General features: G+C 37.0%; 1 protein-coding gene across 1 annotated transcript; it reads left to right on the top strand.

Moving 5' to 3' along the window:
- Nucleotides 1-36,633: 36,633 nt before the first annotated feature.
- LOC107521700 (norrin cystine knot growth factor NDP) lies at nucleotides 36,634-68,509 on the top strand. The gene is made up of 3 exons (XM_016166650.2): nucleotides 36,634-36,827; nucleotides 53,949-54,327; nucleotides 67,275-68,509. Exons 2-3 carry the CDS (start codon nucleotides 54,154-54,156, stop codon nucleotides 67,500-67,502), a joined length of 402 nt encoding a protein of 133 aa, XP_016022136.1. The 5' UTR covers nucleotides 36,634-36,827; nucleotides 53,949-54,153; the 3' UTR covers nucleotides 67,503-68,509.
- Nucleotides 68,510-72,089: the final 3,580 nt, after the last annotated feature.

The raw sequence follows: 72,089 nt of genomic DNA, 5'->3' as shown, positions 1-72,089 counted from the left end.
GCTGCACTGTAGTCTGTGGCTCCTTCTACCCAATTATCCTTCCTTCTCTCTCTTATCTTCATAGATGTAAAATCTGCATCTTTACCTAAGCCTCTCCCTACATACTCTGGTTCCTCCTTTCCATTTTCTCCTTCACAAATATTTTACTCAATCTTTTCCACACCAAATCCTACCTTTGCATCTGCTTCCTGGAGGACTCAAACTGACATAGAAAGCCTAAATCTTATATAAAGAACATATCGATGCTGAGTATGGAAGCATATGAAGAGTTGAAAATATCTATTCAATTACTTTTCTGGTAGTAAAAACACACTAATATTAATTTCCTTGAAAATCGTGGGTCCTAGAACCTTTTTTTTTCCCTCCTATTTGGGATCTCAATACAGTAGAATTGTTCTAAACTAATTCAATGGGCATGGATGGTTCTTTGGCTACTAGAAAAGATTTTATGATCTGGGAATCATAAAAATGATTTGTACATTTCTTAAATTCTTTATTTTAACTCAAAACATGGAAATTTACAATAATTCCCCAATCCTTTGATGAAGGACCAAGGCTTTTTCTTGAGTATCATTCTGCTTACACAAACCACACTCTTCTGTAATCTTCAGTTATTTCTTTAAAGTGAAGCAGAAACTAAAAGATACTTGTCATGCAATCAGAGTGCAGAACCCTTTTCATATTTTTCTTAAATTTCTTTAGTTGTAAAAAAAATCAGCTTGCTTTAAGTAAGAATTTGCAAAGAATCTAACTTTGTAACTTTATTTTTATTCTCATATTTAATCAATTTTTGATGTCTTTTTTTTGTCAAATCACAAAAATATAATATCTTGGCATAAACAGAATGGGCAAGAACCATCACCAAATCATAGTATGCATAAACTCCATGAATGAAACCAAAAGTGTGAAAGAGTAATGTCCTGGAGGCAGCATTGAATGTATTTTACAGGTGAAACTGAGAACACTGGTTTATATGGAGAGTCTCTTAATGAGTGGTTGATCAACAGGACTTTTACTACATGATGCTTAATTTAAAATGTTTTAAATTATTAATGATATTATTTCTGCATTTCCTTTGGCTCTCTGAGCTGCCTCCATCAGAGGATGACAATAATTGATGTTGACTCTCTGGCAATAGAACATCCTTTTATACTAGTTAGTCTTATCCTTTTTTGGCTCATGGATTCTGTTGAAAATCTGATGAATTATAGATTCTTTTATCAGAAAAATGTACACTTACACATGCACACACACATGCACAAATTGTACGTAGAGTTTGTATCCCTGAATCTCGTTTGAAGATGAATTATTTATAAACCCTATATGCTATAGACTGAGTGTTGTGTCCCCTCAAAATTCACTTGCTGAAGCTTAATCCCCAATGTGATGGTACTTTGAGTTGGGGCCTTTGAGAATTGATTTGTTTATTAGGGTACACCCCCTCACAAATAGGATTAGTGCCCTTAATTAAAGAGATCCCAGAGAGTTCTCTTGCCCCTCTGCCATGTGAGGACAAAAAAGGTGCTATCTATGAAGATGCAGGCCCTCAATAGACACCAAATTTATTGGAGTCTTGACCTTGGATTTCCCAGCTCCCAGAACTGTAGGAAATAAATATTTGATTTTTTATAAGCCACCCAGTTTATATTTTATTACACTGGCCCAAACAGACTAAGACACTATGATACATTATTAAAATGTATCAAGTAAAATGTCAATAGACAGCACGGTGGCTCTTCATTTTCTAACCGAGAAAATAAAGCATGGGCTATATTTGCCTGATAATATTGATTCCTCATAAATTCCACAGTCTAGTTCTTAAAAAAAGACATATCCACACAGTCATATTTGCTTAGTTCCTACAGAGAGTGGCGAGTCATGCTACTCTGTCTCATCTTTCAGGAAGGAAGAGGGAAGTATAGTGTAAAGCCATAACCCAGGTCACAGAGAAGACTTGGTCCTGGAGCCCAGCAGAGGTTTGGAGCCATCCAAGGTCAGAGTAGTGGCAGTCAGTTGAGTCAGACAGTGTCACTGAACTCCGGATGGGCACAGCCTAACAGGGCCATGGAGATCATCCAGGCCAACTCATTTCATAGCTCAGTTTTAAATGTGCAAACTATTACAGAGTTACAAACAAGATACCATTTTCTCAAATCTATCAACTCTAGGAGAAGCAAGAATTGCTTTCCTGACCTTTATTAGCATGCATGTGGTTGGTGCCAAGTGTCTTCCTCCTTGTCCTGAAGACGACAAAACTTGAATGCATCATGGTTAGTGCTTACAAGTTAGTAATAAAAACTGGTGGAAATTCAGACCTTCTACTCCTGTACTCATGTTCTTGCTACCAAATCCTTCTGTTCCAGGCCTTAAGGATGCTTTTGCAGTTTATCTAACTCTATTAAAATGATATGAATATAAAATCTTTCAAGGAAAATTTCACTCTGTCCCCACTCTCCAAACTTATTCTTCTGTTCAGGAACAACTCTGAGGCCTCAAGCATAACTTCAAAAATCACAAATGACATTAATGTTTCTATTTCAAAGGCTTGACAAATCAATGTGAGTGTGGTTGAGTTCCATTTCTTAAGAGCTGCTACTAACTTTGTACAGAGTGCCAAAATCCCAAAGTTGAGCAGTTAAAATCTGTAATCAGGTACAAGGCAGCTTAAAAGTATTGGTTAGAATTTCCTCCTCATTTGGCTATCATTTTTTAGGGCATCGAAGAGTGATTCATTCATTTATAAACTAATCTAAAATGAAAAAGTAATTATGTACAAAGTAAGGTGATAGCTTGCTTCTTAAGTATCAATCCTTGAGCTAACTAATAACCTGATTTAGGAGTAGGGGTGGAGGGAAGCCCAGGGGAGAGGGAAAGGAGATTTTGTGTGTGCATTTTTGGCCACAGTGGAAGGAGAATAAATGTGGAGGTTGTGGTAGGTAGAATAATGCCCTCCTAAAGATGTCCTAATTTCTAAAATATGTGAATATGTTAGGTTACATAGCAAAGGGGAATTAAAGTAGCTAATCAGCCAATCTTAAAAGAGAGAGATTATTCTGGATTGTCCAGTCATGTCAGTATAATTGCAATGGCTCTTAAAAGAGAAAGAGGGAGGCAGAAGGGGAGAGCCAGAGGGAGACGTGACTATGGGAGAGCTCAGAGTGATGCAATGTGAGAAGGACTCCACCTTTGTTGCTGGTTTTCAAGATGGAGGAAGGGGCCATAAAACAAGGAATGATGACAGCCTTTAGAAGCTGGAAAAGGCAAGGGAATATATATATTTTTAGAAACTCTAAAATGAATACAGGCCTAGTCGCATTTTGATTCTATTCCAATGAGATCTGTGTTGGATTTCTAACCTAGAGAACTATAAGATAATAAATTTGTGTTCTTTTGGGCCACTAAGTTTGTGGTAATTTGTTACAGCAGCAAATAGAAAAGCAATGCAAGAGTGATAAAAGTAAAGATGAAGGAGATGTTCCTGTTTGGGCATGTTTCAGGCAACTGTTGCCAGCAAGAGAACTGAGGAATATATATCAGTAAGACACACAAGAGAAGGTGGCTAACGGGCTGGAAAGCTGGAAGAAGATACTCAGGATGAGCCTGGAATAGGGAGCAAAAACCCCGGAGCTTCAAGGAACTTAAGAGTGACCTCAAATGACCAGAGAACAGCTAAGCTGAAATATGGAAATCAGCAGATGTAATAATTTTTATGTGTTTCTAGCTCACTACTTTTTTTCACATTGGTTAAGAATCAATACATAGAATAGAAATTGTCCTGATCTTAATACTCTTTCTGAAGAGTTTCAGAAGACAGAAACAATATGCCTTTATAAATGTAAAACGCACAAATCAACATAACTGAAGAGTACCAGTTACTCAGTGTGGAAGCAATGGCTTAGTAGTTCCCCATATTTGTTTTCCTCTTCTTCCATCCTGATATAAATTTTAGGCTGACATAGGGCTACCCAACTTCACTTGCTTACAGGCATCACCATGTGACTCAGTTCTAGCCAATGGCATGTGAATTGGAATGACTCGTGAACATTTTTAAAGGGAAAAGTTACACCTGTCACTTTTCCTTCTGTACACTGACTGGAACAAAAATATGGTGTTGAACTGTCTTGAACTCTTCAATGAGGGTAATACCCTGGGAATGGGGAGACAACATGACAGAAGGAACCCGGACCCCTGATGACTTATCATAGAGACCTCTCTATGTACTTGGATTTTAAATGAGAGAGAAATAAAATTGTCTCTTGTCGCATCCACTATTATTGTGGGTCTCAGTATATTTCCCCAGATAAATTGGATTGAGGCTTTTTCAAGTCAAAATGATTATAATTCTGTCTGCTTTGTCCAGAGGTAACTTGAGGTTTTTATAGCCTCTGAGCTGACAACAGAATTTTTGTTGCTATTAGTTTTCTATGGCTATGGTAACAAATTACCATAAATAGCTTAAAGTGGCACACATTTATTACCTTTCAGTTATTCATTGGAAGTCTGACATGGGTCTCACTGAGCTAAACTCAAGATGTTGACAGAGATGTATTCTTCTCTGGAGGCTCTAGAAGAGAATCTGTTTTCTTGCCTTTCTCGCATCTAGAGACTACCAACTTTCTTTGGCTTATGAGACATTTCCTTCATCTTCAAAGATAGCAATGTCAGGTTAAATGCTTCTCATGCTGTCTTCTCTCTTCTGCCTCCTTCTCTGCTTCTAAAGGCTCCTGTAATTATGTTGGGCCCACTTGGATAATCTCAGGTCATCTCCCCATCTCAAGGCCAGCTGATTAGCAACCTTAATTCCAGTTGTAACTTTTATTCGTCTTTGCCATGCGACCCAAGATATTTACAGTTTGTGGGGATTAGGATGTGGACATATTTGTGAGACCACTTTTCTGCCTACCTCAGTCATTTTTTTTCTTCTATGCATTGTCCACCCTCCAAAAATTCTGTTATGTGTGCATATATGTATATCTATTTGCTAATTCTGTCCTGTAAGAAGGCCTAGAAGTAATGATACCCTAGTAGCAACTGAGCACACCTTGCACCTATATTTGTTTTCTATGTTCAAAAAAGAAATCTAGGCTCCTTAAGAAATTGGATAATTTAGGGAATTATGCAGAGAAAGTATAAGATGAGCCTGAAACATCTCATTATGATGGAAAGCTCAAGGTGCTTTAAGAACTATGGAGACATGTCAAAAGGATACAAAAGTCACCTCAAAAGAGCTACTACTGGCTAATATGAGACAATTTGAGCTTAAGATAAAACGATGATTAAAAAAATTATAATCCACTAAATAAATTAAGATTTCATGTGATCAAATGTTCATACATCTAGGAAAAATTCCTTATTTTCCATTGTTTTCACACTGAATATTTCTTACGCCAGATGTGTGGGGGTTTCCTCACATTGATCAATTCTCTGACACCAGTTAGGTGTCCCAAAATTCAATTCAATTCTGACCCTATTTAGAGTTAGTACAGACCCCACAGGTTAAGGGCTTAGTTCCACAAGACCCCTTTCAACCTCACTTCAGAGGCCAATTGCAAGTAATATGTCTCCAGGTTACCCACAACTTCTGTTCAACTTAATTGAAAATTGGAGGTTCCCACATCCCCCTCCTCAGGTTCAACAATTTACTACAGTTGTTCACAGTATCCAGGAAACTGTTTACTTACTATTGTCAATTTATTACAAAGAATATTTTAAAGGATACAAATTACAGACAAATGAAGAGATGCATAGGCCTGGAAGGATTCTGAGAACAGAAGCTTCAGTTCCTGTGGAGATGCAGTGTGCCACTCTTCCACCACATAGACGTGTTCACCAAACTGGAATCTCTTCAAACTCTGTATTTTGGGATTTTTATTGAGGCTTTATCACATACACATGATTAACAATTAACTCAAATTTCATCCCTTGTCTTCTTCCTGTAGGATGGAGGGTGGAGCTAAAAGTTCTAAGCTTCTAATAGTGGTTTAGTCTTTATAATGATCAGCTCCCAGCCTAAAACTATTCAGGCACCTGCTAAGAGCCTCATTAGAACAAAACCCACTCCTATCACCCAGGAAAATCCAAAATTTAGGAGCTCTGTGCCAGAAACCAGGAGCAGAGACCAATGTATGTATTTTCTATTATTTTGAATCATAGTAATATAATATATAAACAAACAGGAGAAAAGAAGGCTCTTCCTTACAACAGAAAGGTCACAAATAAAATTAGAAGGAATGACAGAAATAGAAAAATTACCAGTTAGCATCATCATAGTGATAATTGAGTTAGGCAAGGAACGTCAATGGACAACTATAACTAGTCCAAGATGGCTCATCCTGGCTAACCACAGCGGGACATGCCATCTTGCTCTATACATTAACAAAATAGTATCTGTAACCTATTATAGTTCTTTAAAAATAGCATCCAGGATTAATTACCCTTTCTAGCTTTGACAAGTGCCTGTCATAACATAGTTAACACTCTGCGGATTATCGAGAACATTTCTTACTGAAGCTGTCAGTGACCAGTCAAGAGCTTAGCATCCCAGTGACCTGGAACACAGGAGGTGCTCAAGGAATTTATGTTATGTGCACAAATCAGCGGTATCAGAATATGTCTATTCTTATTTGTATTTCAAAGGAAATATCATTTCTTGAGTTTTCTCCTTGTGTCTCAAATGTACATTTTCTTGTATTATAAATTGGAGGCATAAATTCAGACTCTCTCAGCATCTGCCTCCTTCATGTTTCTTCTTGTAATGTTACTGCTAGTCTTCAACCTTCCCTGGTGTGAAATCTAAGAATGGAAGAGGTCAGAACATTAAGAGCATAATTTTGTAAAAGAATTTATATAAAGTAATACAATAAAAGATTAGTAACACTTGGAAAAAACTTCTTTCAAAGGAACAATCATTTCTTGAATTAGCAAATATTTTGTACCATTTACAATGCTACCTCTTTTGTAATTTTGGACATTTGAGGAAGACATGCAAAGATTATTGGAAAGAATATTTTAATTGTAATTGTGATAACTTGTGATAATGGCCCTGAATAAACCACACCTCCTTGCATTCTTGCTCTGTGTAATCCTTTTCACATTGACCCTGGGCTTCAGCATAGGACTTGCTTTGGCCAATAGGACATGGCCAAGCTCTACACAGGCAGAGACTTGATAAAAACTTGCACATTGAGGGTTTTCTACTTGGAAAGCTTACTCAGGAGCCAACTGACCACCATGTAGGAAATCTGGCTATCTTGAGATCATTACGTTGTCAGGAAGTTGAAGTTAGCTGTGAGGAGCAGCCAAAGTACTCAAGCAATATTAAATAAAGTAATGCTCCCCTAAAGATTCCCATGTCCTTATCCTGGGAAGCTGAGAATATGATATATTACATGTAACATTACAAGTTATGTTACATGTTAATTTTATGTGGCATTTTTACTGCTCTGGTAAGAATGAAATATATATCCATGTAACAAGCTGTAAGACATGAATTAGGTAATATTGATGATTTCACATATGAATTGAATACCCTTATATGTGCATTAAAAACTGGTGTTGCCAAATGACCCCAAATTGCCAAAGCCATCCTGAGAAAAAAGAACGAGGCTGGAAGCATCACTCTGTCTGACTTTAAATTATACTACAAAGCAACAGTAATCAAAACAGCATGGTATTGGCAGCAAAACAGACACACATACCAGTGGAACAGAATCGAGAGTCCAGAAGTCAACCTGTATTTGTATGGGAAAATAATTTTCGACAAAAAAAAGCCAAAAACAACCAGTGGAGAAAGAAAAGCCTCTTAAATAAATGGTGCTGGGAAAACTAGAAAGCCACCTGCAAAAGGATAAAACGAGATTGTTGTCTATCATCCACACACCAAAATTAACTCAAAATGGATTAAGGACCTGAATATAAGACATAAAAAATAAAGTGCATAGAATAAAACATAGGAACTAAACTCAAGGACCTTGGACTTAAAGAGGATTTCATGAATTTGACCTCAACGGCAAGGGAAGTCAAAGCAAAAATGAATGAATGGGACTACATCAAACTAAAGCTTCTGCTCAGCAAAAGAAACCATCCACAAAGTAAAGAGACAACCATCCGAAAGGGAAAATATATTTGCAAGCAAAACCTCCAATAATGGCCTAATATCACAAATATACAAAGAACTCATATGACTCAATAACAACAATAACAACAACAACAACAACAAAAATTATCCAATCAAAAAAACGGGCAGAGGACTTGAACAGACACTTCTCCCTAGAGGACATACAAATGGCCAATAAATATATGAAAAGATGCTCAACATCGCTAGCTATTAGGGAAATGCAAATCTAAACCACAATGAGATACCATCTCACATCTGTTAGAATAGCTATAATCAACAGTACAAGCAATAACAAGTGTTGGAGAGAATGTGGAGAAATAGGAACCCTCATATACTGATGGTGGGACTACAAATTGGTACAGCCACTATGGAAAACAGTATGGAGGTTCTTCAAAAAACTAAGAATTGATCTACCATATTATCCAGCAATCCTTCTACTGGATATTCACCCCAAAGACTTGAAAACTCATATCTATAAAGATATTTTCACACCGATGTTCATAGCAGCATTATTCACAGTGGCCAGGACAGGGAAGCAACCGAAATGTCCTATGATAGATGATTGGCTAAAGAAGCTGTAGTACATATATACAATGGAATATTATTCAGCCATAAGATGAAGTATTGGCATTTGGATGGAACTTGAGATAATCATGCTAAGCAAAATAAGCCAGACAGAAAAAGTTGAAAATCACATCATATTACTTATATGTGGAATATAAGCCTAAAATCAATGAGTGAGCTGGACAAATAAACAGACTCATGGACATGGACTATAGACTAGTGGTTACCAGAGGACTATAGAGCAGTGGTTGCTAGTGGGGTGAGGGAAGAGGGGGGATGTAGATGGGATAAAGGGGATCAAATATAGGGGCGTAAGGGGAGGGTGAAGTGGATAAAGAGGATCAAATCTATGCACCTGAAGGAAACTGGACTTTGGGTACTGAACACACAATAGAATATATAGATGTCAAATGATAATGTCCACCTGAAAATTATATGACTGTATTAACCAAAGTCACCCCAATAATCTTATTTTTTAAAAAACTGGTGTTGTACAACATAAAGAGAAATCATAAAAATCATACTAATAATTTAAAATTTTAATTTTTAATGATAGATTTTTTTTTATTTTAAGTAACAGAAAATTACATGAACTATTTTAGATTAAAAATGAAAATGTTTGGGGAGGATTTATTATAATAATACAGAAATGTCTCAGAAACCAGAAAATTAAGACAAACTACAGGAGAACTGTGACTAGGACCTGAAAAGCCATCAGAAGCACAACAAGACATCACTGTCCTTCTAGGGCTACATGCTCTCTTTAATCTCCTTTATTCTCTTTATTTGCTTTATTTCTCTCTCTCTCTCTCTCTCTCTCTCTCTCTCTCTCTCTCTCTCTAGCGTGCACGTGCGCTCCCCACCCTCCACCCTTCTCCAAAATGACTTTCTCTACTTTTTCGGGCATTCATAGTCAAAAAGGATATTCCCAGCTCAACCTTTCCTTTGTTTGCAATCTTAGCTTCCAGTACACTGATCAGTACCTCTTAGCCTCAATTCCAAATTTCTTGGAGGAAGAAAGTGGTCCAGGTGGGTCAATTATGCAGTCTTGGTTGAATCATCAGTGGCCAGGAGGGCAGAGTTAGCTAGTAAAACATGGTCAACAGGGCCTCTGTGAGTGTGTGTGCATGTACGCATATGTGTGGATGTGAGCACACACATGAGTATGATGGCATTTTGAGGCACGGAGACATACTAGAAACATTCCTATAACCCAACTCATCTAGGCAATAGTGATCTATTTGGTTCTGGTGCTGGAACTTTGAGAAAAGTCAGAAGAACAGGAGAGATGGTCCCAGATGCTAAAGTCAGGCATTCTGAAAATACAGCGCTATCCAGACGCTTGTCCAGGGAAAACCTGCATCAGAGAATGGGCTCCTGGAATGCTGCTTCTTGGAACTCTCACACTCCACCCATTCACACTCATATCAGAGAAGTCTAGACCAGTGGGACATTTTGGGCATGGGCATTCAGGAAGCTGAATGTATGTTGTGGGTGGTGAAGAAATAGACAACCTGTGTTTAGTCTCTTTCTAGACAACATGCTCCTTAATGTTTCTCCATCCTTCCTAACTCATGTCTCTATTTGAAGAATCGGAATTCCCACATCCTCTTAATTGTGATTACATCTTCAAAGGGGACTAATTATTGTTATTAAAATCAAATCAGTAATGATAATGTTGATTATTCATTTTCAAATAAACATCCCTCCAGGAGATTCTGATATATCTCTCTGGGAAAAGGGATTGTTCCCTCCCTTGCCCCATACTAATTGCATCCCACCCATGGTTGAGAATAAATGACTTTAGTCATAAAATTACCAATTCCATCCTACAACTATTCTTATTTGTGCTGATTATTATTAAATCAACACATTTGGAATCTAATAAATGGCCTTAGAGTGAAGATTCATGAAGATTCATTTGCTTGCAATGATGAAATAGTCTCGGGCCATTTCATTTTATTAACTTTTCATTGTATTGGACATTTTTATATCTGCTATTAAAAAGCCAGCTATTTTAGATGTGCCCACATACTGTGTCATACTTCTGAAGTATATATAAAATGCAATTTGTACAAATGAATAAAATCTCAAATTATATGGTAGCTGATTTATATATACCTGGATAATAAGTTTTCTTAGTGTGGCATTCCTGCCTACAAATCAAGTGGTAGCCAAGAGCAGTATTTTGTCTTTATTACTCTAATATCCCATCATTCATTTAGAATTGGGTTTATTAAGGCCACCTATTTTTGTCTTGAGCATTGTCAAAAGACCTTATCAGAAATCATGTTAACAAATATCATGAAAAGGTTGTTGTGCCAAACCTTTTTCCTGGAACAATTAAAATAAGAATGAGTTGGGGGTTTTCTTTTCTTGGCAAGGTCTAGACTGGTATATTCCCAAAATGTGCTCTGTGTGATGTTCTCAGATATGATGTAGAGAAAGAGGATGAGGGTAAACATCGAGAACTTTATACTAGGATCACTAAGAGCCTTTAAAACACTAATGCAGAGTAGGTATATCCAAGAAATAGACATGTGTGCATTGCTTCAAAACAAATCAGATCACAGAAGTCCTTTTTTGAGGACTATGTTGGAGACTATTATTCCATGGAATGTATTTTTGAGAAACCTCATCTATTGTATTGGTGGAATTTTAAAAAAACTGAGGTGAAATTCACCTAACAAAATAAACCATTTTAAACTTAACAATACAATGACACTTAGTGCATTACATTGCTGTGCAACCAACACTTCCATCTAGTTTCAAAACATTTTCATCACTCCCCCAAAGAAAACCTCATACTCATTAAGCAACCTTTCCCATTCTTGTTCTCTGCCCCACTCCCCAATCTGCTGTCAACCACCAATCTGCTGTCTCTACAGATTTAATACGGTAGCTTTTAAAAATAGATTTTTATTTTTTAGAGCAGTTTTAGGTTAACAGCAAAATTACACAGAAGGTACAGAGAGTTTCCGTATACTCCTGTCCCCACACATGTAGAGCCTTCTCAACTATCAACATCCTGTACCAGAATGGTACATTTGTTATGATCATATGTTGGCTTTTTAATGTGACATTTTAATGGTTTTTTAAATCTTGTTTTCATAACTCAAATAGTTTATATAAGCAGATATCCATGCCAGATTTCTACAAAATTGTTTTATAGTTCCACTTTTAACACTGTTGTCCTCTATTCCCCCAAATGAAATCCACATGAGCCTTTTTTCCCTATTCATCCATGGCAAAATATTCTGCTTCATGACTATGATGATGAACTGAAAAGATATTTCTTTACAGGTGCTCAGATTACTCTTTGGAATGGGTCCTCCCATCTCTTCAATGTTGGCAACACAGCTTCCATGAAACTAGAAAACATTGCTAAGTATACATTACATATCTTCACCTTCCTGAAACAAGAGGTCTGTTTCTTGAGCAGAATAATGAATGGATTGTAAAAAGAAGGGAGAGCATCTAGTTTTTAAATGTAGTTCTTTTAATCTTTGGGTAAAATGCAAAAATTTGGGTCATTGTTTTAATCTTAAAATAGTCACCATTTTAAAATTTTGAATTAATTAATCAATCACTTGGTCATTCAACAATTATTTGTCAGGCATCTCTCTAGGTCTTCTAGATGCTTTAGAGGAAAACTAAAAATGTAAATGTCTTAGTTTGGGAGATGCATCTTGGTGGGTAAAGTTCCTTAAGCTTAAGCCCAAATACCTAAAATATGCAACTTGTATTGATTTATTATAGTTTTCCAAAACTTTTTTTTCTATAACTGGTTATCTCTAGCTTTTATCATGTTTGGTGAAAGAAAGTTAATTATAGTTAGTTTTACATAAATTTAGTCTATCCAAGATTTTCTTGGTCATTTCAAAACTTTTCCTTCTGCCTTTGTCTCTATGGTGGTAGCCAAGTTCCAGCAGGCTCAGTATGAGGCAAGTTTTTGTGAGAGAGCTTCAGCAGAGAAGCCAGTGTAGATCTGCTCTCAGTGGTTCTAGGACATCACTGTCACTGGGACTTTTGCTCACTGGCATCTACCCAGGTATTTTCATCTGGTCTCTGGTCAATGGTGTCTGCCAATTGCTTGTATCATTGTTATCTGAACTCATAATAGTCAAGTCCCACCATAGTTCTCTTAGTTACTCCTATTCTTGGGAAGGCACAAGCTACTCCTTGTGCCCTGTTGAACTGCATGGGGTTTCCTCACATCTTTCTTAGGTTCTGTTCCCTGGACATTCCAATCCTCAAAGGCCCTGTCACTTGACTATCCTTACTCCACAGGGGAGGGAATGGGGAGTCTGCTTGCAGTAGTTTCCACCAAGTGGAAAGAGAGCACAGGTTCCCATATTTACCTCCCACTCCCTACAAAAGTCCTTCCCCTGCTCTGAGTCTTTTTGCTGTTGCACAGCCCAGGTCATTGTGATCTTTTCCCCAGGCTAATCCTACACTCCATGCATTTTGTTTAGCTTAGGCTTTGTGACCTGAGTCTCCTTGGCTTTTAAAACTAAAACAGACCATACTTTTGGAACTCAAATCTTTTGTTCTCAAACTACTGTCTCTGCCACAAGTTTCAAAAGCATATATTTAAAAAGTAAAACCAAAACCGAGTACATTTTCCCCATTTACTCAGCTCTAACAATTCTTTATTCCCTGAGTTGATAATGCCTGTAACTGGAAGTAGGAGACAGGCAATGTACACAAGGAAGGACAAGAAGGAGGACCCTCAGGTCATATCTCAAATTGTTAACTTTGATTCTGTCTTTTTCTCTGAGAAGTATGTAAAATATATGGTTACATTACAAGAGATGTCACAGAGACATATTTGGTTATTGACTAAATGGTATAAATACTGTGCAGTCAAGGGGCAGGTCAAATCAATGTGGGATGGCCTTGGGAGTTTTCAAAGAAGAGAGGGGCATGAAATGGTTTGTAATATGTAAATCAGTCAAAAGAAACATCTAGTGGATTCCACGTTGAACCACAGAGATGGTAATGCACAAGATGAGGTTATAGAAGGGATGTTTGTAGTTGTAGAAAGATTGCTGCAATAATGCCGTATTACAGAAGTTGGAGGAGGAGAGAATTTCAAGAGGAAGTGAAAAAATGTATTCAAAGCTGTAAGAAAATAAAATCAAATACTTATGGAGAAAAAGCTATTGTGTTGGTTGGAAAGTTCTCATGTGTCAGTGTTGGGAGTGAGTCAAGTAACAATCCCTAATGTTTCAAGGTAACCGACTTCTCAATATAACTCTACATATAAAATATACAATGGCGATTATAGGAGTGGACAAAGAAAAAGGAGACATGTTGGAAAATGGTCACGGACCCAGAACTACTAAAGAACACTTCTACCTTCCATGAGTACTGGTCCCTGGAGCTTTGTACCCATAACCACATACCTGGGGGTGAGGGTTATTTGACTATTAGTAAGTATGAAAATGAAAAGTGAGAAGTAATAATATTAACCTCCTCTTACAAACTGTCAGGGTAATATATTAAAAATCAACCTTACTTTAATCTATGTTTATAACTGGGAGTTATATTAGCTGTGCTCAACCATTATTCATTTATTAGTATTGTAGATGGGCTCTCAAAGCCATATGTCTATAGTAGAGAATCAAGTTACAGTACTACATTTTAAATTACATAGCATATTCATAACATTCTTGGATCTCTTTTATTTTTAAAGAATTCCTTTCTATTCAACTTATTTGAAAAAGAAAAATGACTTTCACCAGATTATAACAATAATGAGCTTTGGTTTAACTAGAATGAATGTCTTGATGTCATTTTTGTCTTGTCTTTGTACTATGAAGTCTGCTAAAAAAATCTATAGCTTTAAAGGGCCTATCTATTTTAATTTACTTACTGAATGATCAGTTCAATATGTGATAGAACCTTAAAGATCATCAATTTTGAAGTAATTACATGGTGGACATTTGCTGCTAACAAAATAAACATTTTTGGAAATTGGTGATAGGAATAAAATCTTGCTCTGAGTCAGAGGACACTAAGAGAACCAAAATAAGTGTCTGTCTACCCAACAGCTGGATATCATCTTCATGGGGTGACTAGGAGTTAGACCTCATAGAAAAATGAGGTGGTAAGTCCTCAGTGAAAGAAAGAGGGGGAGTATGTAATAGAATGAGTGAGCTTGGTTGATTCATGGATAAATGTGAGGCCATGAAGAGAATGAAATTCATTTAGAGAAGCTCCCAGGTACAAACCTCCATTCACACATGACCACGGTGTTACAGTCTTTCTGTTTTATTTTCTTTATGCCAAGTGCTGACTTGGTGGCTACACTCCTTTAAACATTTCACCAGGATTAGGCAGTGACCTAGAAGTTTGAGAGGCACCAGGAAGTTTTAAGAAGGGAAAAAGAGTTTAAAAACTAGAGAATGGATATCATGAAGCACATCTTTACCAAAATTAAGAATGAATTCTATTCTCATCTCCAGACTTTCAGGATTCATATATCTGTGATTGAAGAGATTTTTTTATACTTGGGGACTTGATCAAGAAATCAAGTTAGTAATGAATGACAGAGCCCACATTGGGGACTAAAGACTCAATACATTCCAGCAGACCTGCTCAAACACAAGTGACAGAAGAATCTGAGTGGGTTCTGATGTCTATCACCAGTGCCTCCTCACAGAATGTGTTCAGTCTCACTTGACTCCTGGGTTCTCAGACCAGCTCAAATTTTCTCTGCCTTGGACCTGCGTGTGTGCTGCCCTTCTGCTTGGGATTTTTTCACCTCTTCAAAGGTTACTTCTTCCTAAACCTTCAGGTTACAGCTTAAACCATGATTCCACATGGCAGTGTTTCCTAAGTATTTGATCTGGACAGTTCACAATTAGAAATTATTTTTTGTTTGTTTATTTGTTTGTCTGTTTGTTTGTTATTTGTTCCCTTAATGGAGGGTGTTTTTGCTTCCTAGGGCCGCTGTAACAAACTACCACAAGCTGGATGACTTAAGTAACAAAATTTATTGTTTCGCAGTTCTAGAAGCTAGAAGTCTCAGACGAAGGTGTTGTCAGGTTGGTTCCTTCTGAGGGCTGTGAAGGAAGAATCTGTTCCAGGACACTTTCCTTGGTTTGTAGATGGCCTTCTCTCTGTGTTCTCATGTTGTCTTCTCTCTATGGGTGTCAGTGTACAAATTTCCCCTTTTTATAAGGACTCCAGTCATATTGGATTAGGGCTCACACCAATGGCCTCATTTTAACTTGAACATCTCTGTAAAGACCCTATCTCCAAATGCAGTCACATTGTGAGGTGCTGGAGGTTAGGTTTTCAGTATATGATTTTTTGGAGGGTGTCATAATTCAGCCATAGCATCATGAATTATAGAATTTTCTCATCATCCTCTGCTCAGCACTCAGACAGTGTCTTGCACACAATAGACTCTCAATTAATGTTAGTTGAGTGATGAATGATCTGCTCTTCCCAGTTGTTTAAAGGATAAGTTCTTTTGCAGGTCTAGCACTGACCCTCCTCTGCTGGACTCTGTGGTTCTTGCATGCTGGACCATTCTCTTATTGCTTCAGGGCCCTTAGTGGGAGTACATTTTACTTTACACAGATCTCGTGTCTTTCCTGGAAAAAAGCTGACATCAGAATATACAAAATACAAGATGACAAGGTTCTTAAGTAGAACAATTGCATGTCACATAGATTCATACCCTTATGTACAGAAGTTGTCATAAGTTGTCTCCAAGCTTTCTAGTTTACGTGGTTCATAGGGTCTATCAGATAAAAACATGTCAACTACTCAGAACAAGAGAAACTGTCATTTGTTATTGGTGTCAAGAATAAACAAGAATTTCTCCTGGGTGTTCCCCTGAAGGAGACACTGTGTGTCATGATAAACATGCGCTGATAACATATGTTCTGTAACACATACAAAAAGGTCCATAAGATGGCTTATTTCTCTTTTTTTACTTTTTAAAATATTAATGTTAATCTATTTATAATTTATGATTATAAAAGAGCACATGTTCATTGAAGAAAATATGGAACTTATAGGTAAGCAGAAAAAAGATGTTATAAGTATAAAACATAAAATCCCAGCATCTAGGGGAAAAAATTGACTTTTTGGTGTGTCTTTTTCCTGTCATATTATGCATGAATAGAATTTTTAACAAAAGGTTCAAACTGCATATGACATTTCATCACTTTTCATTCAGTTTTTCACACACATTTGTTCAAGTCATTAAATATCTTTTAAAAATATTTTAATAGGTTCAATATATTTCATTAGATAAAGGCATTTATTTATTGAGTTAATCCTTAATTTTTGCATTTCAAGATTCTCCACTATAAAAAATGATGTTGGGGACATATTTGTAGATAAAACATTGCAAAAATTATAATTATTTGCTTAGGACAAATTCTCAGAAGACCAATGGTCAAAATTTGAAAGTATCCTTTTAATATAAGTGACCATTTTTCTGTATAGAATATTATAAAAAGTACACTCTGTATTACATACAGACAACTGTATTTAAGGGTACCAGTTGCTTGCACACTTACCAGAAATTTATGTATCATAATTTTATTTAAGTCTAGTCAGTTTGACACACAAAAAGGAATGTTTAACTCTTTTATATATGAGTGTTAATATTTTTTAGTCAAATATTAGTTTTTATGATGTTGCTTTTAGTGTCATTATTAGAAAAGCCTACTGTCAACCAGCAGGCAATGTGTATATATACTCCCTTCTGGAATGGTCATAGTTTTTTCTTAAAAATTTACATTTTTAGCCTAGTTGAAATCTATTATGGAATATAATGAAGTTAGCTTAACTTTTCTATAAGTATTTAGTCAAATTATATAATAAATATGATTTTACATGACATAGCTATTATATGTTAAATTTTTAAAGATTCCTGCATCTGCCTTGAACTTTCTACTTTATAATATATTTCAACATTTGGTTTCAAACCCTTTCTCATTTTTCTTTTAAAAAATTATCTAGTTTATTCTTGTATATTTATTTTTCTGGATGAATTTCAAAAACATTTTATCAAGTTGCAAGAATGTTCAGTTGATATTGGATTAGATTAGAAGCATCATATTTATAAAGCAAAATGGGAAGAATTAATACTTTAATAATAATTGAACTTTTCTACTCAGAAATACAGTGTTTTTCTCCATATACACTCCTTTTTAACTGTTTTTTGGTTTTCTTTATACAACATTGCACATTTCTTGTTAAGGTCATTTGTAAATATGTTAGATTTTTGATCACTTCGTGAATAAAATAATATTGATTTTAATATCGTTATTAATACTTGTATATTTATGTCATTGTTGACCACTTCCTAGTAGTTATAACATTTTTATGGATGATTTTTTTGAGGTTTCAAGGTAGGTAAAAAAAATTGAAAATAGTTTTGTTCCTTTTCTAATACTTATACCTCTTATTTCTTTTCTTGTTTTATTATATTGTTTGGAAATTACAAAAAATAAAAAAGAAAGGAATCATGATGATTTTAAGCACCCTTATCTTATTTTTGACTTCAGTTAAAATGTCTGTCAAAATGATGTAAATTGTTATTTTGCAAAATATGCCATTTATCATGTTAAGAAAGTTTTCTTCTAATCCAAGATTACTACATATATTTATAATTAATGAATATTTAATTTCACCTTTTATTAATTAACTTGGGTACATTTATTGAAATTCTGGCTTTACTCTTTTGGCGTGATAAATTATATTAGTCAATTGGTAAGTATTAACCCTTTCATTCTTTAATTTTCATGCTGTATTCAGTTTGTCAATGCTATGTTTAGGATTTTTGTTTCTATATATTTGCTAGACTATCTAGTAAGCGTTCTCCCTTAGTATTTACTTTTGATCAGGTTTTAATATTGTGGTTTTGCTAGTTTCATAAAATGAATTGGAAGCTTCCCATAATTTTACTCTACTTTTGAAGTTTTTAGCATTGAAATATTATAAAAATGAAAATACTTAATAATTCATTTTTTGACAAGGTTTGTGATTTCTTCCATGGTTTCTGGTCTATTCCAATGTTTTATTTCTTCTTGACTTAGTTCATAGGACTCTTTCTCAGAAACGTGCTTCTTAAAGGTTCATGTGTGCACAGATCTCCTAGGGATCTCATTGGTGTATAGATTCTGATGGTCCAAATATCCCACTCTCTAGTGAATCATCTGAATTCTCATTCTCTCTCTCTCTCTCTCTCTCTCTCTCTCTCTCTCTCTCTCTCACACACACACACACGCACGCACGCACGCACGCACGCACGCAAATAGTAAAATACCTAAGGAGGTGAAATATCTCTTAGGTCTCGTGCTCCAGAAGAAGACCCTAATTTGAGGAGTCATGTATATGTGATTTTTAAAAAATGTGTTCCCAGGAGAAACTGGCATAGGAGTTGGGGGAGCAGGATAGGGAAGAAGAAGCAGAGCAAGGGTGTGAGTTCAGGTGATGTCCCAGCTTCATACTGATCCTGCAAGGAGCTCTGGATGAGAAATTACAACTAAGAGTTTGTCCTGACTCGGGTCAAAGGAACTAGGATTGTTCTTCTGCACTCATAAATAATTGGCTAAGGGCTGTAAAGCCAAGGGATGAGGTGGGAGTGATGTAAACTCCCAGCAATTCCTGCTCTAGTGCCTGTAGGCAAAGTAGCTCTAGTGACCTGAGATCTATCCTCAAAAAAAAAAAGATTGCAGAAATTGTGCCTGTGGGAGGATACACACTGGTAAAAGGAATCCAAAGGGATCCAGGCAGAGCAATGACAGTGCTGGCTACAGGGCGGATTCTGTATCCCTCAAGTAATCTTCCTTAGACACTGTTTATTTCAGGAAAACATTAAGTTAAAAGTAGGGCAACAGAAAGTTCAAGTTTGCACTACCTGATAATTTCGGACAGCCAGCCCTTCTATGTTGGGATACTTTTGTAGACATCGATTGACAGGTTGTAGGGTTGACATCCTTCTGTGAAAAACCAGGAACATATAACAAGGATGTGTGCCTGAATTGAGAACCATGTTACCTTTGCTTTAAGATGAGACATAGGGAAACCATGGGCAATGCCAGCTCACCTAGAAAATGTTTTTCATTTACTGTAGTGCATAGACACATGAAAAATAAAAAACCAGAAGCTCTACACCATATAATATAATATCTTTATATCTTATAATATCTTTAGCCTGGAATTTTTCAAGACTTTGAACATTTAAAGTACCTCAGTAAAGAACTCAAATTATTTCCAACAATATAACTAAATAAAATAATGTATATAGAAATTTTATCTATATATTAGTTTGTAATTTGAGGAAGGTCTACCAAAAACAATGTTTTTAATTTTAGAAAAGCTTATCTGATGCATCTCTTTTATACAATTATTAGCTAGAGTTTTAATAATCTGTTCAAACCATAATATCTATATATAAGCAAATATTTTTTATCTCATCTTTATAGTAGGAGGGCATTCATTCAGCTTGTCCAAAAGTGCTAATGAATCCTTAACAAACAAATTACCTATTCGCACTATGGTGGATTGTATTTTTCAAAGATTTAAAGATGGCTTCTGTATGTATGGATATATCTATATATTTATATCTATATCTATATCCCATTCTTCATGCTTTTCTTACAATGTGACATTGACTCTTCTCTATTGAGAGGTAGCATCTGTGTTTTCTGTCTTGAACCTGAGTGAACCTTTGTAACTGCCTTGATCATTAGAATATGGCAGAAGTGATATGCGACTTCTGAGGCTAGGTCACAATAAGCAATACAGCTCCTTTTTTTACTACATTTACCCTTAAATTCCAGCTACCATGTTGTGAAAATGTCCAGACTGTGTGGAGAGGCCACATATGAGTTCCAGCTGACAGTCCCAACTAAGATCTAGCCAATGGCAGGCATCAGCCTCAGACACATAAGTGAATGAAACTTCAGAGGATTCCAGCCTCCAGCCCTTGAGCTGGCCAGCTGAGGCCTTAGGTATTGTGTGTGGTACAAAGATAAGCTCTTTCTGCAGTGCCTTGTTTGAATTCCTGACCTACTGAATCTATGAGAGATAATAAATGATATTGTTTTGAACCACTAAGTTGTGGGTTAATTTGTTAATTAACCCACCAGTAACTCATCTTTCCTAACTGATTTAAGACATCACTGTCATATACTAAACTTCCAAACAAACATGGGTCTATTTATGAATCCTTTTACATTTCATTTATCTGTTTAATAGTATCTATTGAGAAAAGTTTGCATTCGTGTTGGTATATACATAGGTAATGCTATGATAAAACACAAACCCCCAAATCTCTGTAGTTTAATATAACAATGACTTATTTCACACTTACATGACTTCCATCCTGGGTCAGATGACTTGCCAGGTGAGTTGTCTTCCATTTAGAGATTCAGTGATTCAGGATGCTTCCTTGTTGTAATGCCACAATCTTAATATATGGTCTCCAGGTCACTGGAATGTGGGAAAAGAAAACTGAAAGGTTTGTGCAAATGGATTTTAAATGGTTTGATGTAGAAGTAACATCTGTTCTGTCCGTTGGCCAGAACTAGTCACAATGTCTAATCAACACGGGAGTGAAAAATGTGGAAAAGTACATTGATTTGGGGTGAGTAATAGATGTTTTTGGCATACCCTTCATTATTATTTATTTTTCCAGAAAGTTTTGGCTATTCTCACACATATATTGTTCCTGAAAAATTTTAGAATCCAGTATATTTAATTTTAACTGTTTTCATTAAAAAACAGATCTTTTTGTTTTGAGGAGAGGAAATAACCTAAAACAAAAGAGACCAGAATAGTTCCCTACCTTTTACAGCTGGACATTTTTATTTGTTGCTCTATGCCTACCAACCAAAATTCTTTCGGTTCCTGATTAATTATTACTAATCATGATTTCATGTCTAGTTCATTTAGCTTAAGCCATAAAAAATTCCTGCTTCTAAATCTAAAAGTTGAGGAAAGGTCAATGTCATTTTCAAAATTCCTTGATTTCACCTGAGAGTGAGAAAGAATATAAGGGTGATCTATAGTGGAATAATCACATCTAAAGCATCATCGCTCTTTCATTGAAACATTAGTCTGAAAAACCTAGACTTAAAACAGAAAATAAACATATCACACGAGAGAAATGTCTAATAATTTAATAACTCTGTAGTTTCTGGGGCTAATAGAGTAAATTGTAGCCATATTAAAGATAGAATAAAATGTTGCATTCAAAAGAAAAACAAACCCTGTTCAAAGAGCTTTGAAATAATTATATAATTTCAATTGAAAGCTCTGAAAGAGTAAGCAAAGGATAGAATATTGTCAATTTGCTGTCGAGCTGGCAGGTAGTTCTCCTTAGCAGAGAGAGAAGAAAGCTGTGCTTTTAATTTTTGTATGTCCATCATGCTTTGTATCTGTGTAGAAATATTTACCCATTACCTTGGAACATGATACTTCATGTCTATCCCAGGCCTACCTGATATAGTAAATTACAGATAAATTACAGGTATTATTTTGAGATTATATTGTGCTTGAAATGTTCCTTCTTTTCTTGGTGTAGGCTACCGAGAATCTGCCTGGAGCTGTGGACATTAGGCCTGCTCCAGGCTTGTACCTATTGAAGTAACTCAAGTAGGGTTCAGTTTGCAGCCCTTTTCTCTTTTATATTTGTTCCTAAGTTGATATATTCCCATGGCTTTAAAAGACATCTACATGCTGATGACTCTAAAATTCATATCCGCCATCCAAATATCTCCCCTGAACTCCAGGTGCTTTCTACCTCTCTACTTGTGTGTCTATTAGGCATTTCAAAATCAGAATTCTTAATTCGCCCTCCACCCCCATTATACATTACTTACTTATTTTTCTTTCAATGACAACATAAAAAATTCAGTTGTTTCAGGATAAAAACTTATATGTACTCCTTAATTTATCTTTTTCTCCTCAAATCCACCAGCAAATTTTTAGGAAATCTACATTCAAAGTGTTTCTAGAATCCAACCATATTTTACTACCCCACAAATACTGAATTAATCCAAGTTTTTACTAAGAGATAAGTGTTAATTTTTCCATGAATTATTTCCTGTAGAAAAGGAATTAGCTTCCTGAATATCTCCAGAGAAACTGGTTAAGGTTAGCAATCAATATTGGTCAACCACAAGGCCTGGACCTCAGCCTTCAAAGCATGCCCAGATAGGGGCTGGTGCTTTTGCAATCATGAGCATTGATATGCCAAATTCTCCCGTTAGTTTCTTTTTTTTTGTCATACAGCTGCAACAGGTAGCTTAGGTCCTCTTCTCATTAACACGATACTAGAAAAGGAGCAGGCAGGATAGGGATGGAACAAGGTTCTGTTATATCCAATTATTATATCCTACTCCCTGATAACCACAGAGGAGAGACTGGCAGGATAAGGATGAAGCATGGTTTTATTGTATCACATTGCTATTAATCCTGGCCTCTCATTATACCAGAGAAGAGCTTGATTCTTCCCTAATCATTCAGCTTAAAAGACCCACATCCAAAAAGACAGATCCCTGTTCCACATCTGGAATTTGGAGTGAGGCTATCCCAGAGTGTGAGGGGCAATGTGGAACTCATGTATCTTCCCCGATACTGTCTCCATGAGTTTCTCCCAATGAATGATATTCCCACAGGTCTTGCCTATATGCCAGAAGAACATTGATTCTTGTGCCACAATAGATGTTCTATTATTTCCAAATCAGAACTCTTGGTTCTGCCACCCCCATTCATTGTACTCATTCTCTAATCTCTATTTCAATTAATAGGAGCAAGAATCGATCACTAGTTGTTCATACCAAAACTGAAGTGTCATTGCTAATTCCTCTTCTTCATCCAAACCATTAATTAAAACCTTCAGCAAGTTCTGCAAGAGCTCTACTTTCAAAATATAGTCAGAATTCAACCATGCTACACTACATTGGCCTCCTAACCAGACTGTCTATTTCTACAAAAGACGTTTTATAAACACAATTTAGATGATGTCATCCTATAGTTTAAACTCCTCAGTGGTTTTCCATTGCATTTAGAATATACTCTAAATGCCTTATTATGACTACAAGGTTCTACTTGATGTGGCCCTTGCCTCATTTTCTTCTACTCTTGCTCTTATTCACTTAGCTTCATCATAGACATGCCAATCCTGCTCCTATCCCAAGGCTGTTCCCTCTTCCTGGAACGGTTTTCTCTCAGCCCTGGCATGACTCTTTCTTACTTCACTCATATCTTTATCCATATACCACTTCCTCCTGGGTGCATTTCCTGATTGCCTAATCTAAAACAGCATTCTTCCTCACTGTGGATCCCCTTATGTTTTTCCCCCTCTTATGCTTTTTGATTTTTGTCATTACACTTATCATCACCTGAAAGAATATTGTATATCTATTTATAAGATTATTATCTATCTCCTTAATGGAATTTCAGCTTCATGAGAACTAGGACCTTGTCTGTCTTGCTTGTTACTCTATCTTCAAGGCCTAAAACAGGACTTGACACTTTTCAAAAATATCTTGTTAAGTAAATGAGTAAGTGAGACTGAAAAAAAATCTATAAATCATTTCTTAAATAGCTTGGAAAATGAGAAGATATTTCCGAAAATATAATTATTCATCAATTTGGTAAGGAAAATCAGGGTTTTCTGCACACATTGGGTGTTTAATAAATACAGATTAAATAAGCAAGTGGATAAAATGAACCTGCCTTTATTTATCACATAGAACAACTATGACATTCCTCTGAGCCTGTTATTTTCTCTTGACTCATACCAGCAAATATGTTTTTTAATTAAATTTTAATTGAAAAAATCATAAATTTGTGACAAACTGTTTAATATGTGAAAAAAATATTCTGAGAAAAATTAAAAAGTGTCAAATATGATGAGTGGTATCTTTTTTTCTGTATAGGAAAAGATCAAGAAATATAATCTATCTTCGAACATATAGTCAATGACTATTCATTCTTGCAAAAGTGTACATTAATTACATGCTGTCAGTACAAACTCTTACAATAATTCTTTCTGTGTGAAATTGACCTCGAGTAGGATTAAAACTGACCTAACAAGAATTTGTTGAGCTACTAGTGAATATAGTTTGTACATGATCACTGAGACATGCAAAGTTAATTTTAAAATATTTTTAAATGAATGTCACATTTTATACTAAATGATATGAATATTTCTTAGTATTGTAAAATTTAGAATTTAAGAAAATTATATTTGACAGTAGAGTTTATTATTTTATGACAAGAATATGAGAAATTAAAGTTCAAATATAACTGAAACAGTTCTGTTCTATTCTACGGAGCAAGTTATTTCTATCTAGTCTGCCAGTAGTGTTATAGGCATCATAATATGGAAATCAAAGACCCTGGGCATTTTTATAGCTCAGGATAAGTTCACTGTTTCCTTAGGTGTTCTTCAGCAGGACCTTGTCTAACAATAATGCAGAGCAATGATCTTTGAAATCTAAAACAATGTTAGTTCGATGTCTCAAATAACCTTTACATTGAGCCTCATATTGTTTTTCTTTACTCATAAAACAGATGAAGTGACTGAGGTTGTAAAAAGTTAACAACTATCCCAAAATTTTAGAGCTAAAATGATTTTCCAGGCTAGGGCAACTATAGTGCAATTGAATTAAGGATGCAAAAAATGGAGCAGTATTAGAGGAGAGAATAATCGGTTGGACTTGGTACCCCAGTGAGAGATGCCAATGGAATATTTAAATATTTATTTATTTATTTTATTTTTTAATGGTGACATTGATTAATAAAATCCAATGTTTCAGCTGTATACTTTAACAGTAAGGCATATATATATATATATATATATATATATATATATATATATATATTTACACTGTGTGTTCACCTCCCATAGTTAGATTTCTTTCTGTCACCACATATTCAACCCACTTTACTCTATCTACCTTCCCTGTACCTCCTCCTCCCTACTCTCTGGTAACCACTAGTCTATAGTCCATGTCCATGAGTCTCTGTTTGTTTGTCTTGTTCATTTATTGCTTTTATTTTTAGGTTTACATCCTACATATAAGTGATATCGTGTGATTTTCAACTTTTTCTGTCTGGCTTATTTCACCAATGGGATATTTAAATGGTGATTTCCTGGGAATAAATGAAAATTTTTGCTTTGAAGTTCAGAAAGTAGACTAAGAACAGAAATTGACCTTGAGGTAACAGTTGAATCACGAATTAGATAAATTGCTTGTGTTAGTGGAGAAGAGAATTGAGGCCATGAAGAACAAGGATGCCAGGGAAGGAATAGATTTTATACCATGATGAAGACTAAAGGAAGAAAAATATTAAGGAAGAGTTACTCATTTATGTCAGATACTATTGAGGTGTCCTGTAGGGTGAGGAATAAGACCTTTGAAATAAAATGTACATTGGTGTCCTTACCTCTAACATGGAGTATCCCTAGCAGTTTGGCAGAGTACTAAGTGATGATTTTAATAGCCCTATTTCTCACCTAATTAAGGAAGGGTTTGCAATATATATATGCTTATACAAGTCAACAACAACAAAAAAGAATAATCTATTTAAAAAAATGAACAGAGGAACTGAACAAAAACTTCTCCTAAGAAGACATACAAATGGCCAACAGACATATGAAAATATGCTCAACTTCACTAGCTGTTAGGGAAATGCAAATCAAAACCACACTAAGATACTGCCTCACACCTGTTAGAATGGCTATTATCAACATGACAAATAATGACAAGTGTTGGAGAGGTTGTGGAGAAAAGGGAACCCTTATACACTGCTGGTGAGAATATAATTTGATACAGCCACTATGGAAAACAGTATGGACCTTCCTCAAAAAATTAAGAATAGAATTACCATATGACCCAGCAAACCCACTTCTGGGTATCTGTGAAAAGAATTTAAAAACATTTATTTGTAAATATATGTGTACCCGTACGTTCATTATAACTTATTCATGGTAGCCAAGACATGGAAACAACCAAAATGTCCTTCAATAGATGATTAGATAAAGAAGATGTGATATGTATATACAATGGAATATAACTTATAAAAAAAGATGAAACTACCATTTTGCAACAACATGGATGGATCTTGAGAATATCGTGCTAAGCAAAATAAATCAGATGGAAAAAGATAAGAACTATATGATCTGACTCATATGTGGGATATAAAACTGAAAGCAATATATAATCAAGACAAACAAAAATTCATAGACACAGACAACAGTATGCTGGTTACCAGAGAGAAAGGGAATAGGGGTTAGGTAGAAAAGGGTAAAGGAGATCAAATATATGGTGATGGAAGGAGATTAGACTTTGGGTGGTGAACACACAATTCAATATACTGATGAAGTCTTATAGAATCGTACACTTGAAACTTATATAATTTTATTAACCAATATCACGCCAATAAATTTAATAAAATTTTTAAAAAGAAAGGACTAATGTTAGAACTATAATTAGGCAAGATGATACATTTTGTTAGAGGATTTGCTTCCTCCTTAAACATAAGTCCTTTTTTCTCAAATGTTCTTCAGTCTGCTTTAAATTCTTGCCTTTTAAATTTTGTGTGTAGAATAATTTTAATTACCTTTATGGAGCAACTCATAGACAGAAGAATATATTTTAAAAGAAAAGGGCTAGATAAAAATATTAGTTTTTCTATTACACTAACAATTTTTCTCCTAAAGTGGTTTTTATAAAGTTCAAAATATGCTCAAATTTAGAGCTGAGAGTCTTTTTTTCTTTCATTATCTTTTTATGAACCAAAGATTGTCCTGATTTGCTTTTGATGAGACATATAGTATGTTGCAAGGAAAGATGACCTCTCAATGCTTTGAAGATGCTCATAAATGGTGGAAAAGATGCCAAAAATATTACTCATTAAAATTAGCACATATCTAGTAGTTTATTAGCTTGAATTTACATTGTGAAATTATTTATTGACTTGATTGAGTACTTTTATAATGGCTAAACACTGATTTTTAACTTTAACTGCTTTAGAATTACTCGAGAGGTTTATTTTTTTCCTAAGGCTGTCTCTTTAATCAGGTAATATTTTAGGGGTGGGAAGAAGAGAGTGTAGCATGCTGTTGTTTTTAAAAATAGACTATTTTTAGAGTAGTTTTGAATGGAAAATTGAGTGGAAAGTACAGAGATTTTCCTACACATGCATAACCTTCCCCAATATCAACATCCTGCACCAGAGTGATACATTTGTTACAATTAATGAGTCTACATTGACATCATTAACATTCAAAGTTCGTCATTTACATTAGGGTTCACTCTTGGTGTTGTACATTCTAGGGGTCTGGACAAATGAATAATGACATGTATCCATCATTATAATATCATACAGTATATTTTCACTGTCCTTAAAAACCTCTGTCTTCTGCTGATTCATCCCTTCTCCACTACACTAACCTTTGGCAACCACTAATCCTTTTACTGTCTCCATAGTTTTTGCCTTTTCAAGAATGTCACATAGTTGGAACCATACGGTATATAGACTTTAGATTGGCTTCTTCTGCTTTGTAACACGCACTTAAAAATCAGCTTTATTGAGGTATTATTGACATATAAAATTGTAAAGTAGTATACATTTAAGATTCTTCCGTGTCTTTTCATGGCTTGATAGCTCATTTCTTTTTATCACTGAATAATATTTCATTGTCTGGATGTGTCACAGTTTACTTATCCATTAATTTGCTGAAGAATATCTTGGTTGTTTTCAAGTTTTGGAATAAAGCTGCTATAAAAATTCATATGCAGGTTTTTGTGTGGACATAAGTTTTCAACTTCCTTGGGTAAACAAACACCAAGGAGCACAATTGCTGGATTATATGGTTAGAGTATGCTTAGAAACTGACAAATTGTTTTCCAAAGTGTCTACCATTTTCTATTTCCACTGACGATAAGTGAGAGTTCCTGTTGCTCCACATCTTTGCCAATGTTTGGTGTTATCAGTGCTCTTGATTGTGGCCATTCTAATAGGTATGTAGTGGTATCTTATTGTTGTTTTAATTTGCATGTCCCATAAGACATATTATGTGGAGCATCTTTTCATATGCTTATTTGCCATCTGTATATCTTCTTTGGTGAGGTGTCTATTTAGGTCTTTTGACCATTTTTAAATAAGGTTGTTAGTTCTCTTATTGTTACATTTAAGATTTCTTCATATATTTTGGGTAACAGTCCTCTATCTGACGTGCCTTTTGTAAATATTTTCTTCCAGTCCATGGTTTTTCTTTTCATTCTTTTAACATCATCTTTTGTGGAGCAGAAGTTTTAATTTTAATAAAATCCAGCTTATCAATTATTTAATGGACTGTGCTTTTGATGTTGTATGGGGAGCTTTACTAATTAATTAATTAAAATTCTTTGTCTTTTTTTTCCTCCAGAATTATTGAGATATAATTGATATATAACATTGTGTAAGTTCCAGGTATACAATGTGTTTATTCTATACATTTATACATTGTAAAATGATTACCACCATAGCAGTAGCTAACACCTTCATCGTGTCACATAATTACCATTTTGTTGTTGTTGCGAGAACATTTAAGATCTACTATCTTTGCAACTGGAAGTTTGTAACATTTTACCAACATCTTCTCATTACCCCCTAACCCAGTCCCTGGTAACCACACCTCTAATCTCTGTTACTAATAGTTGGGCTTTTTTAGATTCCACATATAAGTGAGATCATACAGTATTTGTCTTTTCCCATTTGATTTATTTCACTTAGCACAATGCCCTCAAGTTGTACCCATGTTGTACCAAATGGAAAGATTTCCTTCTTTTTCATGGCTGGGTAATATTCCATTATCCATTCATCAATTCTCTACATTGTATTTACTCATTAATTCATTGATGGATACTAAGATTGTTTCCATATCTTGGCTATTGTGAATAATGCTACAGTGAACATGGGAGTATAGATATCACTAGAAGATACTGTTTTCATTTCTTTTGGATAAATACCTGAAAGTGGGATTGCTGAATCATACTGTAGTACTATTTTTAGTTTTTTGAAGGACCAAGGGGAACTTTTTATTTATTTATTTTTCAAGGTTTTTTTTTCAGATGAGGTTTTATAGGCCTCAATTATTTATTTAATTTTTAATTTTTATTTTTCAATTAGAGTTGATACTCGAAATTGTTTTATATTAATTTCAGGTATACAACATATTACTTAGACATTTATATAATTCACGAATTGATCCCCTGATTAGTCTAGTACCCATCTGGCACTATACATAGATATTACAATATTATTGACTATATTCTCTATGCTGTACTTCAGCAGTCCCCAATATTTTTGGCACCAGGGGTCATTGTTCCTATGAGAATCTAATACCTGATGATCTGAAATGAACTGAGGCAATGATGTTAGCACTGGGGAGAGGGTGCAAATACAGATGAAGCTTTGTTTGCTTATCCACTGTTTACCTCCTGTTGTGAGTCCCGGTTCCTAACAGTTCACAGACTGGTACTGGTCTGTGGCCCTGAGAGTTGGGGACCCTGCTATACTTCACACCCCCGTGACTATTTTGTAAACTATAAATTTGTGTTTCTTAATACAAGAGGAGCTTTTAAAAATACCAAATGCCTAGTGTCCACCCTTAAAGAATCTGGTTTAGTTAACCTAAACACGGCCTGGGTATTAGTATTTTAAGCTCTCTCGTCAATTCTAAAGTTGAGAAGCACAAGTTTAATGCCATTGTTCCCTTTCTCTAGTTTCAGGCAATAGTTTTCTATGATTAAAGAGGAAAAAACAATGATTTATATTTTCAGTGACAACCTATTCTCTTGATTTTACTCCTACCTCTCTGATCACTTCTTTTCAATCTTATTCAATATAGGTGAACTCTAGGCTCCATCAGTTTCTTGTCTTTAGCTAGATTCTCTTTCTTGGTGATCTGAATCAGCTACATAGCTTTAAATACCCTCCACAGGTTAACAACTTCCAAATGTACAACTACAACTGTGAAATTTCTCCTAGAATTCGGGCTTTTATATCACACCATCTTTTCTAAATTTCGACTTGGATGTCTTATAAGAATGTCAAACTTAACCTGTTCTGAACTAAATTTAATGATTCCAGTCCCATCCCTTATCAAACTTGTGTTTCCCTCAGTCCACATGGGGAATTATCCTGAATTTTTATCTTTTTGTCACTTTCTACATCCAATTCAGAAGCAAGTCTTGTATATTCTACCCTTAAAATACAAACAAAAGCAGTCCACTGTACTGCTTCAATCTTAGGGCAAGTCACGACTTTCTCTTGCTTGGGAGACTTCAGGGACCTCTCTCCTTTCACTCTTTGTCCCTTCTCACTTTCTTATCTACCCATGATCTATCTCTACATATGAGCCAGAGTGAGCTTCTTGAAATGTAAATCATTGCTTCTACCAATGAATTCCCATCCAGCTGCAAACAAAACTATATTCGTTTCTTAGGACTGCCACATCAAAGTGTCAAAAACTGGGTGATTTAAAACAACAAAAATTTATTGCCTCACAGTTCTGGAAATGGGAAGTCTGAAATCAAGGTATCAGCAAGGCCATGTTTTCTATGATGGGTTTGGGGGAGAATCATTCCTTAACTCTTCTAGCTTTTGTTGTTTGCCAGTACAACTTCACTTTCCTTGACTTGTTGATGTATCAATCCAGTCACATGACTGCCTTCTTATGTGGCTTCACATTGTCTTTCCTCCATGCATGTCTGTCTCTGTGTCTAAAATTCCCCTTTTTATAAGAACACCAGTCATATAAGATTAGGGCTTACCCAGATGACCTTATTTTAATTTGATTATCTCTGTAAAGACCCTATTTCCAAATAAGGTGGCATTCTGAGGTCCTGGAGCTTAGGACTATCTTTTTTGGAGGGGACACAATTCAGTCAATAACAAAAAACCAAACTCCCTACACTGACTAATAAAGCTTTATGTGATACATATGGCCCCTGCTTTCATCACTGACCACATCTCCTACTATTTTTGCCCCTCTCATTTTGTTCCAGCCACCTTGGCATTTATGCTTACCAAGTTTGTTCTTAGCATTTAAATTCAAATGTCACCTCTACAGAAAGACCAACTCTAGTCGGGCCCTGTTAACCCCTCCCCCCCCCCACTTCCTGCATTATATCAATTGCTCTCTCATTACTGCTTCATTTTCCTCATAGCATTTGTCACACTCTAAAGTCACGTGGTGTATATGTTGTCTCTGTCACTGTGGCGATACTACTAGCTATCTACTCATTACTATTCATCCTATTTCATCACTAAGAATCTTACTATGTCTAGTTGGCCATGCACCGAGCCCCAGAGAATGTATTGTGATTAGACCAACTTGGTCATAGTAATTATATTTCTCTTTGCAGAGATTACTCTTGAGGTGGGAATGTGGCCAGATTCTGGTCAATGGGATGCAAGGGGAAGTTTTGGGGGTTTCTGGAAAGATTTTCCTCCTGATCAAGATAGACAAAGTATAAGAGCAATTTCTTCTCTCCTTCCCTCTTGACTCCTGAATTTCAATGTGATTTCTAGAGTTCCACTAGCTATTTTGTGTCCGTGAATTGACCTGCCAGAGAACAGATACTAACAATGCTGAGCCTGATGGAAGTGAAGGAGCTTAAATTTTTGATAACACCACAACCACTTAGAACTATCTACTTCCCGAATGAACACCATAAATGTTCTTATGTTTTAAGTTATTGATACTCAAGTTTTTTTGTTATTTGCTTTGAAAGTGTCCTTACTGATATCCTTCTCTACCATTACTACAGAAATGTTGTCTTATCTAATGTTAGAGTCCACGAGATGAGAACATCTGCCAGGTAAGAGGCACTGAAAGAATATTTATTGAATGAATATATGGGTGAATGAAAGTACCTATTTGTATCTCTGCCATGCTACTTATCTTTACTCCTCTGCTTCAGTTTTATTCTTCCACTTAAATAGCTTCTTTTTTGTCTCAGATTGCCTTTCTACTCTATTTTCTTCATTTCTCCTTTCAACCTTATCTGGACCCAGCTTCTAGTCTGTCTCTTCTTCTGTTCACCACATCTTCCTGGCTCACCATAGCATACATTTAGGCCCAGGCAAATGTCTGACTGTGTGTCATTCCAAAAACTTGCCTGCACCCTCTGGCTCCCATTTTGTGGCTTCAAAGCCCAGACCCAGTGGAGTTCTCCTGAATGAATCACCTTTAATCTTGTTGTACCTTTTGTTTTTCTTGTAACCCTGATCATATTATATCTTGCTGAGTGTTCATAAGCAAACATTTTTTTCTTCTCTACAGTATCATAAACACCTTAAGAACTGGGTCTATATTTTCCTTGTATTCGTATTCCCCACAAATAACAGAGCATTACTATAAAAGCACTGCTTAGTGAATTTTTGTCAAATGGGGGCAGTATGGTATAGTGACTAAGCCATGGCCTTTTGCAGATAGAAAAGACAGAGCTCATCTGCTATTTGCTTTCTGTGTCAGCCACAGGGAAATCACTTATCCTCTCAGAGCCTCTGTTTCTCCATCTATAAAATAGAGAATAATAGTATCTACCTTATAAGATTTTTATGTGTATCTCTAAAAGAGATAATACAGGTAGAATATTTGGCACAGAGCCCAGCAGAGAGTAAACACCCTTTAAATAGTTATTATTAGTAATAGGTGATTTTTTAGTGAATACTATCATATTCATAAGGATGGTAAGTAATATTCTCACAGATAATTAAAAATCATGCCTATCGTGTTGGGATTTTACACACACACACACACACACACATACACACACATCTGTATCTATGTATATATGCCAAATATTATTGGCTTTTAGTGAGTATCTTGATAAGTACTTGCATATATAAGAACTATGGCTCTTGTTATATATTCACATGGGAATTGTCTACTTTCAAATGTTATAGCAAAGACTATAGCAGATCGACAGTGAACAATTGTTCATTGGGAAAGTAACTATGAGGAAGTAAAGGCTACATTTCCACTTGTATGTTAATGATGTTAATTTGCCCAAATTTGAAAAATGTATTGTTCAGGTCAGAAATCCTGTTGCCAACTTCGAAAACTGTCTCTAGTGAATTTAAGCAGAAGAGAATTTATTGGCAGGGTCTTGGTGGGTGTGGTGATGGGAGCAGTTCATAGAATTACTAAGAAAGCTGGAGATCCAGGCTCGTAAAATGGTGGCCAACATGGATACAACTCAAAAGATCAGTTTGCTAAGGATGCTGTCATGGATGGATCTTGTGTACCCAGATCACCCACTGTCATATGGCTGGGCTTTGTTGGCCTTGATGCTGATTGCTGTAACCTATGGGCTCTCAATTCCAGTGTGACCATAGAGAATAACCTTTGAATGTCTGCATGCCTTGGTCATGCCTCCTGAATAGCACATATGGTGATCCAGGCTTGATCACACCTGGCCCTATAGCTGCCCTGAAGAGAAAAGAGGAAATATTTGCTCTCTTCAGGTTCTGCAGAGAAGACCAGGTCCTACTTCCCACCTGCCTTGGGATCACCCATCCCTCCAGGGATATTTGGATTCTGGGCAACTCCTGTACATATCCATGAGAGCTAACAAAAAAGAGAGAGGCAGCCCGAAAATAGTACCAGAAATAAAAAGGCTCGGGAGTGGTCCCTTGAAGAATTTCCCATTCGGATAATAGACATCTCCTTCTCCAAACTCTTTCCACCTTGAGTGCATATGAAACAACAGCAGGAGTATTGTTTAAATAGAAATTTAAAGAGAGCCCTTGTTTCTCAGCAACATTAATGATGGCTGATAAAATAACCACATTTGGCATAGTGAGCTTTTCTAAAAGTATGGCAATGTGACCAAAAGGGTTGCTTTTGCCAGATTCCTATTGATAGGCTCAGAAATAGGTCTGCTGGAGCCCAACAGGCGGAGGCAAAGTCTCCCTTTTGAAAGGGGCAGCAGATGGTATTGTTCGCTACCCCTGACAGAATAATGGCTGGAGGAAACAGTGGGGCTCCATTTGGGAGAGAGTCTGTCTTCTGTGGCCAAGCAGTCAATTTGTTTGCAATCTTTACACTTTCTGTGGTACTTTTGCAAGAGTGCAGATTATAGAAGGCTGGAAAATTCCAACCAGGGAGAACCACGCCTTTTCTTCAGGTGTGGTTCAGAGTAGATAGAGTGACTCTGACAGCCCAAAGGCAAAAGATAGCAGGGTGGAGTGGTGAGCATTTGTTGAGAAAGCCACAAATTATTTAGTAAGATAAATAAATATGTGGATAGGCATCAAGTTCTAATATTTGAAAATGTTGGTGACCAAAGAGTTTATCCTCTCTCCCAATCTGACTCACAATATTGAGCCAGAAAATGTGTTCATGACTATTTCCATTGCTCTTACTCAGCTACAAGTCATTTCCCCTTTCAGATTATTTCCATTTTTAAGGCCCAATTTCCATTTGCTTTTCAATTTTCTGCTTTTAAGACAGCTAGCCAGTATCATCATCAGCCAAGTGCCAGGTTTTCTTTCAAGACTTTGAGCTTGTTATCCTTTATCCTTGTAGGTAAATTCTGTTTGTGACCATCTGGTCCCAAGTAGACAGAGTTGTCCTGCTAGAGCAAAAGAAAAGGGGCTTCTTATTAAAAGGTGAAGATAAACTTGTAAATTTCAAGACACCTCCCATAAACATCAGTGACTGGAGTAAAGGTTTTGTGGAAAAGTAATAATGTGATTATAAATCTATTAATGAATAATAAATGATATGATACAGCTGAATATGACAGTTTTAGCATCAACAATTATATGAAACTCCCAAGATAAATTTTTTAAATGCTATGATATATTTACTGTTCTGTGAAATATCATTTTTAATATTCTCAGTTTAATTCTTCATTAGTGTTAATAAAAAAATATTCTGAGCCTGGATCCATTTGACATAAAAAATATATAAATGGTTTGATGGTTCTTTATGTGTTCTACAAAAATTGCTGATGGTTTTCTGTCTTAATTTTAAGCTTTTTAAGGCAAGAATTATGAAATATTTCCCTTTATATTCCCACAGCTCATAACTATTATCCAGTTAGTAAGTGCCTAGTCCACACATACAGTCACCTTTGCTATTTTTCTACTAGTTGTAATGTGGTAGGTCAGCCTCACCTGTTAGTCTCATATACTCAAATGTCTCAAGGAGTCAAGGATTACACTTACTCTTTTCTAAATCTGATATAAAGTTTTATTCTAAATAATACAGATGAAGGCACTTATTAAAGTGCCACTGTGGATTTAATCATGGATGCACTGCTAAAAATCATTTAATGAATGAACGACTCAGAAAAGAACTCTCACTACCCACACACATCGTTATAAAAAAGGGCAGCGTTTTGCACTTGTTTCAACAGCATCGCCTGAGAAGTAGTTGAGTCCCACCTTTTTCTTCTCTTACTTAGATTTTAAATTTTATCCCCGTCAGCTGCTGAATCGCTAAACAGAATGCCACCCTTTCTTTGTATTTCTGAAACTATGTGTCTTTATTGCAGACTGCACATCTTTATGGCAGCCACATGCTTACCAAATAATTAAATCCAGAATATTCATTCAGCCCCTTATTATTTCCATAATACTAAACAAAAAGAAAAAGAAAAAAAGAAAAGAAAAGAAAAGAAAAAAGAACAGAAAAGAAAAGAAAAGAAAAGAAAAGAAAAGAAAAGAAAAGAAAAGAAAAAAAGAAAAGATGACGGGGAAATGTCCTTGCCCTTGTTCTTCTATGTTGTTCCCATCGCAAGATGCTTCGTGGAAGGGAGCCGAGTGGTGGTGGTGGGCAATGGCTGAGTCCCCGATAATGAATGCCTCACATTTCCGTGGCATTCCCATTTGCTAGCGTGCTGCTGTGGCCGCACGCCTGATTGATATATGACTGTAATGGCACTTTTCCATTTGACATTCTCTCTCTCTCTCCCTCTCTCTCTCCCTCTCTCTCTCCCTGTGTCGCTTAAACAACAGTCCTAACTTTTGTGTGTTGCAAATATAAAAGGCAAGCCATGTGACAGAGGGACAGAAGAACAAAAGCATTTGGAAGTAACAGGACCTCTTTCTAGCTCTCAGAAAAATCTGAAAGGAGCCCTGCGTTTCCCCCAAGGTAAGCAGGAAAACAAGCGCTGACGGCTTGCCTGGGAAATTATTCTTTCCAAACCTATTATTTTATTCTCCTCTCAAAGAGACAACCTTTAAATACCACTTAAATTTGCATTAATTTAATTTGCATTAATCTGTAGCATGCTAGGATTGTGGTTTTTTGTTTGTTTGTTTGTTTGTTTGTTTTTTAATGAACGGGTCTTTGAAGTCTGTGACAGAGCAGGGGGGCCTCACGGAGAGGCTAGAAAATCTCTTTTGGTTTGACTTAAAGAGATTTGCTTTTCAAACTCTGCGTAGTTAGATGTAACTTTGTAATGATTATTATATTTGACCCTGTGAAAGGAGACTGAGAAGCAGCAACTCGCGGACATGGATTCCCGAATCCCTAGTATCTTCCCCACCGCCCTCATCCCTCTTACAATGGAGGCACTATTAACGCGGGCAAGACTGCGAGTTTAAAAGTGCACTGTTTACTTTTATTACTACTTATGTATGCTGCTGATCTCCTGCCAGGGCTCTGCCGGAGTGCTTAGAATTACTTCAAACAATAGGCAACATTTATTTCTAGCTTTCTGTGTCATGCTTTGCAAGAATCCTGTTCCTTTGCACTCTTTTCCCAAAGTGCGAGGACTTTGCTCCCATAGATGCAGTCAGGAGCACTGGGGAGAGAGGAGGATGGGTTTACTATATGATTTTGATTGGGCAAAAATGTCTGAGGAAATGCATGCTGTTTGCCTTGGCCTTATTGCCAAGGGTTATTTTTAGTAGTCAGCTTGTTCCTGCAGCAGGACTGATGCTACACTGTTTAAGCAGAGACCTGGAAAGGATGCTCTTAACAGCACAGGGACCAGGACCTGTAGGAATAAGACCTACCTGAGGAATATTCAGAGGGTTTTTTTTAAGTTCCTGAATATAAGTTCTTTCTTTAAATGAACAATTGGGCTGTAGGGGGCCTGAGCATAACTCTTTCTTTGGGGACAGGAAGTTTGACTGTGTACAGAATGTAAATGACTCAGGACACCCTGTAACAGAGGCTCGTTGTAATCCATGAGCCTAGATAAACCTACATGAAAGAGGTAGACTCCCTTCTCTACTGAGATTCAGGTGTGAGAAAGGAAACTATTTGGCAAGATGGTAATTCCATGTTCTATCCCTTGCAACTGTCATTAATGACACATATGGATACTGTGAAACATGTCTCTTTTCATTTCTAATATTTGTGTATTTTAATGACAATGAGCTGGCATTGAGAAATTGCTCCAACACATAATATTAATACCGCGTGCATTTGAAAACATAGAGGCCTAAAATGTAGTGTTGACTGTATGTGTCAACCAAATACAGCAGGGACTACAGAATACGTTTCGAGTATGTGTTTAGACCAAATGCAGATATCTGCCCATTTTCTTCTCACCAGTCTGGATTCTGAAAGTAAGTTTAGGGTTCTATCAATCAGTTTTCATTGTGGAATGGAGACATGGATTATGGGGGAACCTTTCTGATTTTCTCTAATAATTAACCTAACAGGCACTGTTAAAAGAAAATTAGGCTTCTGTATCTGTTAATTCACAACTTTGGGATATTCATTGTTTGAGAAAGTCTGCAATCATGCTATGGATTCTATTACTATACAATTTTACAGTGATTTAAAAAAAATGCTTCTGGTTAACAAAGCGTTTAGCTGAATCAAAACAATATTTCTAAACATTTAATCAGATTATTATATGAGTGTCTGAACACGATATGCAATGTTTTGCATCATTTACTTTAAAATACATTTGGTTCAGGTAAAGGGAGAATTGGTTGAGGCCTTCTTGATGACTGTGTAGCAAGTAGCTGACACTCACAGATGGAAATGTGCCTGTGGAGTTCTCGATCTTAACATGAGTTCTAATGACATTGTCAAGGGGAAAATAAATAATTTTTCAAGACATTTAACAATTTCCAACTCATTTATTTTTCTGGGTCCTTGAAAAATGTGGTGAGTTTCTCAGAATTATAGTAACCAATGGTGGCTAACAACAATTTTTACTCCATTTTAAGAACTCACAATTCAAGTTCTGTTATTGTTATTCATTAATTATTCATTCTATCATTCTTTTAATAAACTATGCTAGTTGAATGATGCAAAGGTGAATGAGACATTGTCTCATGACCTAATTCTCAGTCTGTATGATATCTCTAGCTAGATTTTGGAACTGAAGTGAGTTTTTCCAGCGGGTTAACTGGGTGACAACTTCCTTATTATAATAAATTATTTAAAATATCTGATAGTATCCAGATTCACTTGAAATGATTGTCACTCATCAATGGGTTTTCTTTCCATTTATAATTAAGCAGTTCCTCTTAGGCCTTTATAACTGAATCTTGGGTATACATCATTTGCACAGCTAACATGGCCCAGATCTTTCCTGCCTGGGTAGAAGAAACCTGGAAAAAGGGCAGTTTATCCTTTCTCTGCTCCCTTGAGCACACTTTAGAAAGGACCACATGCTGTCTTTATCAGAGATTGTTATGAGTCACCTACTCAGCAGCTGACGTTAGGGCTACTTGACGAATCATTGAATTAGAAACATGTAGAGAGGAAGATACAGTCACTATCTCCCACTACTTACTTGTCCCACCCCAGTATTGAAAATTATGACCTATGGGCCTGGCCTAAATTCCAGAGGGCCCTGGGAAGAAGTAGCCAGATGTTGTTCCCTAAACTCAGGTCTCCATCAGAGCCACACAGAGCATTGCTTTCAAACAATCCAGTCTCATGTTTTCTGAGATGGGTGGGTAATTGGGAAGAAAAACCATCATGAAGACAGCATCACCATGGTCCTTGATTTGGTCCTTATCAGCAGATAAACCTCTGTGGTTGGATTAAAATGCTCTGACTCCCTGGAGTACCTGACTCACCCTAGCCAACCCTCAGCTTCTTGGCCAGCAGCCTTCCAGCCCATTCTCACCTCTTCTCATGACAGTTACTGCTACTTTGTCCAGGCCCCCTGGCTGGGCCAGTAAGAGCAGAAGGGATGGGGAGGCAGGTGGAAGGACTGAGAAGTGCTAAAGCAGAGAGAAACTGGGCCATGTGAGGGTGGGTGAGCTCCAGGACCCAGATTGCTGTGGCCTACCCTGCCTGTGGTCAGCTGTCATTTCCTCTTCGTGTATGATACTGTGGAACATATTAAAATTTCTCTGGGATGGTATGTTTGGAATTCTTCTGATGCCCCACCTCACCAACTTACCCGGACAATAAAAGCAAGGTTGTAAGCCTTTGAACAGCTGGCAGGCTATATATTTCCCCTCTTTCTTCCACATAATCTAATTCAGAAAAGAATCCAGCTAGACTGGCAGTGCCATGTCTGGGTACTTGTTTCCTGCAAGTCCTTTCTCCACCACCTACTCCTATTGTCCCTGGAATCTTCCTAGGTGGCATATAGTCTTTCTTTTTTTCTGCTCTTCACCACTCCCACCCCACCCCCTTCTCCCTTTGCCTGAGCTCCTTCCATTGTAAGCCTGCCCTTTGCTCTGCTTGTTTTCCAGACAGTTTGGGACCTGTTCCATCCGGAGACAACAGCCCCTGAGGTCTCCCCATGTCCATAGTATTCCCAGGATGTCATTGTTGGCAGCAGCTCTGCTGGGATGATAGGGTTGGGGGCTTTTTGGAGCATCGAGCCTGAACACACTCTCAGAGAGGAGCAACCACATGGCTCGGCTGCCCTTCAGGCTGCCGAGAGCAGAGCTTGAGTGACCCGGGCTGGCAGGGACAAGCATACCATCACAGTGACCCGCACATCTCTGGCAAAGGGCTGGGGGTGGGAGTGCTATGGGAATGCTTGGATGCACTTCAGCCTACATCAAGAGAAATGTGGTTATTCTCTTTCGGAGGGAGAAACAAGTGACTTGAAACAAAGCTCCCTGGATTCTTGGGCCCTGTCCCTCCCCCTTTCTCTGTCCTTCCCACATCTTTCTCTTCCCAAGGAAAAAGAAGGAGAGACAGAAGTTTTAATTTGGTTCTCATGGGCCTAAATGTCTTTATGAAACCCATTTGGTGAAAGGAGAAGACGAGAAATGGATCCTGGGTTGAACCAAACTAAAAATGCATGGGGCTGGAGAGATGGGGAGGACTTTTTCTTTTTCTCCTTTTTTTTCAACAGCAGAATGCAAGATTAGTTTATGAGTTGCAAAGGGAAGGAACTTGGATTTTCAATTAGATGTTCCCATTTAAGAGCCTCATGTAACCCCCTCTGTGCAGCATCCTTAAAAGATGCTGCTAATGTCTTTGGGACCAAAAGGTATTTAAGAGCAATCTACAATGCAGTGTCCTATATCTTTTCTTTTCCCGGGGGCTTTGGTAGTCTTTTATGAATTAATTAAAATTTATTAAATGACCACCCCCCAAAAATTTACTACAGCTGAATTAAAATGAGTCTTTTCCTGTTAGCTTGACAAGATGGAAACAAAAAAGAAAAGAGAAAAACTAAATAGCAAAAGAAAAAGAAAGAAAAAAGGAAAGAAAAGAAAGAGAAGAACCAATTCCCCTCCTCTGCTACTACTTGAGCTTTAATATGAATTATTCCATACAAGTCCCTAGGCTAGAGGATCTATTTAAAGATGCCTGGCAGCATGAAGGGAGAGGGTAAAAATACAACCACTCTTTTGTCCATCAAAGGTTTTCTTTGGGAGGACATTAAGAGCATTTCTATTTTCCTGTCAGCCTCTGTCAGTGGCAACATTCCAGCTGGTAGTACCCACTCCTCACCCATCAGTTCAGGAACCATAAACTTCTATGTTTGGTTCCAAGAAAAAATAAAATGTTAAGAATCCTTCTGAAATTTCCAAGTATGTGCAGCAGGGTAGGAGAAGCTGGTACTTAAATGATTGCTGGCTTGGTTGGGCAGGTTGCATGGTGCAAGTTCACATGCCCACACATTTGAGTTTTTGAGGATGATTGTGCTGATGGCATTTCAAATGCCAGCTGCCCTCACAGCTACAAAGCTTTTGTGTGTGTGCCTGGCAATAGTTTGCTTAGTGCCATGAATACTTACTGTCCTCTTTATTGGGGGGGGGTCTCAGAGTCTAATGGGTGAGCATATATTGCTGAGAGTCGAACCCCTTAGCCCATTTTCAATAGTCAGAACATAGCACCCCAGATAGGGTTCACAGTCTGGAACAGCTACTTTCTTGTTAGAAAGAGTGCTGACTCAGAAAATTCAAAGAATGGGTAACTTTAGTTGGCAATATATCCCCAGTGCTTATAATCAGGAATTCATCCAACTGGGGTCCCTTTAACCCTCATGTTAAAATCTGCACATGAACATTGACTGGTCACTTTAAACTGGATTCTATAAAATTTGCAGTAGACATATTTCCCTTTTTGTTTTTCTACAAAAGCTACAAATTATTCCAAGGCCTCGCTCAATCCCTTTTTCTTTTAAGCAGTGATACAACCAATTGCAATATCCTTTAAAAATGAAAGGGCAGCAGGTTAATACATTCAAGAAAGTTGATGAGCTATCAGAAAATGCTCAGGGGTGACCTTTCTGTGGTGCCACAAACCAACAATAGCCCTAAACATGGAGTCCCTTTCTAGTCCTACATCAATAGAGAATAAAAATAAGAAGAGAGTAGATCACAAGAGAAGTAACAAAAGAGAGAGAAAAGGATTATTTTTGATGTTCAAAATCTGCCACTGCAGATTTACAAATAGCACAATTTCAGAAAGAAAAGCTTCTCTTAATTTTACCTAGACCCTCCCAGGAAGAGAGGTTTGAATTCTGAAGTTCCTTTCTTTACTTGCTGTTAGAAAAGGAGGTCAATTCCCCAAGTGAAAAAAAAAACCCATTTTTTCAACTCTAAGTAAATTGTAGACACACGCACATGCCTATAATGAATGGGGAAAATCAAAGAAATCCAATTCTTAAAGTCCAATTTTCTTTCAAACGAAAAAGTGATATGTTTCTATAATTTTACTCAAATTATGAGAAATTACTCTTTTTCATAATTTAAGTTTTTTTTTTCTTTTGTGGTTTTAAATCCAAATGTAGCAGAGTAGAATTGTTATAGGAGAGCTGGTAATTAAAAAGATGTAGCCATAATGTGTGTGGTTTAAGCAAAGTAAAATACAAACTAAAAACGAATAACCCAAAAAGTTCAGTAATAATAGCAATATAAGAAGCCATATTTTTATGTAATATTATTTTAACTTTACTCCTTTGACATATGTCTGCATCCACAAATGTTCCAGATTGCAATAGGTTTGAAATTCGGTATTCAAATGCCATCATTGTGCAGAAAAGACAAATTGAATGGGGAATGAAAAGACTGAGTTTCTCCTGTTGGTTATGCCCCATTTTTAACTAAGGGCTCTACAGCTGTTAGGTGAGATCACTACTCACCATTCCAAAATGTTGTTGTGGGTGAGGAGATTCAAATGCAGCTTTGGAAACATTTTGCTGGACACTTTGAAGAAAAGCCAATATACTCATTTGGCTCCAGGGTAAACGGGATCCTGTACCCTATTCTCCTAAGGCCATACCATAGCTAACAGTGCAGTGGTAGAACTGGTGTTAAATTACATTAGCACCAGGAGCCCCAGAACACCTGGCCACCTTTTCTTTTCCAAAGAGAGAGTACATTCATGAGTTCCCTGGGTTGAGCATCTCAGAACTCTCCTGTTTTCTTTCCAAAGGTTTTTAACCAAGATGCGTGGTTAGAATGTATCTCATTCCTCACATGAAAGGGGAACTTTCCCATTCTGAAATTGTGTTATTTGATATCATTGAAAGGGCAGTAGCAGATTTTGAACATCAAAAATAATCTTTCCTCCTTCTCTTCTGTTACTTCTGTGGCTTCCTCTCTCCCTATTTTTATTTCTTATTGATAAAGGCATAGAAGGAGATTCCATGCTTAAGGCTATTGTTGATTTATAGCACCACTGAAAGGCCACCCTTAAGCATTTTCTGACAGCTCATCACCATATCAGTCAGCTTTTAATGAGCTTGCTACATTTAAAGAAATAACCAGATCTGCTGGAGGAAAAGGCTTGAACTATATTGTGCTTTATGATATATGGATAATCAGGCCTGGTCATTTCCAATTTATGCAAGGTTTATATTTTAAAAGTTAGTTAGTTACGTCGACTGTTAAAAACTCAGAAAGAGTCTTTACATAGAAACTATAAAAGCCCACAGAAGCCCAGCACAGGATCCAAGAGCCATACATAAGTAGCAACTCTTTTAGATCCAAGTTCCAGCGCAGGATTTCAGGAATGTACCTCTCCTAGCACAAATGTTCCACAGATGCTTTACCTAGGAGAGTGCCTTGCTCTTGACCACTAAGACCTTATTCATTCTGTATCTGCGTAGAAAACAACTCTTCTAGCCAATTTTCCTCTTCTATCCTGAACCAGAGCATCACAGATGGACCCATTAGGGTATGAGGATGCGTGGCTCAAGCTCAGTATAGGAATAAGAGTCATTCATAGGAAAGATGCAGGAGGGTTGAACTTGGCCTGTATCATCATCAAATGAGATAAGTTTAATTCTAGCATGATTGACTATGATTTGCCTTTCTTATCTCCCAATTCGGTAGAGACTGGAAAAAACAAACACTACAAATTCTAAGACAGCTTTAAGAGAAACAGGAACTGGTGAAATATCCTCACTAACTGCTTCCTATTATTAAAAACATGCTATTAATTTATAAACCATATTGGTTGTTAATGTCTATTGTTATTTCAGGACACTAATATGGCTTCATCAAGGGGCTAATTCTTATACCTTGACCTTCGATGTTGACTCGGGCCCCACATTAGAACTTGTTTGGACTTCTTCACAATCATTAACTTGTTGAGTAAGGAAGGAACTCTTTCTGTAGGATTAATTTGAAAACTATGTAGCCTTAAAGCAGGTGCTGTACTTTGAGAAGCTTGTATATAGTTAGAGAATGTTAGAAATGGATAGAACCATAGAAACATCTAGATCAATCAATTCATTTTGTAGATGAAGAAACTGAATTCTAGAGGAAGCAAGTGGCTTGTTCGAGATTGCACAGCCAATGATGGGAAGGTAGAACTAAGAGCTTGAGGCTCTTCAGAACAACCTTCCTTCTACTAGATCAGGCAACAATAAAATGCTCATTAGGTTTCAGAATGTAGTGAAATAGTTATTCAATATTTCTGACAAATGTGCAAATCTCGGGGGCATGGGAAACTAACAACATAGGCTAGAAGTAAGTTTAAAGAGAAAGAGCTGAAAGCAATAGGCAAGTGGGAGTTTGGATAACAGTGAGAGGCTACTCTGGATCTCCTTAAAATCAGAATTTTAAGTTTCAGCCAGTCTCAAAGTTGAGTCCTCCCAAACTAGTCCTTCCCCTGACAGTAAATTTATTTAATTTAAGGACACACACACACACACACACACACACACACACACACACACACACGCGTGCATGCACGAGAGTCGGCTCATCTCCAGAAATGACTTATAGTCCCAGTCCTTCTCTTTTGTACCCATATTTACTATAAGATTGTGATTTATTGCATCTTGCTTCTTGTTTGAGCTATATTTCTTTTTTTCTTTTGCCACCAGACAACATCACCACCACTGCTGAGTTTGGCCACACTTGGCTAGTAATGCATGTTGAGAGAACACAGAGTCCTATCCTAAACTGGAGGACTGCTGTTTAATCACAAGGATGTCATCTTCTGTCTCTTAAGGTGGAAAAATGGGGGAAGGCACTGCCTCACATGTTTCTCCATCTCTGATTGTAGTGTAGACACTATGAGATAACAAGGCAGGAGCTGTTCCCTCCCTACTGACCTTGTGGCTCCCCATTCTTGGAGACACCTGGAGCTGGCAGGCTGGAGGCCTAGCACCATTTGTGGTCAGTATCACTGCCTCTGGATCAGCCCAAATTTGTCTTCTTGGCTGCTACTGATGGACTGCCAAATAGGAGTAATATCAAAAACCCATTCACTGAGCACACAGGATGCTTTATAAAATCAAACATGCTTTCTACAGTTTATAAATTAAATGCCTTGGAAAGAGGCATCTGGGTTATTCCCCAAGGCATCTAGTTGATTAGATCCAATTGGAATTCCTTGAGTTCCTGGGAAGGGGTCACTTAGCACTTCACACTCTCTGATTAGACCTCAAGTCTTGCTTTTCTAACCCTAGTATGAAATGTTGTCTGGTGGCAAACTTCCTTCTACACTTAAATCTTAGATTTTTTTTTGGCAATTTCTTTGAGAGAAGCTCTATGTTCTACCATCTTTACCTTACTCATGGCTGATATGACTGTTTTAAATTATAGTCAATATCAAATAATTCTGCCTGTTACACAGACACCATTCCAGAATCATTATATTTTATCTGCTTAACTTGATCTTCTTAGAAATGATGCAATGCATGTTGGATACAAATTAGATGTTAAAAGAGTTTATCAATGTGTCCCAAAAAAATGACCCAGGAAAACAGCAATCCAAGACTCTTTGCTGGTGGATGCAGTGAGCTGGCGGTGGGAATTAGAATAGGACCTATTTTTCCTCCTTATCCTTAACTCTTATCTCCTAGAGCAAAAGAGATACATAGTAGGTGCTTGATGAATATGTATTACATAAGTACTTATTGAAAGAAGGCATGGGAAATAATATCTGCATATTTTAGTACTGAAAACAGTCCGGGGGAAATAAGATATGGGAGCACTACCCTGCCTTGCATGGCAAGCAGGGCAAGAATAAGGCCATTCTTGGCACGTGCCACTTGTCTTAGCATGTTGCTGGGATAACTTTTCATGAAACAAGCACTTCACCCTCTTGCCAGGCAGAAGGTCAGCCCAAAAGTGAGCTGATCTGTGGACACAAGACCATCTCTCACCCAGGAAGCTGGGCTCACTGTAAGCTCTGCTATATTATTTCATTGAGGATGACAGGTGGGAAAATCTGGGCTCCAGTTGTTCTTTTCCACTGGTATCGTTTCGAGGGTAGCTCCAAAGTTGGGCACGCCATCCTACATGCCTCTCCTGCTGACAGAGGCTCTACATTGGCACTATTATATGTGGGCTGTGTACACTGGCCAAGTCCATGTTTCAGAGACTGTACCCCAAGCACAGAGCATCTCAGGGGCTATTGAGTTCAGCAAGAGAGTCATTCTCTCATTCAGTTCATCATTGGCCTGTTAATAGGCAACATTTAATTTTATGCATTGGGGTTTTAAAAAATGAAAGCAAATTGGAATTAATTTAATTTGAGAAAAATAACAGATGCCCCTACAAGTCAAACAGACACAGATACCTCTAGGCTGCCATAAAGTTGAGATCTCAAGAGACATAAATTTTCTTCAGCCCTGATTTTCCTCTTTGTGAGCACTGCTCTAGGCACACTGCACATTCTCTCCTATGCACGCTCCAATTAACATAATGTTAGGACAACTCAACTTAATGTCACTCTTTTCTTGAGCATTATGCTTATTTCTTCTTTTTTAATTTTTATTTTTCAATTAGAGTTTACATTCTGTATTATTTTATATTAGTTTCAAGTGTACAGCATAGTGTAATTCACTTGGGAAATTATATAATTTACAAAATAATTCCCCCAATTAGTCTCGTACCCACCTGGCACTATACATATTTATTACATTAACTGACTATATATTCCCTATGCTATACTCCACATCCCCGCAACTATTTCATAACTACTAATTTGTACTTCTTAATCTCTTCATTTTTTTCACCCAAACCTGAAACCCCCTCCCATCAGTTTGTTCTCCATATCTATGAGTCTTTTTCTGTTTTGTTCTTTTGTTTATTTTGTTCTTTAGATTCCACATATAAGTTAAATCATATGGTATTTATCTTTCTCTGACTTATTTCACTCAGCATAATAACCTCTAGGTCGATACATGTTGTTGCAAATGATAAAATTTCATTTTTTAATGGCCAAGTAACATTCCATTGTGTGTGTGTGTGTGTATACATACACATACCACTTCTTCCTTATCTAATTGTCTATTGATGGGCACTTAGGTCGCTTACATATCTTGGTTATTATAAATAGCACTGCAGTGAACATAGGGGTGCATATATCTTTTCAATTCAGTGTTTTAGATTTTTTTGAATTAATACCTAGAAGCAGTATTGTTGGGTCATAAGGTACTTCTATTTTCTGTTTTCCATAGTAGCTGTACCAGTTTGCAATCCTGTACACAAGGGTGCTCCTTTCTTTACATCCTCACCAACATTTGTTGTTTGTTGATTTATGGATGATGGCCATTCTGACAGATGTGAGGAGATATCTCATTGTGGTTTTAATTTGCATTTCTCTGATGATTAGTGATTTTGAGTATCTTTTCACATGTCTATCTGTGTGTCCTTTTTGGAGAAATGTCTATTCAGGTTCTCTGCCTATTTATTAATTGGATTATTTGTTTTTTTCTCTGTTGAGTTGTATGAATTCTTTGTAAATTTCGGACATTAATCCCTTATCAGCTATATCACTGGCAAATATCTTCTCCCATTCAGTAGATTGTTTTTTCTTTTTGTTGATGGTCTCCTTTGTTATGCAAAAACTTTTGAGTTTTATGTAGTTCCATTTTTTAATTTTTAATTTTTTTCCCTTGCCCGAGGTGATATATCAGAAAAAAATATTACTAAAAGCAATGTCAGAGAGTTTTCTGCCTACATTTTCTTCTAGGAGTTTTATGGTTTCAGGTCTTACATTTAAGTCTTTAATCCTTTTTGAATTTATTCTTGTATATAGTGTAAGAAGGTGGTCTAATTTCATTTTTTGCATGTATCTGTTCAGTTTCCCCAACATCATTTATTGAATAGGTAGTCTTTACCCCATTGTATATTCTTGCCTCCTTTGTCAGAGATTAAATGACTATATAGGCGTGGATTTATTTCTGGGGTCTCTATTCTGTTCCATTGATCTTTGTGTCTGTTTTTATATCAGTACCATGCTGTTGTGATTACTGTAGACCTGTAATATAGTTTGATATCAGGTAGTATGATACCTCCAACTTTGTTCTTTCTCAAGATTGCTATTGCTATTTGGGGTCTTTTATGGTTCCATATAAATTTTTGGATTATTTATTCCAGTTCTCTGAAAAATGCCATTAATATTTTGATAGAGATTGCATTGAATCTGTAAATTACTTTGAGTAGTATGGACATTTTAACGATATTAATTTTTTCTATCTAGGAGCATGGTATGTGCTTCCATTTATTTGTGTTTTCTTCAGTTTTTTCTTCAGTGTCTTGTTGAAAGGAAGCACAGGAACAGGTCTTTTACCTCCGTGATTACATTTATTCTCAGGTTTTTTTTTTATTCAACTGTAAATGGGATTGTTTTCTTAATTTCTTTTTTTGAAAGTTCATTATTGATATACAAAAATGCAACCGATTTCTGAATATTAATTTTGTATCTTTCTATTTTACTGAATTTATTGATCAGTTCTAACAGTTCTTGGTGGACTCTTTAAGGTACTCTATATATAATATATATTATCTACAAATAATGACAGTTTTACTTTTTCCTTTCCAATTTGGATGACTTTTATTTCTTTTTCTTGTCTGATTGTTGCGGTTAGGACATCTAACCCTATGTTGACCAAAGATGATGAAAATGGGCATCCTTGTCTTGTGCATGATCTTAAGAAAAAAATGCTTTTAGCTCTTCCCCATTGAGTATGATGTTAACTGTGGGTTTGTCATATATGACCTTTATTTTACTGAGATATGTTTCCTCTATGCCCATTTTGCTGAAAGATTTTATCATAAATGGATGCTGACTTCTCCCAAACACTTTTTTTTGCATCTATTGATATGATCATGTGATATTCATCTTTCAGTTTGTTAATGTGATGTATCACGTTATTTGATTTGTAAATATTAAACCAGCCTTGCTTCCCAGGGATAAATTCTTCTTGATCATGTTGTATGATCTTTTTAATATATTGCTTAATTTGGCTTGCTAATATTTTGTTGAAGATTTTTTCATCTATATTTATCCGGGATATTGGCCTATAGTTGTTTGTTTGTTTGTTTGTTTGTTTTGTAATGTCTTTGCATGGTTTTGAAATCAGAGAAATGGTGGCCTTATAAAAAGAATTAGGGAGATTTCCCACCTCTTGAATTTTTCTGATAGCTTGGGAAGAATAGGTGTTAATTCTTCTTTGAATGTTTGATAAATTCTCCTATAAAGGTATCCAGACCAGGACTTTTGTTTGTTGGGAGTTTTTTGATTACCGAGTCAATTTCATTAGTAGTAATTGGTATATTTTGATTTTCTGTTTCTTCTTTATTCAGTCTTGGAAGATTGTATGTTTCTAGGAATTTATTCACTTCTTCCAGATTGTATAGTTTGTTGGCATATAATTACACATAGTTGTTTATTTCTTCTTCAACAGTATTGAATTATTCAGTTTGAACACTTAAGGAAAAAATTTCAATGTCACATTGCAAGAATTTTACATTTATGTTTTGAGGTACTGTTAGTTCTGTGGCATATTTACATTGTTGCTTGCATTCTCATTTCAGAGTTCAATATAAAAACTGAACAAATAGTGTCATGTTGTATGAGTGTGTTGAAATAAAAAAAATGTCTATCTTATTAGTGGTGAAGTGGTGAAACAACATTTCTTCTGTCATTCTTTTATACTTTACTACTACATCTGGGTTTAGCTTATCATCTTTAAAGAGAAAATCAGGTAATAAAGTTACATTTTGTGTGACATTAAGTATCTCTTTTTTTATTGTTATCATTTTAAAATCAAGTTTATTGAAATGACATTGATTAATAAAATTATGTAGGTTTCAAGTGTAAAATTCTATAATATGTCATCTGTATATTGCATTGTGCGTTCACCACCCAAAGTCTGATAATCTCTTTTTGTCACTATATATCTGACTCCCTTGACCCTTTTCTATCTCTCTACCTCTCTTTCCTTCTGGAAACTACTATACCGTTGTCTATGTCTATGAGTTTTTGTTTGTTTGTCTTGTTAGTTTGTTGCTTTTGATCAGTATAAACTTCATAATATTTTCTGGCAAAAATATTTTTTACTACACTTTTCAGAGAAAAAAATAACTGTGTTTACAATTCTAGACATTGGTACTAAGTGATAGTAGTGCACAAGTAGTCCACCTGAAAGAATATTTGACTGAAACTAACATGTCTTCCCATATTTATAAGAAATAAAAATATAATACTATTAAAATACTCAAACTGATACAGAAATGAAACATCCATTAACTTAATTAGTGTTTTTAAACAAAGCTTTGAAAAGAGAAAGTATTGTTTTTTTTTAATGAAGTTTTGGGTAGGTATACATTCACAAGTTCAAAAATATAAAAATAAAATAAATAAACAGTGGAAAGTTTTTCTCTCATGCCTGTCCTCCAACCCCTACAGGTAACTAACTAATTGTAGAGTTTCTTGGGTATCCTTCCAGAGCTTCTCCATGTAAATACAAATAGATACGAATACATATTATTATTCCTTCTTGTTTTAAGAACACAAATCTTTAGAGTTTCTGAATTCTTCTTTATATAGTTGAACAGTATTTCATTGTATGAATGTTGTATAATATATTTAACCTGTCTCCTACTGATGGATATTTTGTGCTTTATGTTCTGCTATGACAACCAGTGCTATAATGAATACCATGCTCTTGCATAATCCCACATATAGGATAATCCTAAGAAGTGGAATTGTTGGGTCTAAGTTATATACATTTGCAATTTTAATAGATATTACCAAATTGGCCTTTACAGAATTTGTACCAATTTATACTGTACTGTCTCCAAAATGGGTCTGTTTCCCACAGTCTTGCCAAGAGAGAGCATGATCAGACTTTGGAATCTTTTTAGATCTGAACGATTGAACATAATCTCAAAGAACTTGAATTTACATTTCTCTTAGATGAGTAAGGGTGCCTATCTTCTATGTTTAAGGGCTTTTTATATTTTTATATTTGCTTTCCTGTGGAGAAAATGCAAAGGCCAGCAAATATAACAATCCATACACATAAATAGGGTTTTGTTACTGATATTACTGTTGTTTTTTTACCATTATGCTCTACATGTTTTTCTTTCATTTGATTTGTTCATTTAACTATAGTTCCTGGCCAAATTCTGAAGAGAAGTTGCTGGCAGTGGAGAGGGAGGGCCAGTACTGGAATGTCTGCTTTTCTCTTTCTCCCTTTGCCATTTACTCCTGGTGGTAATATCTGTAGAGTAGAGTGATAAAAAGAGAAATCTAATAAATTCTTTTTCTGAGAGTAATTAAGGCTTCAAAAAGATAGATAACCACTTGGGATAATATAGTCATATTAAAACAGGAAATGGTCAGTAATATTGCAGCCTCTGAACATGGAACCCCCAAAAGCACTGGCCCTTTGAACTTCGTGAGTTTCAGTGTAATGTGCATAAGAAAACCTACAATATACAGTTGAAAAGAAATTTAAAAATGCTTTCATGCATTCTTTACTAATTGGGAGCTTTAGGCTCAGGTTTGATAAATTTTAATGAGACATTGCCATTGGCACGCACATAAAGAAAAGTGATGCAAAATTGTATGAAAAGATGGTCTCTTTAGCTTTAAAATTATGTTCTGCATATGGAAATGGTGGTAACTAAATTTGTAAATATCAGGAGGTGCCATTTTAGAGCAAGAAGGAACTTCAGATGCCATATTTTCCAACTCCCTTACTCTACAGATGAGGAAACTCAGGCTGGAACAGTTTAAATGACCTGCGCAAGTTCCTCCAGCCAATTAATGGTAGTGTTAGAGTCTAGGTGGCTCCTTTCATTACTGGTCCCTGTCCTTCCTGCAATTTATAGGACTTCCCTCAAACATACATGCTGAGGTTTTGCCATTGCCAAGGATGCTGTACCCTGAAATATCTCCATGTCACAAATGCTCTTCCATTTGGGATCCCCTGCCCCACAATTGTAAGACAGTTAACTGAAGCTAAGTGAGTCTGGGGCCGCTCTGTTAGAACAAAACTGACTTACATAGGCTTGAACTTCTAATCCTGATCTTATCAATATTTTGTTCTGTTTATTCAGACTTTCCATGAGTAGGAAGTTTTTTAAAAATGTTGTATTGTGAGCAAAAATCAAACTTATTTGAACTACCTTTGAAAGTTTTTCTGAAGCTTTAATTATGTTCCTTTTGTTTTGGATGTAATATAAGATTCTCTCCAATTTTCCTAAATGTTTGAAAATATTTTTTATACTCTCTGTCTTCTGTTGTGATTTAAAAAAAAATCAGTGTTGGCCATGCCTGGGGGCTTAGTGAAGTGATCTGAGGAGCTCTCTGCACCCCAATCCTTTGTCCAAGAAGTATATGGTTAAAAGAACAAAGCAAATTTAATGAAAACTAGTATAATGTGATTCCATGTTAATAGTAAGTCTCTGCTCCAATGACCACTTTTTCAAATTATACATGTGTTCAGGCTACAAAAACTGCAGACATGCATGACTGTGTTGGCAAATAAACATATTGCCTTGACCGCACTCAAGGCAGGTTAATATAATTGTATTTCAGATACAGTTTGTCATTGATGCTGGATGGCATGGGGCTTAACACAAAAACAGGATGAGCCCAGAGCACAGAAGTGGAAAATTAGGTGGGTGTGTGGGTATGGACTTGGAAATGGAAAAATGCACTTTCTTCCCCTGGGATGTGGCCTGCGTTCATTAGTGTTGACCTTTCTCCATTCTATCCCTGTAAGCTGACGTTGACGCCAAGGCTTACTGAGAATCTAAATAGACTCCACTATCCAGGGATAAGGATAAGACCACCCAATTCAGTTTTACTGTGGCCAGAAACACATATTTAATCTTTACCATGAGTTCAAACTATTCGCACTCTTAGGAACATGGACTCCAGCAATTAAAGTCAACACATGCTTCCATTAAACCACTGTTTCCACCTCCAAATGGTTATAAATATGTAGCATAATCTATGAGGGAGGGGTTGGAATGGATGATAGTTTATGCTAATGGCACTCTAGAAACCAATATTCTCTACTCAAAATGGCATGGACAAATTCTACTCAATACCTCCTGGGTTCCATTAATTTTTCTAGGTAAATGTTTCTGGGGAAAATAATTTCTGTTTTCATTCCAGCTGTGCAGCAGATACAGTGGTGATGGATTGCAAGTTCAAAGAGTAAGACAAAACTCCGGCATACAAAGGACAATGACAACCAGAAAGCTTCAGCCAGATCCTGCCCTTTCTTTGAAAGGAACTGGATCGTAGGAGGCGAAGGCGTTCAAATTTTAGTCCTCTGCCTCCCTCTACTGTTCATCTTAGGAAGTTTTTCTTTACAACAATGAGAAATCATGTACTAGCTGCATTCTTTACTATACTCTCCCTGCTGGCGCTAATGGGAGATACAGACAGCAAAACAGACAGCTCGTTCATGATGGACTCGGACCCTCGACGCTGCATGAGGCACCACTATGTCGATTCTATCAGTCATCCATTGTACAAGTGTAGCTCAAAGGTAAGATCAAGATCTCTGTGAGGTAGCATTACTTCCAGAAACAGGAAAAAAGCCAGGGGATGGATAACTATGATGATAGCCCAAACCTGAACTATAAAGTTGCCCCACAGGGCTTGTGGGAGAATCGTACTTTTAGTGTTTCCCATCATACTTTGTAGTTTTGTCAGTAAAGCTGTTTAATTGGCCTTGTGCACACACAGCCAGCTTCTCTCTTTTCAGGCTGCTCAAGGTCAATAGGAAAGGATGGAAAGTTCTCACAATAAAATCATTGCTAAACACAATGTTGGAGGGGTGTGTTTCATCTTTGGCTGTGAAATTTGTGAGTGGTAGTATCCTTTTCAATAAAAAAAAATCGTGGAGTCTATAAGTTATCATAATACCTACCTCCACTAACAATGAAGAGGAAGGGAAGTCAAGAAATATGATTGAACAGTGAAACGTACTTCTTGAGGGGTTCTTCAAAGAGTTTCCTGATGAAATAGTTGGTCATCAGCTTTATGGTCCGAGCTTTCTTCATCTTCCATGTTTATGTTAAAATTATTTCAAAAGATAAATGGCAATTTGATCATTTGTCATTTTACATTATTTATGCATAGCATTCTTGTTTGGAATAGGTTGTACGCGTTTTTGCACAGACACTCTATGCAAGTGATGTCTCAGTTTTGGCAGAAGATGTAGGAAACAATACCATGCTTCAAAGGCCACCAAGAGTGGCCAGACACGTGGACCACCCAGAAAGGAAGCACATAGTAGGGAAGAACAGACTCAGAATTAGAATTTTCATGACTGTCATTGCCCCTAAACAGTCATATGAGTGAAATTTGCACACATTTGGTAAATACAAATTTGTTTAGGCCAACCGCAGAGATTATCATTTTTAGTCTTGAGACTAAAAACCACTTAAACATTCTCATGTGGCAAGTATTTTTAAGTTACCAGTATAATTAAGACCTTTTTGTTATGTCAATCATTGGAATTAAGACCACATAAGTTAATATCTCTACCCTCCATTTAAAAATATTACAACTTATGTCTGTTTTTAAAATTTCCATAACTTCTCTGATTATAGCTCAATGATGATGGCTTGTTTTAGTTTTGGGGAATCAGAACTTGAGTTAAGTAATTTTAACCATTATATTAGTAAGATCTATGACTGTGGGAAAAAATAGACCCAAGGAGAAAGACTATGACAAGTAGAGAGTTAAATGTTACCAAACAGCACAAAAGATATTTGTTTGTCCCACAGTCCTGCTTGTACTTAAGAAAAACTTTCTGTCTCTTATTTGTACTTGAACTAAATAAAACTTAAATGATAAACTTAAATTTTTTCAAGACTATGATCCCTTCTTAGGGAATAAAACCTAAAACAAACTGATAAAAAGAGATGGGACATGTTTTTACAACTGTGATCGCTCAGAAATTGACTGGAGAAATTATTAGCTTCTCCTCCCCCACACCAAGATACTATTACCAGCTAAGATTTAGTGTTTCTTATTCCATGGATGATTTCTTCCTCTGATCATAATTCTTTTAGAAAAAGGAATTAAAATTATTTCAAAGAAAGTGTCAATGTGATAATAAGAAGGAACAAAGAAACAGAAGTGTCTCTAAAAATGAAAAAATACAATCTGGAAAGATTTAGTGAAATGAGGAGGCATGCCTTAGCAATTATTGCATTAGTTAAGGGAATATCAAAGAAGAAATGTCATTAACTCGAACCCAACAAACTCACAGTGCTTGAGCATGAGTCCAGAAATGTGCTTTAGTCTATTCTTGTTCACTTCTGTCTCTTCCAGAATTTCATAGGCACAACCAATTTTCAAACATCCAAGACTATCTCAAATATAGCAATAGTTTTATGTAAATGGTGCTTCTTTGGTCATAAAATATGCCCGGAAGAATCTAGACTACCCAGACATTTCCTGAATTGATCTTCTTCATGTACTCTAAAACAAAAACTGTTTTTAATTTTAAATTATTTCACAATTCTTAACTTTCAAAGACTCAGGCTGGTCTTCTCTCTAATGGGTCTCGTTTAATAAAGTTGTTTGTCTTTCTAGACTTGTGATAAAGCATTGAACTTCCATCTAGAAAACAGACAACAGTTTTTACAAAAATCTATCCTAGGAGACTAGGTAGATTTTTCCTCTCTGTAAAAGTTTTCCCCCAACATGATATTCAATGGCCATTATTTACTAGACACATGCCTAATGTTTACTTTTCAATTGTTAATGCTTCCTGATTTACATTTATTCAGTGTATGGCCTTAGAAAGACAGATGAAGGGGAGTTTGTGATCCAGGCTCAAAGAAGGGAGGGCAACTGCTTGAACACCTAATATGTGTCAGGCACTTCATACTATATAATCTAATCATTGCTAACAAACCTGTGATAGGAGGCATCATTCCCATTTTACCGGCAAGGAAAAATGAAACCCGAAAGAAGTATTAAGTAGATTGTTCCATGTCATATAGTCCAGGGATGGCAATGTCTGCCTCAGAGTATTCATCTTTCACTATTTGGATCTTCATATTGAAGGAATGCAAGTAGAAAGCAGAGACCAAGCTCAACTTCTGATCTGCTGCAAATTACGATTGTTTTACTCAGCAATCTTTCAAGAACTAGAACTAGTAGTGAAAGGTGAAAGTTTTCCTGGGAACCTTCCATAAAACGGTCTGTTCCCCCTAGCCCTTAACTTACAGCTGGCTATCTCCAGGGGCCTATTGCCCATCTTCTAGAAATTCAGGAAAGAGCTGACGAGGAGTCAGGCAGAAAGGACTGGCTACAGGGGTCCACCAAGGAGGTCATTATGGCCACAAATTAGGATGTGCCTCGTGGCTTTCAGTGGTGACACCTCCTCAGATTGGGTACAAAAGATTCCGGGAGTGGCAGGTTCATTTACAATCTTTCCTGAACTTCTAAGTGAGTAAAGGCTATAGAACAAACAGGCAAAAGTCAGCGGTTAATGGAAACGAGCTATCTGAGGAGTCTTTAATAGAACTGAGGCATTCTAGACTTTGAAGTGAGAGGAACTTGGTTTCAATTCCAGTTCTACATGCCAAATGAGTGAATTTCTTGCCATGTAAAATGGAGCTAATGTTGTCCACCTAAAGGCATGGGCAATGATATTTGTAAAGCATCCAGCACAGCGCCTGGCATATAAAAGACATTAATAAATGATATTATGATCTTGATGATGAAGTTATAAACTGGACAGGTGTTTAGACTTAATTTTCTATTTCAGTCACTACCGTGATCTCAATAACTATTGGGATCTCCTATACCCTTAAAGGATTAGGAGAATGAACCTCATTGTGGTTCTTGTTGAACACAGAAACTTGGCAGTGTTGGAAGGAACATGCAGAAGAACAAAGAAAATGTAAGCCACTGTCCTGGGTGCTAAGAGTGGGGATAAAAGTTTAAGAGAAAAAGATCTTGCTGTCTGACCTCCCCTCCTAAGTGAATGGAGGAAAAAAGGACTGGAGCTGGATGACTTCTGGATTCAGGCCAAGGAGAGATTATCAAGAACTGAGATTAGGATAGTGAGCTGGTGAGGAAAATGAGTGGGAGATGGTGGCCCCAAGCCAAGAGCATAAAACCATGACATACGGTTGACTGAACTCTGAAGGGCCACAGGGGCTGCACCAATAGAGGAGTAGGAGGGTTCAGGGGACAAATCCTGGGACAGTCCCAGAGGAAAAGGGTCCTGGCATGCCAAGGACTGAGCTTCATGTTGGGAAGGAGCAGTTAGGATCCCCAAGCCATCTCCTACTGTTCCCCATGAAGTACATAGTACAGTAGAAGAAATGAGGGAGTCAGGAATATTAAGTTTATAACACAATTAACTACTGAGATATGACTTAATTCTTAAAATATTTTTTTTTATTTTTCAATTATAGTTGAGATACAATATTATATTAGTCTCTTACAAATTGATCACCTGATGAATCTAGCACCCATATGACACTGTACATACTTATTACAATATTATTGACTATATTCCATATGTTGTACTTTACATCCCTGTTACTATTTTGCAACTACCAATCCATACTTCTTAATCCCTTCCCCTTAATCATTCATCCCCCAAACCTCCTCTCATCTGGCAACCATAAAAATGTTCTCTGTATCTATAAGTTTGTTTCTGTTTTGTTCGTTCATTTAGTCTGTTTTTCAGATTCCACATACAAGTGATATCATACCGTATTTGTCTTTCTCTGACTTATTTAACTTAACTTAGCATAATAACCTCAACTTTCATCCATGTTGCTGCAGATATGATTTAATTTTTTTAAAAAAGAAGGACAATTGTATACTAAATGCCTATTGTGTACAGGCACTGTGGTAGGAACTGGAGGCACAAAAATACAAAAAAAGGCAAAATTTTGGCCCTTATAATGCTTCAAATAAATGGAAGAGAGAGTAATTGTTCTGTGTGCAAAAGCCTCCTCATGTCTATTTGAATTGTGAACAGATTCCAGTTGGAGTTTTCAGAGTTCCCACTCATCCTATCAAAGATCTCACTCCCCTGCCACCCCATCCTGCTTTTATTCCTCTGGTTGCAATTTTGCCGGTGCCCTCAGCCTAGCATAGTTTAATCTGAGTCCTTGGAGATGAGTTAAACAGTCACTTGTTGAGAGTGTTGGTGAGAAAAGGAATGGGAGAAACATGGATAAATATTGTTCCTGAGGAGAAAGGGAGTGCTTCAAGGGATGCCATAGAATAAAAAGTGCACAATGTTCACTACTGAGAAAAAAAGACAAAATATGTTTCTCACTCAATTGAGGTAAAATAGTCCAAACCCTGTCCTAGGAATGGAGAGGTATGTCTTTATTCTAATATTGATGGAGACATCTAATCAGTTATGGCCTGAGCCAGGAATTCATGGGGGTTCAACATAACAGGGGAAGAAAGTGACTTTGGCGATGGTAAGAGTCTTTCAATAAAGACAATGAAAACCATCTGTGCCTGGGTTTTTTTTTCATTGAGAAGATAGTTGTGTATCGCAGAAAAGACATAACTGTCTAAAAACTATGACAGGTTTAACAGAGGGAGCAGTACAATCTTTGATCTGGATCCAGGAATCATAGCTGGCTACAACTCTCACAATGTAGCCTGAACTTGTCCATGACCAAATTGAATGTCATAACATTATGAAACTTGAGGACTTGAAAGGCTGACTGTCATAGCCTAACAGTGTAATGGCATTTTTAGGAGAGAAGGCTCAGGAATCAGACAGTCTTGGTTCATAAGCCTGGCCCTTCATTGTACAGCTATGTGACTTCAGGCTGGTAACTTATCTCCTGCCTTTTAATTTCTTAATTTGTAAAATTGGGAGAGTTTATCTTTTGAAATGTTTATTAAGAATTAAGTTGCATGTGAAGGGCTTGGCACCGTGCCTAGAGCCTAGTAAATGTTCAAAACATGTTATGTGTCATCATCTTTACTATTCTTTTATTATACTCCAAGGGACTTTTTATCACTCTTAGCCTCAGCACATAGAAATCAGATTAGAACATGAAGGAACCCATCCTTGAACAAACACTCTGAACCTGGTAGTTCTGTTTCTTATTGGGAGAAATGGGCTTTCGCATCGAGCTGCAGCCAAGTGACTCCAAGGTTGGGGGATACAAAAGGGCTGCTGGAGGAGTTGCCTAGCTTCCTAGCATCAGGGCACTTTTTTGGGAAACACAGGATAGTAAAAGTTAAACTGGGCTCAAAGCAGATAACATGTATCTGTCACCCACTTAGGCTGTGAGAAGTCAATAGGAGATCTTATGAGCAATAATCAACTGTTGAACTCACTGTCTAACGATGGAACCCTATGTGCATACTTTGACAAAAGAAAGTCTTTCCCTAATTTGATAATGGAGCAGTATGGGAACCCTCCATCAAGAGCACTGAAGTATAGTGTAAAATTCAGAGAGGCCCTACCATGTTACCCAAGCATGAGGAATGTACATCAACCACAAACTGGGGGCCACCGTGTTTTGGCAGGCAAACTGGTGTTTGAAGGTGTCAAAGTTTATCGAACTGAAGGATGAATTGATTAGAAGTTAGAGTGTATGTGGCCCTGTCCAGTGAATTTCTCAGAGTCCCTGGGAGTCCCCAAATGACTGTTGGATGGAGCTGAATGAAGGTCTTGATAGTAGAGGAGATATTATTTAGGACCATCATGGCTCTTAGAAGATTCATCTCTGCATAACCTTGGAGATGGTGAAAATATGTCCCAAAAAGCCTATAAGAAAAAGGTCAGACTTGTATGGTTATGATATGGTTAGGTCTCTCAGAGGCAGATCAAACTAGATTAGAGAAGATGTGAATTGACTCGTGCCTCAGGAAAATATCTTATATCATCAGGAGGAGGTGGGATATTATAGTAATTTAGAACAGGGGTTTGGTTTTAGACAGACATGGATTTGATTCCAGCTCAGCCTTTTACCAGATATATGAGTTTGAAAAAGTTATTTAAACTCTTTAAGCCTTATCTGTAATAATAGCACAGAAAATAATATGTAGTACCTTTAGTATAGGATTGTTATGAGAGTTAAATGAGATTAAATGTTGTAAGTGCTTGATAAATTTTTTGCTGCCATTATTATTATTAGCTAAATTATCACTATGTAGTGATCCATCTGGAGCAGAGTCTCTTAGGCTTTAACAGGTCCAGAGCCTTGCCAGTAAAATTGTGGACGTTAGTCCAGCACTACCATCAACCAGAATCCTATGAAAAATGCAGAATTTCTAGCCTCACTCAGAACTACTCAATCACGTTCTATATTTTAACAAGATTCCTCAGATTATTTACATGCATATTACAATTTGAGAAACTATGCTTTGGACGAAGTCAGAAAATGTTTGTTGTATCTGTAACACAAGCAAGGCATGTCAGAGACTAAAATGTGGAGTACCAAGAGTGAACCTGGAGAGCAGATATTTATCCCTTCCATTTCTTAATGACATTTATAGATATTGTCTTCCAGACTCCTCACTTTGCCTATCCAACATGCATACACAAAACACAGCAGACTTTAATATAATTTTTTGGGTTTGCAATGAGATCTATTTATTGGGAATCTCCCAGAGGGGATTTGCATCTGTGTGTTGAGAACATCAAGGGCCCAATATTATTTCATAGTCTCTTCTTCAAGGAGAAAGCATTTGAATTTGACAATGGAGGATAGGATTTCATTAAGCAGAGCTAAGAGAAAAGGGCATTCCCAAGAGAGGAAAGATATGAGCAAAGACAAGAGGCAGGGAAATTCAGGATAGTTCCATATAATCCTACGTAATTAAGCTAGATTAGAATAGGGAGTGGGTGGTGAGAATGAGAGCAGCTGTAAGAAAGACTGGAAAGATATGTGAAATCCAGATCATGAAGGACCTTAATGCCTTAGATTCAGGATTTAGGATTTTAGATTTTATTCTGAAGGGTCGGGGGCGGGTGGGCAGGTGTTTATTGTACATGTCTGTGCATTATCCTTACCCAGAAATTCTAGCTCCTGAGGAAGAGGGGCCCATTTAAGGTATTCCCAGGGTCTTCAATGCTGGAGTTCTTATCTTTCAGAAAGAGCCAAAGGTGGAGCTCGAGACCCTGAAAGCTTTTAGTGAAATCACTATCACAATAGTTCTACAAATGGCCCTACATTGCCAACTTGGTTATTTTACAGACAGTGCTGATTGCCTCATCATTTGAAGTCTACATTTGGTTAACCTGTATCTGTATCATTTGGGGATGATGTACCATCATGTTTTTGCTCTTCTGCATTAAGTCCGTTGGCCCAGGTTGGCCATATTCATCCAAACTGAAACTAGATCTCTAAAGACTCCACTTTGGGAGATGATTCTTTGAATACCTGCTTAATCTGCCTAATAGATTATCTAAATTAGAGACAAATAAATTGAACACTACTTCGAATTAAGCTGTCAAAGATATCTTCCCATGTACTAGTAGGTGTGCAGAGAAAGGTCTGAGGAAGACCTTGGACTCCCTCTCTCATTAGAGGGATGGAGTAGGCACCAAAGACTGGCCCGGGTACTACTGACCTCTGGCATAATCTCTCAAAACCTATTTCAGATCATGTTCATTTCACCTATCAATGTGGAGAGCAGAATCAAAGCTTTAATAGAATCGAAGCAGCTGCCATTTTCTCTCGGCTTCTGTGATCTTTAAGAGAAAATAAAGCAGTAGGTCTTGCTCAGCTTATCTTCACCAAGCCCTGCTTATTGTTTCCTAGTATCTCATATTCTCTTCTTGGTTGCTAAGAGATTGTTGGATTCATCCCAGCATCTTCTCAGGTAATGATGTTAGTAATCTATAATTATCAGAAGTTATCTTCTCTTCATTTTGGAAAGTCATTTCCATCTTTTAATCCTTAGGTGTTTAATTCTGTCCTAAAAGATAATGTCAGAGATAACAGCTGGTGAGATTTTAATAACTGCTAATTCCTAAAATATCATGAAGTAAATGTTAAATGGTTTCATGTATATACATATATGTATGTACTTTTTAATCTTTTATTTGAATTCCACTTTTTATGTTCTTATCTTTGGTTCTGGAATTATAGGGCAACTTTTTCTCCATCACTTAATATGAAATTCACCAAGCAAGACCTTCCTCATAAATATCAATCAACAATCTCAGGTTCCCCTCACCCCCTCTGTGCTTAATGAATAGCTTAATGAATCAAGCTGCCCACCCTACCTACCCATGGCTGCCACTCCTAGGTTACCAGGATTTATGTATAAGATAAATAAATGAGCCTCTGCTTCAACCCTTAAGCTGTATGCAAAATATTAAGTATGTGCTATGTCCATTGTTCTGGGGATAACTTTGGTAGTTTGTATCAGATTCTTAAAGAACACAGTTTTTGTACTTCATCCCAAGCTTTATTATCATTGTAATCTACCTTTGGAAATGAGGATGGTTAGAATGAGTTAGTATTTGTCCTAAATGACTCTGAAGATGTCATTGCATAAATCTCAGGCTTCATCAATATATAAACCCAGAAATGCCACTCCAGGTACCCAAATGTATTCCGTTTCAATTTCAAGCTCTTGTTTCAAGTTGTAGTGCCTAGAATATTTTTCCCTAAGTATCACTCAGTTTACCCTTTTTTTCTTCTTCAGAAACTATATTCTTTTTGTTTAGCAATATCCTGCACTTAATAAATTCTTTTTTCTGCAGTTATTCTTTTTTAAAAAATGTGTATATTTTTTATTTTTTCAATTATAGTTGACATACAATATTATATTAATTTCAGATGTTCAAAACAAGGATTAGAAATTTATATAACTTAGGAAATGATCATCTCAATAAATCCAGTAGTTATTACAATACTGAGGACTAGATTCCCCATGTTAAACTCTATAGCTTAATGACTATTTTGTACTACTATTTTGTACCTCTTAATCCCCTCCCCCTTCACAGATCTCCCACTCCCAAGTTGACAGCCATCAAAATACTCGCTGTAAATGTGAGTTTGTTTCTGTTATTTGTTTATCCTGTTCTCTAGATTCCACATATGGCATTTGTCTTTCTCTGTCTGACTTATTCCACTCAGCGCGATACTCTCTAAGTCCATCCATGTTGTTACAGATGGCAAGATTTCATTCTTTTTGTGGCTGAGTAATATTCCATTGTATATATGTACCACTTCTTCTTTATCCATTCGTCTATTCATGGACACTCAGGTGGCCTCAATATCTTGGTTATTGTAAATAATGTTGCATGAAAATATGGATTGACATGTACCTTCAAAGTAGTGTTTTTGGTTTCTTCAAATAAATATCCAGGAGTGGGATTACTGGGTTCTTCTTTGTCTCTTATTATAACCTTTGTTTTAAAGTCTGTTTTGTCTGGTTTAACTATTGCTACCTCAGGTTTGGTTTGGTTTGTTTCCATTTTCATGCAACATGTTTTTCATCCTTTTACTTTTGGTCTGTGTGTGTCTTTCAATCTAAAGTGAGTCTCTTATAGGCAGCATATGTAAGGGGCTTGTTTTGTTATCCATTCGGCCACCCTATCTTTTGATTGCAGAATTTAACCCATTTACATTTAAAGTAAGTGCTGCTAAATATGTAGTTATTGCCATTTTATTATTCATATTTTTTTTATCTTTGTTATTTTTCTTTCTTCTTCTTAAAGAAGTCCCTCCAACATTTCCTGCAATAATGGCTTGGCGGCGATGAACTCCTTTAACTTTTTCTTATCTGGGAAGGTCTTTATCTGTCCTTAAATTCTAGCGATAGCTTTGCTGGGTAGAGTAATCTTGGTTGCAGGTCCTTGCTATTCCTCACTTTTAATATTTCCTGTCAATCCCTTCTGGCTTGCCAAGTTTATGTTGAGAAATCAGCTGCTGGTCTTATGGGTGCTCCCTTGTAGATGACTAAGTACTTTTCTCTTGCTGCTTTTCAGATTATTTGTCTTTAACTTTTGGCATTTTAATTATGGTGTGGACCTTTTTGGGTCCATCTTGTTTGGGACTTACTGTGCTTCCTAGGCTTGTATGTCTATTTCCTATGTCAGGTTAGGGAAGCTTTCAGTCATTGTTTCTTGAAATAGGTTTTCGATTTCTTGTTCTCGCTTCTTTTCTGGTATCCCTATAATGCAAATGTTGGTACACTTACTGTCCCAGAGGCCCCTTAAACTATTCTCTTTTTCTTTTATTCTTCTTTCTTGTTGTTGTTCTGATTGGGTGTTTTCTGCTACCTTATCTTCTAAATCAATGATTTGATCTTCTGGTTCATCTAATCCATTGTTAATTCTTCCTAAGGTAGTTTTCATTTCAGTTATCGTATTCTTCATTTCTGACTGGTTCTTTTTTGTTTTCTATCTCCACTTTTATGTTCTCACTCAGTTCCTTTACTCTTCCCCTAAGTGCACTGAGCATCCTTAAAACTGGTGTTTTGATCTCTGCATCTTATAGATTGTTTGTCTCCATTTTGTTGAGTTTTTTTTTTTTTTTTGGTCTGGAATTTTGTTCTGTTCTTTTGTGTAGGACATGTTTCTTTGTCTTGCCCTTTTGGCTGCCTACTTGTGTTTCTATGTATTAGGTAGGCCTGCTATGTGTCCTGGTTGTAGTACAGTGGCCTTATGTAGTAGGTGTGCTGTGGGGCCCAGTGGCGGTCTTCCCTGGTCACTTGAGCCTGGTGCTCCAGGTATGTCCCTTGTATGGGTTGTGTGTGCCCTCCTGTTGTAGTTGAGCCCTAGTTGCTATTTGCTTGTCAATGGGAAGGTTGACCTTCAGGCTGTGATGACTGGCCATGACCAATGAAGGAGCTGTTGTGCCAGAGCTTATCCTACAGAGCAAAATTTGCTTCAGCAGGGCTCTAGTGCCTGACCTGTCTGTCCTTTGGGTGTGTTGTCCTCAAATGTGACCCCAGGTAGTGCTCTAGCTCAGACCAGAGCTGGCCACTGGGCATGCAGGCTGGGACCTCCTGAGAGGGGCCCTTCTTCAGGCCAAGTTCAGCTGCAGTCCATGCCATGCCTGGGGCCACTTGGCATGAACCACCAAGCAATCTCGAGATGGCTGCCACTCATGCTGGGCTTGGAAGCACCTTGAGAAGCCAAGCCCCAAACCAAGGCAGTTGCTACGAGTTCCAGGGTTAGGGCTGCTCAGCAAGAGGTAGAGGGCATCTGAGCCAGATGCTGCTTGTTTAGGTTTTGTGAACCTTTCAGAGATTTTAGGAAAGTCTGTAGTATGAGCAAAGATTGGTCATTTGTTTGCAAAATCCAATGAAAGAGGCTTAGACAGGCCCACAGGTTGGGAGGGCAGGGTCTCAGGGACTCACTAAGGTGAGGTGGCCAGTTTTAGCTAAGCTGATGGAGACTCAGATATGGGATCTGCCTGGGTCTGCAAGTCAGATGGGGGAAGGCTCAACAAAGGAATAATAGCCTCTGCCAGCATTTCTGTCAAGGAGAAACCTGACCCTCCAGCATTCACCCTGAAGCTAGACAACTCATTTCCTCTCTGTATGTCCCTAGCCTCTTTCAAGCTGCTCTCCCAGTGCTGGAGCTCAGAGTGAGAGAGTCTGTTAGCAAGTAATTTTGTGCCGGGTCTCTTAAGAGTGCCTGGGACACCCCCAACCCTTTGTCTCACTCAGCCACAACCTCTGCTGATTTTCACAGCGAGATTATTTAGGGACTTCTCTTCCCAGCACTGGGAAGCTCAATGTGAGGCTGGGATCCCTCACTTCTCCGGGAGGACCTATGCGGCCAAGATATCCCTCACAATTCTCAACTGCCACATGCGGGAGTGGGACCAGCCTGTTTCACGTCATTGCCCCTCTTACCAGTTTCAAGGTGGCCTATCCTGTGCGTCCCCAGGTGTAGGACTTCTTCATATTCAGCTAGATTTCAGGTGATTCTCAATGGTTTTTTGTAGTTTAGTTATAATTTTAATGTGGTTGTGAGATGAGGCTAGCACAATGTTTACCTACTCCACCATCTTGACTGGAACTCTATGTTGTTATTCTTTGCTCTCTCATTTTAATTTGGAATGACTTTCTGGGTTTTGAGACTGGTAGAATTGGCATTGGACCAATGGTAGACTGCTACCTGTTTGAAGAAATTTCTTTTGTCTTTGGGTTTTCATTTGCATGTCATGGTGGTGAGCTTCATCCAGTTGTCCTAAGTTCTCAGTGCATGTCAGAATCACCTAAAGAGCTTGGAAAATTACAAAAGTCTGGTCCTATCTTAGGTGATTTTGACTCAGTTTGTTTAATATGGGGCCTGGATGTTGACATTTTAAAAACAAGTTTGCCAACTGAAAAACAAAGCAAAACAAGTTTTGCCAGGTGATTCTAATGTGCACACCCAGAGTTGAAAGCCACTGGTCTAATCCAACATAAATTGGCAAAAAGTGTTAGTGCCTTTTAAAGGAGACTGTGGGGCCTGGCTGAGGTTTTGGTATCTCTGGAGGGTAACCACCTTTCTTTTCTCCCCAGATGGTGCTTCTGGCCAGGTGTGAGGGGCAATGCAGCCAGGCATCGCGCTCTGAGCCCTTGGTGTCTTTCAGCGCTGTCCTCAAGCAGCCCTTCCGCTCCTCCTGTCACTGCTGCCGGCCCCAGACCTCTAAGCTGAAAGCATTGCGGCTGCGCTGCTCAGGGGGCATGCGACTCACGGCCACCTACCGGTACATCCTCTCCTGTCTCTGCGAGGAGTGCGGCTCCTGAGACCTGCTGTTGAGTGGCTTCTGGATGGGAAAGCCTCCCATTTTTGTTGAGGCAGTTAAACCCACCAAGGAAGGACTGGCAAGAAAAGAGTTAAAGCAAAAAAAGATGCAGCAATTTTCACGGGATTCTGTATATTCTAGTAATAAAGACTCTACATGCTTGTTGACAGAGATACTCTGGGGACTTGTTTTCTATTTCTGTCTCCTTTCCCTGGTACAATTTCTTTTAGTTCTCTTTTCAGATTCAGGCATGTTCCCCCTTGGTGCTGAATGTTGTTTTTGTTTCCAACAATTCAGCATTAATAGGAAAAGTGGGCCCTCAGGCAATAGTGGGTCAGGCTGTCACTGTTTTGTGCAGATTAGGGAAGCACTTGCTTTGGAAAGCAGGAAAACTCAACTCTTTCTGGGACATTGTCTGGTTATTGTTTATCTTTTCATTTGGTCTAAAGTTGCTATTGCTGCTAAAGATTACCAATTTCAAATTCCAAGCACCAAGCATGTGAATATATTTAACCCGGTTCACTCACAGCCAGCTTATTGACATTCAAATAACTAACAAACAGATTCTTTTATGTGATGCTGGAACTCCTCATAGCTGTAATTATTTTTCAGAAATGACTTTTGGGAATTAAAGGTAGCATAAAGAATTTATCACCTAAAGGCTCTCTCAGATAAATTATGGTAAAATTTTGTTTAGAAGCAGACTTTAAAAGACCTGCACAAATATAGATCCTGCACTGACTTTGAAAAAAGCATATATGTACTAGTGGCATGGAGAATGCATTATACTCATGCATGTAAATTAGACAACAAAATATGAATCTATTTGTGGGTGTGCTATAGCTTTAGCCATGCTGTGGGCATCCTTCTCCAACATTCTCTTGTCCATGTGAAACTGTTGCCAAAACGTGGCATGGCTCGTCTTCTGAACATTTGGTTCAAATATATTTTGGTCTTTAAGGCTAAAATTTGAGTTATTCCCATATTGTGAAATAAAAAGGGAGTATTGTCAAAATTTTGACTGTGTATGTATTGTTTTTTTCCTACTAAATATTCTACTATGATGTATCCATCTGGTGTGCGGGGGAGTCCAGAAAGAGGGAGATAGGGTTCTAGAATGCATGCTGGAGGGGCATTTTTTGAAATCAATGTCCTATATTTGTGGTGGTTTATGAAATTTTGCTTTTAGTCTCAGAATTTAATTTATTGAATAAGCACAAAATTTGATGCATTCTGGCTTCCTTAGGAACTATAGGATGAAATAAAGTTATCTCCTTTTTAGCCTCTTCACTTTTCTCAGAAGTGAGTAAGTATCCATGAGTGAAGTCTGAAGAGGATAGATAGTTCACTAACAATGGTTTTTGTTCCATTGACCATCCAGTGCTCCATGTCCAATGGTACTCCTGAGCGTTATGAGAATATTCATGGTGCTAGCATAGTGCTATGTCTACTTTAGACATCTCAACACTAACCCAGACTAGCAATTCAATTTCCAGGACAACCCTGACACCATGCTGTCTTGGTTCATTAGAGATGAAGGTGCACCCCACTGTTAGTGCAACCAACCTATGAATTACTTCTCTTGTAGAGGTGATGGTTTTATAAACTCTTTGGCTTAGCTTTCATGCATTTTTCAGGGAGCCAACAATGTTAAATTTGTATTTGTGGCTTTGGAACACAGAGAAATGAATGCTATTAAACCTTGACCTTAATCTTAATCTTCATTGTGATGGAGTCAGCCAGTCCACTATGTTGGAAGTCTCATTCTAAAGGCAAATATGAAATGGTAATTTGGATCATTACATGAAGTTTTGTCATAAGAAAAAGAATTAAATTTGATACCTAAAGTTAAATGGTTATAATTCTTAACTGATAATGAAAGTGTTAAACACTAGTCACATTTATAGCTATTTTTTCATGTCGCCAATCAAAAAGTAGAAACGATACTTCTAGCCTTAAAATATCTCTTCCTAGCGTTGAAAACTCAGTTTGCTTTGAGAGTCACATGCCCCAAACTCCAGTCTTTATTTCCTTACAACCGATTTGGGACTGGAGGGAATAGTTACATGATTCATCTTTTCTAAATTCCCTGGAAGCCATAGAAAATATTTCCTTCAAATCCTATGACATGGTCTACTGTCAAAGCTTCCCCCATGGAGATGAACAGAATATGGTTGGAACTTTAGAAAATCATAGAACGGTGGCATTGAGAGGGCCATTAAAAAGCACTCATATGCTTCCCTCCCTAAATAGATGAGCAAATGGAGGTCTGCAGAGACCTAGGAACTTGCCCAAAGTCTCATACTAAATCTTGAATTTGGAACTAAAACCAAGGCTTACTGCTCCACAGCCACAGATACTTCCCTTCCCCCTTCTAGTGAAAGGAACCTCACTCTTTTCAGGATGTGGGATGCTGAAATGGTGAATGGACTGGAAAAGAGAATGGCAGGACAGGCAAGTTTAAATGGGGAACATCGAGGCTGAGAAAAAGGAAAAGAAGTTATATTTTTTCTGAAGACCTAAAAATAGCCCTGGGAACTGAGAGACTTTAGACATTGGATATTAAGTTACTATGGAATTTGTATTTTATCTTTTAAAAATTAAACTTTTAGCCTTATTTTAATGTCTACCCTATTTAGGACTGAGAGAACCAAGTGAAAACATTAACCAATGAAAATTACTACTGCTGGAATGCTTAAAGAATGTTCACTTGTCTTCTCCATTTGCTATGCATGAATAAAGGTGGATTAAATATGTTATAATCTTAGTAGCTAAAATATTAAAAATATGTATGATAATCCATAATGGTGTAAGGGAAGCCTCTTGTAAAATAAATTTACCGTCATCATTTATAAGCATTTAATAATAATGAATTAACACTGCACTAGAAGATATATGGGTTTATGGACTGAATTTTCTTGAGATCTCAGTTTCCCAGACCAAAATCTTAAGTCTTCTTTATGTAAGCTCTTGAATTCTTTTTAGAAACTTAGAATTAAGAGCAAATCAACTCTTCTTGGCCCTGAAAAAATAATATTTGACTTTCTACTAAACTCAAGTGTTTGCTAATCCACCCAACACATTATGTTCTATTAGGTGGAGCAGGCCGTAAACACATTATGGCTAGCAACTGTTTGAGTAAGTTGATTTCTTTCTTGTGACTTTGGAGAAATTAAGGTATAGATCTGTTTTTGTTCACTTCTTCAGGCCCTGTCAAAAAATACTCACTCGAGCAAGAGAGATGCTCAAGATGGAACACCAGATGCATAGGGGTCAAAGGGTTGAGAAAGCTTAGATCAGAAAGGGATCTTGTCCTGCTAATGCTGCCTTCTTCATGACTCCAGGTGCAACCACATCCTGGTGGACAGACATGCTATTCCCTTCAGGAGGTAGAACAGTAGAGAAACTTGCATCTGTGGAAAGAGGTTCTTTCTATAGTTGTATCATTACAGCCCTGGAGGAATGCTTTGCTTAGTAATTCCTGTTTCGGTGCACAAACAGATATCCAGCAACTACTTGCTGAAGGACAGTATTTCATGAGAAAATGACATCACATGCTAACAAACCAGCATCTTCCTGTAAGACTTCACTATATTAGTGAAATGTTTTGGTATGGTCTACCATAAATTTATGAGAGCATAGGCCTTTTATTTAATTCAATTTAGAATACAATTTAAAATTTCTTGTTGATTAAAGTCATCTTGTGCCATCAAACATGAATATCATCTTCTTGTGTGGTAAACAGAATATTTTAAATTTGATGGCTATGATGAACATGAACAAGCACCAAGGAAGGATTTGTTGCCTCAGCTGTCAATCCCTTCAGCTAAAGAATCACCTTGCTCAAGGGCATGCTCTCTTAGCAGTGGCTCATAGCCAATGAGTGATCAAGGTGGGGGTATAAGAGTCTGGCTATCTTGTCCTGATGAAAGACAACTTTAGTGGGAAAACCTGACTCCAGAGCTGTCCACTGGGCTGTCTGAGGAATGCTAGCTCTATTTCTCGTTCTGCCCAAGCTTACTTCCCTGCTAGCCTTCCACAAGTGCTAATACTTAATAAATACCCTGCACCACGACCTCTATTTCAGCATCTGATTCTTGGGAACCAAGCCTGAAACGGTAACTTGTACATATTTTATTGGCCTGTAAAAGGAAACAAAAAAGTCATCGTCTCATTATGTGTCCCATAATATTTAAGTTAAAATCAATGTTTTTGCTTCCTTTAAGTGCATAGTTTAAATATTTTTGTCAGCACCTACTATGTGTCAGCTAGAATGCTAAATGCTGGAGATATTGAGGTGAAAAAGTCATAGGCTTGCTTTATTATGTGCACATGCTAGAGAGGGTGAGAGATGACTATAATAAGTGCATTGATGACTATAATAGAGATAATCCACAAAGCAGATAATCTTGTGTGCTTGGTTTTAAAGCAGCCATTTAAAAAGGGGATATGGCTCTGTCCCATTCAAGATGATGGAGTAGGTAAATACTGTGCTTGCCTCCTTTCACAACCACATTAAAATTACAACTAAACTACAAAATAGCCATCATTGGGAGTCACCTGAAGTCTAGCTGAACAAAAGTCCCAC

The sequence above is a fragment of the Rousettus aegyptiacus genome, unplaced genomic scaffold (genome assembly GCF_014176215.1).
Source record: "Rousettus aegyptiacus isolate mRouAeg1 unplaced genomic scaffold, mRouAeg1.p scaffold_m13_p_9, whole genome shotgun sequence".
Classification (NCBI taxonomy): domain Eukaryota; kingdom Metazoa; phylum Chordata; class Mammalia; order Chiroptera; family Pteropodidae; genus Rousettus; species Rousettus aegyptiacus.
The sequence above is the reverse complement of the archived record's forward strand: the minus strand, read 5'-3'. Positions and strand labels throughout refer to the sequence as shown.

Coding starts and splice junctions, on each gene's coding strand:
- LOC107521700 (XM_016166650.2), top strand. CDS start 54,154: ATGAGAAATCATGTACTAGCTGCATTCTTTACTATACTCTCCCTGCTG. Junction 54,328..67,274: donor TGTACAAGTGTAGCTCAAAG/GTAAGATCAAGA, acceptor TTTTCTCCCCAG/ATGGTGCTTCTGGCCAGGTG.